At 49.0% G+C, this 71,147-nt stretch overlaps 1 protein-coding gene across 2 annotated transcripts; it reads right to left on the bottom strand.

The window, feature by feature from the left end:
- Positions 1 to 11,052: 11,052 nt before the first annotated feature.
- On the bottom strand, positions 11,053 to 57,207 carry GALNT15 (polypeptide N-acetylgalactosaminyltransferase 15). 2 transcript variants are annotated; one of them, XM_043474786.1, is made up of 10 exons: positions 55,921 to 57,189; positions 34,255 to 34,424; positions 32,268 to 32,472; positions 28,064 to 28,231; positions 22,800 to 22,917; positions 20,471 to 20,665; positions 19,635 to 19,766; positions 19,163 to 19,267; positions 15,211 to 15,354; positions 11,053 to 13,261 (listed from the first exon to the last, which is right to left on the bottom strand). In XM_043474786.1, exons 1-10 carry the CDS (start codon positions 56,445 to 56,447, stop codon positions 13,115 to 13,117), a joined length of 1,911 nt encoding a protein of 636 aa, XP_043330721.1. In that variant the 5' UTR covers positions 56,448 to 57,189; the 3' UTR covers positions 11,053 to 13,114. The 2 variants fall into 2 exon arrangements, with proteins under 2 accessions (XP_043330721.1, XP_043330722.1); XM_043474787.1 differs by lacking the exon at positions 15,211 to 15,354 and having other exon boundaries at positions 55,921 to 57,207.
- Between the last annotated feature and the right edge of the window lie 13,940 nt (positions 57,208 to 71,147).

The raw sequence follows: 71,147 nt of genomic DNA, 5'->3' as shown, positions 1-71,147 counted from the left end.
AACACTGGGCGCACGTGTCCTTCAGATCATGTTTTTCTCTGGGTGTATATCCAGGAGCAGGACTGCAGTATCATATGGCAGCTCTACGTTTAGTTTTTTAAGGGACTTCCATACGGTTCTCCACAGTGGCCACACCAATTTGTATTCCCACCAACAGTGTAGGAGGGTTCCCTTCTCTCTACACCCTCTCCAGCATTTATTGTTTATAAATTTTTTGATGATGACCATTCTGACTGGTGTGAGGTGATATCCCAATATAGTTTTGATTCGCATTTCTCTTATAATTAATGAACTTCCCTGGTGGTTCAGACGGTAAAGCATCTGCCTGCAATGCGGGAGACCTGGGTTTGATCCCTGGGTTGGGAAGATCCCTGGGAGAAGGCAATGGCCACCCACTCCAGTACTCTTGCCTGGAAAATCCCATGGACAGAGGAGCCTGGTAGGCTACAGTCTATGGGGTTGCAAACAGTTGGACATGACTGAGTGACTTCACTTTTTTTACTTTCTATAATTAATGCTGTTGAACATCTTTTCATATGCCTATTAGCCATCTGCATGTCTTATTTGAAGAAATGTCTATTTAGGTCTTCTGCCTATTTTTTGAGTGGGTTGTTTATTTTTATATTACACTGCATGAACTGTTTGTAAATTTTGGAAACACCCCTTGTCGGTTACATCATTTGCAAATATTTTCTCCCAATCTGTGGGTTGTCTTTTGGTGTTGTTTATAGTTTCCTTTGCTGCGTAAAAACTTTTGAGCTTAATTAGGTCTCATTTGTTAATCTTTGTTTTGATTTCCATTACTCTGGGGGGTGGAATGAAGATACTGCTGCAATTTATGTCAGAGAGTGTTCTGCCTATGTTTTCCTCTAACGTTTTACAGTGTCCAGTCTTACATTTAGGGCTCTAATGCATTTTAAGTTCATTTTTTGTGTATGGTGTTGAAGAGAGTTTTAATTTCTGTTTTTTACATGTGGCTGTCCAGTTTTCCCAGCACCATTTATTGAAGACTGTCTTTCCTCCATTGTATAGTCTTATCTCCTTTGTTGTAAATCAATTGACCATAGGTGTGTGGATTTATCTCTGGGCTTTCTGTCCTATTCCATTGATCTATATGTCTGCTTTTGTGCCGGTGCCACACTCTTTTGATGACTGTAGCTTTGTAGGATAGTCTGCAGTCAGGGCATCTTATTCTTCCAGCTCCGCTTTTCTTTCTCAAAATTGCTTTCTCTATTTGGGATCTTCTGTGTCTTCATACAAATTTTAAGATTTTTTTGTTCTAGTCCTGTGAAAAATGCTGTTGGTAATTTGGTTGCATTGAATCTGTAGATTGCTTTGGGTAGTGTAGTCATTTTTGACAACATTCATTCTTCCAATTCAAAACACGGTGTGTCTTTCCATCTGTTTGTGTCCTCTTCGATTGCTTTCATCAGCAACCTATAGTTTTTAGTTTTTTGAGGAAGGGGCTGCACCAACCTACATTCCTACTGACAGTTGTAGGAGGGTTCCCTAGAAAAGGGCAGTCTTGGTAAAGGGCACAGCGTAACAAAGGCAGGTAGAAAAGAAAGAGCATTGTATTAGGGACTATGTGTTGGAGACAGTGGGATGAGTGGCAGCCGGTGAGTCCAGAGGCTAAAGGCCAGGCTAGGATAGACATTGTAGGCATGCTATGTTGGGGACCAATGGCATTACTCTGAAAATAATGGGTGAGCCATAGAGGGGATTCCATCCAGGGAAGCATTTTATCGAGATCACTTGAACTGTAGGAAAGATTGAAGGTGCTTGAATGAATGAGTCCAAGGTTCAAGGGAGGAGTCGAGGCTGGAGAAACACCTGGGAATTATTTGAATATAGGTGAATTATTTCATCACACATAGGTATTTGAAGGGTCACCGGATGCTGGGCCTGTTGCTGTGGCATTTTTGGAAAAGATAATTATTTACAAATGTAAGTCTATTTTGTGTCCCACTTGGCAAGTGTACTTAAGAAGCCTGTTCATTTACTTTCCTGGAATTGTTTTTGAAATAGCTTTGCCTTCCCAGAAACCAGAGGGTACATATCCAACTCCATCTGAGTCTGCACTGATATAATAGGCAGTGAAGATGATGTTTTGCAATTTTCTGATTCATGGATGGCTCATCAAAGTCATCCAAGCTTAGCTTCCCCAAAACACATGGGACGAGGACTTAGCCGTGTCCTTGGTACATAATAGAGATTCAAGAAATACTTGGTTCTTTTTAATTTGGAAAGTGACCCGAAGTGTCTAGAATTCACTCTGGAAAGAGCAATGTAATCTGGGATGCGAACAGTAAATGTATCATTCAGAAGCTTAACTTTGAGCTCTGCATGCCTCCTAAAGCTCAGCCATTGAAACTCATCAGAGCACAAAAAGGTTCTCACTTTGCCAACTCAGTCCTTGTGGGTGTCAGCAGATGCCGCACCTTCTGGTTAATCACTGAGCAAAGAAGACAAGGATTAGGACCAAAGGGCTAGAGGATTTTGTCTTAAGCACTTGCCTTATGAGAAAGCCTTGAGGAAATCCAGAGGCCCCTTGACAACTGCCATGTAATGAGTTCTCCCACTCATGAGGAGCAGATGAGTCAGCAGGCTGAAACTGTTGTTTTAAATAAAATCCCCCAAACAAATTCCTGTATCATTCACAAGACAGGAGGAATGTCATTGTAAATCCCAAGGGGCACGACTTCCTCATGTTCAAAAGCTGTACGTACTTGCTGCTTATGTTTCGTTTAGAAAGCAAATGGAAACCTGCCTCTCAGAGACAGGAGTAAAGGAAAAGAATTTTACGGGCTGGTGCTCGGGGCCACAGTGTTTTCCAGAAGGTGTGTGAGAAAAGAGATCAAAACACCTCTGCGTCTCATCCTGTCTGAGCAGCCCCCGGGGGTGGAGGGTGGGATCTGCATGGCAGGCACCCAGTGAACCCCCCCACCCCCACACTGAGGTGGGGGCAGAAGCTGGTTGGACAACACCCAGGAGTTACAAGCCCAGGATTTTGTAGGTCTTGGACTCAGGGTCCGGTAATTTTCATTTCATAATGATAAGGAACAGGAGCAGAACCCTGAGAGAGGTGTTGTCTCAGCAGCAGACACCGGCCCTGCCCCAGTCAAGCTCCGGTCTTCCCGGCTGGCAGAGCCCCAGTGAGGTCTGGGAGGCAGGGTGCCCAGCCTCCTCTGTGTGAGGTACTTTCTGTGACCCTGTGACCCAGTTCCGGCCAATGAGGCAGAGGGACGTCTACTGATGGGGAGTCGGGGGCAGGTCAGGGGAAGATCTCTCTCAGCACAAAGATGCAGGAGGAGAGCATCCTTCTGCTACCTCCCTTCCTTCCTACCTGGGATGCTGGCCAAGGACGTCATGGTAGGTGTCAGGATGGACGTCCTGTAAGCATGATGGGGTGGATGCCAGAATCCAAAGCCAGCAGGGAGGGTAAGCGGAAGGCACCAAGAGCTTGCTGATGAATGAGGTCTCTGGGCTATTGCAGCCAATGGGGACCTACCTGCCTTTGAACAGGGCATCTGAAATGACTGAAGAGTGCCATTTCATCATCCCCTGGGAGCCAGTTATTTTTTTACTTGCACCTGAACTCATTAAACAGACTAAGTTTTGGTAGATCCTAAAACCGCATGAGAAGAGTTGACTCATTGGAAAAGACCCTGATGCTGGGAGGGATTGGGGGCAGGAGGAGAAGGGGACGAAAGAGGATGAGATGGCTGGATGTCATCACCGACTCAATGGACATGAGTTTGAGTAAACTCTGGGAGTTGGTGATGGACAGGGAGTCCTGGCTTGCTGCAATTCATGGGGTCGCAAAGAATCAGACACAATTGAGCGACAGAATTGAACTGAACTGAAAACAACTTGACCCTTATTTTAGCCCATTTCTGTGTAGGTCATTGTAACAAACACTGGGAGGCAATACTGAGAGAGATAATCCTTAGGTAGGTTAATAAGGAGTCCAGGGTCCGCAAGGAGGAGAAAGGGACAAACTTTTTTTTTTATACATTGATTTGTCTTAGTCACATAAGATGTTCTTTTCTTAAACTCTGAGTTGTTATGACAATAATGTTTAAGACTTTCTTTAAGCCCAGAGCTAATGATTACACAACAAAACAACTCATGTTCTCCCTTACGCTCTGTGAAAAGTGAAAGTGAAGTCACTCAGTCATGTCCGACTCTTTGTGACCCCATAGACTATAGCCTACCAGGCTCCTCTGTCCATGGGATTTTCCAGGCAAGAATACTGGAGTGGAGTGCCATTTCCTTCTCCAGGAGCTCTTCCCGACCCAGGGATTGAACCCGGATCTCCCGCATTGCAGGGAGACGCTTTACCATCTGAACCACACAGTTCAGTTCAGTCCCTCAGTCGTGTCCAACTCTTTGTGACCCCATGAACCGCAGCACGCCAGGCCTCCCTGTCCATCACCAACTCCTGGAGTTCACCCAAACCCATGTTCCTTGGGTTGGTGATGCCATCCAACCATCTCATCCTCTGTCATCCCCTTCTCCTCCTGCCCTCAATCTTTCCCAGCATCAGGGTCTTTTCTAATGAGTCAGCTCTTCACATCAGGTGGCCAAAGTATTGGAGTTTCAGCTTCAACATCAGTCCTTCCAATTAACACCCAGGACTGATCTCCTTTAGGCAGGACTGGTTGGATCTCCTTGCAGTTCAAGGGACTCTCAAGAGTCTTCTCCAACACCACAGTTCAAAAGCATGCTTCCCTTGTGGCTCAGCTGGTAAAGAATCTGCTTGCAATGTGGGAGACCTGGGTTCGATTCCTGGGTTGGGAAGATCCCCTGGAGAAGGGAAAGGCTACCCACTCCAGTATTCTGGCCTGGAGAATTCCATGGATTGTATAGTCCTTGGGGTTGCAAAGAGTCAGACACGGCTGAGCAACTTTCACTCACTTCACTGGCTTCCCTTGTGGCTCAGCTCAGCCACACAGCCTCCCCTCAAAATCAAAAGGTGAAGGGAAGGCGTCCCTCGGTGGACGTCCTCTGTACCAATGATTATATAACATCAATGTATCTTGCTCAAGGACATGTTTTTTTCCTAACAAGAAACTTCTGACGAAACTTATTATCTTAAGACTGTGTTGTGGGAGTGGGTCTGGTAAGACCTTTCTATTGTTAGTTCTAATCTTGTTAATTTAAGATGCATGTTGTGGGAGTGGGTCTGGTAAAAGTGTATAAGGCCTTGATAAGACTAGCGAGGGAGCTGCTCTCCTGATGTCCCCCTTCGGATGTCTCTGTCAGAAGCTTCCTCTGTCCCTTTTTACACTTTAGTAAAACTCTGTTACACAAATGCTCTTGAGTGATCAAGCCTGGTCCCTGGTCCCAAAGCTAAATCTTCTTTGGAGATCGTGAATCCAACATCGTTCACTGTAAACTATCAATACAATGTGGAGGTTGAAAATAAAGACCTTGGAACCAGGTGAACCTGGGTTTGTGATCTAACTGCATCCCTTTCTTAGTTTGTGGCCTTGGGAAGATTTCTTCATCCATGTAAGCCTTTCTTTCTTCAACTATAGAATGGGAAAAGGTAAAATGAGGATTATAATGGTACCTACTTTGTTGGCCTATTGTGAATATAACAAGAAATCACGTGAGTTAAGGGTTAGGCACAGATTTATCACCTGTGGCTGTCATTACTATTATTTCTGATGATGGGTACGTGTCTTTGTCACAGAGGTCTTATTGTCTCTTGCCTAGTTAGCGTAGAAAGCTTTTTCGACTTGATTTTTCTCCAATCTCTTGAAACATCGTTCATCTGTACTACACTTCCTGGTTTTCCCTCTGTGATAGAATCCATGGAGTTGAGCACCCAGCCCTTGTGTAAGTGCTAAGGGGGACAGGGGTTTCCCTGGTGGCTCAGATGGTAAAGAATCTGCCTGCCAATGCAGGAGACTTTGTTCGATCCCTGGGTCGGGAAGATCCACTAGAGAAGGAAATGGCAACCCACTCCGGTATTCTTGCCTGGAGAATCCCATGGACAGAGGAGTCTCTGGCTGGCTACAGTCCATGGGGTCACAAAGAGTCAGATACAACTGAGTGATTAACCGTTTCACTCACTTTTAAGGGGGAACGAGGAAGCGCAGACCATGGCTCTTTGCTGAAGAAAGCCTGCTGCTCAGCCTGGGACAGAGTTCCGCCGTGAGTCAGGCGGACTAGCAGTGCTGGACAAGGGCCGTCGTAAGGCAACTGGTACCACGTGTCCATCCGGGCCCCACCTGTTAGGCTCGAGCCAGCTGGGTAGGGAGGCGATGCAAGGTTTGAGAAGGGCGCCGGAGCCCTGAGCAGCTGGGGGGGCTTTGCTTAAACGGTCCATGTGGAGATGTCCCTGTCAAGGGCTGGAGCCTCGGGGAGACGGTAGCAGCTCCACCACCCAGCAAAGCAACCACCACTACAGCCATGGGCATGGGCCTCCGTGGAGAGAGGTTGAGGATACTCTTTTAAGAGCTGACTGGAGAAGAAAATAGCATTCCCAATAAAGAGTAGGAAGCGGGGCTCCTCATCCTCCCGTTCCATGAGGCATCTGACCAGCAGGGGCAAACAAAGCAAGCCCTGTCCTCGGCAGCTCAGCGTGCCCAGCCGTGCCTCTCTCTGGGCGGTCGGAGCGATGCGGATGCCTGTCCCTTGTGCGTGGTGACGGCTTACTGCACAGGCGGGGTCAGCGACGTGCAGAGCAGAGGTGGGGTTGGGCGCTTTGAGCTGTGTGTGTGGCGGGGAGGAGGCGTCCCCAGGCTGTTTATCCGGAGCCAGCCTTGGGCATGCGGGCGCCAGCTCTCAAAGGGCATGACGGGCTGGCAGCTTTGCATGTAGGTTGCACCAGGCAAGAGGTGCCCCTGGGTCTGGCCTTTCAACACACTCCGTGGGCCGTGTCGGCTCAGGAGCACAAGGAGCAAGGCTGGTTGGCCTCGTACAGCCTGGTACCGAGCCCTGCTATTGGGAGACCCTCTGCTTGGCTTGACTCCAGCTTGTGTGCTGAAGTCTGGCTGAATGGGCTGCCAAGGACCAGAGTTTATGTAAACACGCAGAGGCCATGGTTCTTTCTCCACACAGGAGCACATATCTGATGGTCCTCACATCCCAGTTGTAAGGGAAGCGTGTTGGGGGAAGGCGGGGAGGGTGTGCCTTGTCCTTTGTGAGTGTCTTCACCACCGTAACCTAGAAACACGTCAGATTTCATCTGTTCCTGCAGTTGAATCCCATTGGCTTGGCTGAGATGCTGAGGGGTACTCTGCTCCTTAGTACCCCTCCCTTCCTTGGTGATGCTGCCTGTGGTCTCATTTAGGAAGCTGGCCCTGCCCGACCTGTCAGGAGGGAAGGTGCGAGGCAGCTGTGCATCCAGGGAAAGGCAGCTGACAGCTACAGGGTCAGTGTTTGATATTTTGATTTAAAAAAAAATGAGTCATTTGTTTATTTCTATCTCTTTCTAAAAAGGATTGGAGTCTGTTTACAATTAGATCCTGTTTTTTCCCCTCTTGTGGTTTCTTTGCCTTTTGGTTATTTATAATGTAAAAACACCCTATTTTTAAACTTTCCACCTTTAGTCACAGTTTCTTTGGGAACAGTTTTCTGTTTTTAAAGGCTCTATCATTTGTCTCCTTCTGCAGCTCAAAGGAGATGGTAAACAAGGCCTGTGAGCCACATCAGCCCCACCACCTGTTTTTGTAAATAAAGTTTTATTAGAACACAGGCACGTGCATCTGTCTATTATTGACTCTGCCTGCTTTTGTGCTACTAGGGCAGAGCTGTAGAGTCAGGGCAGAGACCGTGCAGCTGCAAAGCCAAAAATATTTACTGTCTAGCCCTCTGTAGAAAAATAATAAATACTAAATATAATTTAAAACTTAAGTTATCATTTTAAAATGCTATCTGACCCAAGTGCATTTATCCAGATTGGCACTGTGTGGTGATGTGCGGCTAGAATTGGTGTCCATTCTTTTCTGTAACAGTGTCCCCCTGATTCCCGAGGCCCAGCCTTTCTGGATCTAAAACTTTATTTCTGACCTGCAAAGGCTGCTCTTTCTGGACTCAGTCCCAGACAGGGGCTCAGCCCAGTTCTGTGATTCCCATCCTCCAACACAGGACTTGGTCAGTGTGGAAGGCTTGGCTGAAAGTTCGGGGCAATGGAAATAAAGTTTTAGACTGAGGACTAGACACAATTCTGAAAATCCCTCTGGTAACCCTTTCTGCCCCCACTAGGAATATGTTTTTGACCATCTTGCTCTTTAGATGTCCATGATATTGTTTGACCCTTCTCTTCCACTTTCTTCTGGAGAGCTATCATGCTCTCTACTCCTAATTTAGAGTATACCTGATATCCTCTAATACTGGTATGTACCAGTAACTGAAAAATAACTGGAATATGAGAGGGAAATTTTCTGTGTTGCAGGGGAACTTTGCTTCCCTAGGCTTCAGTTTTCCACAAGGAGGGGCATCAATTAGTGGAACATGAGTGGCCTCTCTCTACTTCTCACTCACTGGTCCTCAAGGAGGAAGGACACCTTAAGTCCAAGCTGCAGGAGGATTCGCCCCGTCATCTTCATTTAGCGTTTGTCAAGGGTTCTGGAATATCACTTGACTGTGAGTTAGCTGTACGGTTCAGAAATTTTCAAACTCCTCTAAGGGCAGAAAGTGAAGAGGAACTTAAGAGCCTCTTGATGAGGGTGAAAGAGGGGAGTGAAAAAGCTGGCTTGAAACTCAACAATAAAAAAAAGCTAAGATCATGGCTTCCAGTCCCATCACTTTATGGCAAATGGAAGGGGAAAAAGTGGAAGCAGTGTCAGATTTTATTTTCTTGGGCTCCAAAATCACTGCGAATGGTAAGTGAAGCCATGAAATTAAAAGATGCTTGCTCCTTGGAAAAAGAACTATGACAAGCCTAGACAGCATATTAAGAAGCAGAGACATTACTTTCCCAACAAGATCTGTGTAGTCAAAGCTATGGTTTTCCTGGTAATCATGTACAGATATGAGGGATGGACCATAAAGAAGGCTGAGCACCAAAGAACTGATGCTTTTGAACTGTGGTGCTGGAGAAGATTCTTGAGAGTCCCTTGGACTGCAAAGAGATCCAACCAGTCCATCCTAAAGGAGAACAGTCCTGCATAGTCACTGGAAGGACTAATGCTAAAGGTGAAGCTCCAATACTTTGTCCACCTGATGTGAAGAGCTGACTCATTTGAAAAGACCCTGATGCTGGGAAAGATTGAGGGCAGGAGGAGAAGGGGACGACAGAGGATGAGATGGTTGGATGGCATCACCGACTCGATGGACATGAGTTTGAGCAAGCTCTGGAAGATAGTGGAGGACAGAGGGGCCTGGTGTGCTGCAGTCCATGGGGTTGCAAAGAGTTGGACATGATTTAGCAACTGAACAACAACAACAATTTTCAAACATGATGCTGATCTGTTTGGGCTGAGCTTGCAAACTATCACTGGAAGTGAAGTAACCACGCCGACTCTGTTCTTAACCCAAAAAGAGTCAGGTGACTTGCTTTGATCTCATGAGGGCATAGCATATTGGTATAATGTAGAGACTTTGGTGATTAAAAAATATCAACATCCCAGACCTGTGCAAAGAACAGCCACATCAGCAAAGATCCTCACAATATTAAAGCAATGCTAAGGACACACTTCCCTATTTAAAGAGCACATTTCACAGAAGAGGAGGTTGAAACTGCAGAAACATTGAAGTCAAGTGAAGTCTGTTGTGTCCAACTCTTTGCGACCCTATGGACTGCAGCCCTCCAGGCTCCTCCATCCATAGGATTTTCCAGGCAAGAGTACTGGAGTGGGTTGCCATTTCCTTCTCCAGGGGATCTTCCCGACCCAGGGATCGAACCCGGGTCTTCCGTGTTGTAGGCAGATGCTTTACCATCTGAGCCACCAGGAGATTGCAGAAACATTGGAGACTGGAATATAATTAACGCAGAAATAGCAGAGGATTCTAGAATCCTGGAAATATCACCTCCTTGGTTATTGTGCTCAACATAATTATTGAAAATATGCCCAAATCAAGGCATTTGAAGAGTCAGGGCAGGACTTGTAGGTGCTTTGGGCTTTGGCCAAACAAGCTGCATTTCTAACAGAGCCTTTACAGAACAAGCATAAACAGTGTCCACAATATGTAGAGCTGCCCATCAGGCAGCCCACGGCAGTGTCCAGATTTAGTGACTGGTCACAGGTCGTTTGGTGCCCAACTGGCTTTTTCATGGCCTCTCAGGGCAAAGCGGAAGGCTCCCCTTGAGGTGGGCATGATAACGTGACCTCCAATGATGTCAAATTCTGGCACAGTGACTGACACACCATCAGCTTGGACCGGGGGACTGTCTGATGTTCATGGGAGTTGAGATTCTAAGTTGGCCAGTGAGATTAATGCATTGAGACCAAAGAGGAAATAGATCAGGGCCCCTCTGGGGATGACATCTGCTTTTGTTATGAAATAACACAAAGAGTGTTGGACTCTTAACATTGTTGGCTGAAAACTCTCTGTCCCCACAGCAGGACAGCCTCAGGATATCAGGAGAATTTGTGTTGAATAGAAACAGGTCTGAAAGAAGAAGATGGTGGCTGAATCTCTTCTTTCCATGGGATGATGAATCTGTCTAGATCATTACTTACTAATGATGGTGAATTCAATCTTAAAACCCAAACAATAAAGTCTTATAAAATTCAGATGGACAAGTGAAACTCTTGGGAATCAAATCTTCTGATGGCCAGGTTTCTCCACTTTTAAACTGATCATTGTAGATAAAATCAGAACTGAGTCCATAGAGGAGAGGATTTGAATACTATTACTCTATGATGAGGAGAAGGTTGAATTTCTTTGAGAATTAAGTGGAGGCATCTGTTTTGTTTAAATTAAGGGTCTTTAAGTACCAGCCAGGGACTGAGTTGACAGCCATTTCTCTAACAAAGTAATAAATCATGGGGATGGTTAAGGAAGCAAGGAACACCACATTCTTGCTTTGTTCAACCAATTAAGCAATAAGCCATCTGGGTCCTTTTGCAAATTACTGTCAAGCACAACTTATACGATTCAATTCAGCCTTTCATTTAATTATATTAATTTATTCCAGCAACTTTAAATACCAAACAATGCCAATACCAATGTTCATTGGTAAAACAGAAGTCTAGTTTAGCTTTTATTTTTTTAACTATTAACAGTCTTCCCAAGGTTGTCATCTGAGAATTTTTAGCTCTGTCTCAGCCTCAGGATATTAGGAGAATTTGTGTTGAACATAAACAAGTCTGAAAGAAGAAGATGGTGGCTGAATCTCTTCTTTCCATGGGATGATGAATCTGTCTAGATCAGTGCTATCCAATAGGCCTGTTTTCATGATGGAAGGTGCTATTATCTATGCTGTCCAACACAGTGGCTCTTGAGTACTTGAAATGTGGCCAGTACCACTGAGAAACAGAGCCTAAATTTTCTTTAATTTTAATGAATTTATGTTTAGATAGCCACATGTGGCCAGTGGCTCTTTGCCCAGGTCTAGAGTGTATTCTGAGGAAGGAAAAATACAGTGTGCCGTTAAACTTCAACAGGTAGAGAAGAGATGCATAGTTATGAGGGATATTTTTTGGAAACCCTCAGTGTTTGTTATCTGAAACACACTGTATCCCGAGACAGCCCAGAGGAGATCAGCATCTTTGAGGGGAGATTTATAAGCTGACTGTGTGAAGACGGAACTCCATCTGGAAGAGAAATGGGCACCACCTCTTCTTAATCGCAGAACCAACCCCACTCAACAACCCTTAAGTCCCATCTAGATGGGCCAAGTCACAGCAACAGAGCCATCCGGCTTTCACCAGCATGGACTCTGCCCTGACGAAGATGTGTTCTTCCTGTGGCTGAATGTTCAGATGTGGGCCCCTTTGGGGATAACCAGACATTTCCTGGGGGCTCAGACCCAGCCCTTTCAACCTCATGGACATCAACACCCCACTCTAGTTCCTCTCAAAGGAATTTTGACTCAGATGCTGGCATTTCCCTCCCAGGGAGATTTGCCTCTTTGCAAAAGTTGCTTGTTCTGATCCCATCAACGCAAGCCTGGTAACAGGACATCAGGAGTTTCTCAATTGTACACACTTCCTTTTAGTGGGAGCATTCAGTTTAAGCTGACCCAACACCAATGACTATAGAGAAGCGTATTACATGAGAATCTGATTATGGTTAATCTAGCTAGAGAACAGTGAGGGCAAGGGTGAATGGAGGTAGAAAGTCCCAAGAAAATTCTCATGAACATGAAAACATCTTATTCCAGGTCTACTGACTCTTTGCAGTTGCTAGGCTGAGCTGAAAATTGGGCAAAAGTCTCTGTAATACTATTTTCTCTGAGTAGCTTACTTCCTTCATCTGAGCTATGGTTCAACCAGTGAACGTGAAATTTGTCTCATAAGCTTATTCTAAAGTTTTTGGATGTCAGAACTTTGCACCTTCTTCACACTTTAATTTTATGGTTGTCAACACAGACAGTCCAAGGAAAGGCAGTCTAGAATAAATTGATCAGTAGGAATTATGTATCCTGAAGATGTTGTCAGGCCTCCTTCCTTTGTTGGTGTTTAGTTGCTGAGTTGTGTCCAACTCTTTATAACCCCATGGACTACAGCCTGCCAGGCTCCCCTGTCCATGGAATTTTCCAGGCAAGAATACTGGAGTGGGTTGCTATTTCCTTCTCCAGGGGATCATCCCAACCCAGGGACAGAACCCACTTCTCCTGCATTGGCAGGTGGATCCTTTACTGCTGAGCCACCAGAGAAGACCCTTCTTTCCTTAATCAGAGATAAAAGAAATGGTATACTGCTCAGTAGGGGGAAAAAAAAACAAGAATCTTCTGTACCACGCTATGATCATCTACCAGTGATGAAGACAGTGAGACAATGGGTCCATATTTTTTGTCTAAAACAGACAGTGGGCTGTGAAATAAAGGGCAGGAAGAAAAGACGTTCCGTATCCATTCATGGAGCTTGCATCTCTGTTTTTGCCACTGCACACACGTAAAGGGCCTGCTTCATGAAAGGCACATGCTGCTGCAGTTCCCTGGGGTTGAACTGCGATGGCCACGCTTCTGTGTTCCTTCTGAGGGTGGCGTTCACCGTTCATCCACGGTGCTGACGTTGTCAAATCGCCACAGCTGGCTGGCTTTTCCATCACACTCACGCAAGTACAGATCTTTATTGTTTTCCTGCACCACAGCTTCCATGCATTTCCCAGAGAGAATGTGAACAATCATTCCATTCTGAAAGGAGAGAAGAAAAAGAAAAAAAAGAAAGAAAACCAGTTGGACCCTCACAATCAGTCAGCAAAGAAAGAAATATCTTCAATTTGTGCTAGTCATTAAGAGAATGATAAAAGTGTTGTCAACCGGCCTGATAGGGAATTGGAGTATTCTGGTTACTATATAATATAATATATGCAGCCCTAAGTTTCCCAGGTGGCTCAGAGGTAAAGAATCCACCTGCCAAGCAGCAGACACAGGTTGGATCCCTGGATCAGGAAGATCCCCTGGAGAAGGGAATGGCAACCCACTCCAGTATCCTTGCCTGGGAAATCCCATGGACAGAGGAGCCTGGTGGGCGATGGTCCATGGGGTTGCGAAAGAGTCAGACACAACTTCGCAACTAAACAACAGCAACAACGATATGTAACACAAAACGCCCCACCTTAACCATTTTTAAGTGTAAAATGTATTCGTGTTAAGTATATTCACATTGTGATGAAACAGATCTCCAGAACTTTCTCTTCTTTCAAAACGGAAACTCCATACTCGTTAAATGACAACTTCCCTTTCCCTCCTTCCTATTGTGCCAGGTAACTACCATTCTATCTTCTGTTTGTATGAATCTGACTTCTCTATACACCTCATATTAAGTGTAATCATATAGCATTTGTCTTTTTGTGACCGGCTTATTTCACTTAGAATAATGTCTTCAAGTTTCATCCATGTTGAAGCAAATGACAGGATTTCCTTCTTTCTTAAGATGGAATAATAGTCCACTGTATGTACATAGCATATTTGGTTTATTCATTTATCAATCACTGGATTCTTGGGTTGCTTCTGCCTCTTGACTATTGTGAATAGTGTTGCTATGAACAGTACCTCATTTCTTTTTATGGCTGAATAAGAATACTTTTTTAAAGCCTTACTTTTTAATGCCTGAAAGATGCTGGGTATATCTTAGTCACTAATCTTTTACACATTATGTTTAAATGCTGTTTCTAAATCTATCTTATCCAGAGGCCTTGCTTAGAACGATCCTTTGTGATCATTCATAAAGGGCCTTAATTTGGTTTCTAAGAATTCCTTGAGCACGTGTGGCCCCCTGAGCCCTGGGTTTACTTGTCACCAAAGCCCCAAGAGCTTTGTTCTCAACACTTATTGTGAGTTCAGTTTAAGTCTTACACTATATGATTTTCCTCTTTCACAGCCTGCTTTAAGAGCGCTGAGGCATGGAGTTCTGCTTAGTTATTTAACCTCCCTTATTTCCAAGCAAAAGGCGAAGATAAGACATTTTAAAAAGATGTGTGTATTAATTTTTTTTTTCATGTAGTTATACCCTAGCTCACGTCAGAAGGGATTTGAGGTGAAGGAAAAACAATGTACAGACAGTTGTTAATACTGTTTCCTTCCAATCCTTAAACTGCTAACTCTGTCTAAACACTTAGACTCCTCCTATTTCCTCTTTATGGATGCTAACCTCTGGAAAGGAGCTAGAGCCTCTCTCTGGGTAACGGGAATTAAATTCTTACGAAAATGATGAAATGCTCAGCATGGAATTAGCCAAGGAAGAAAGTATGATTGATGCCATCATCTATTTGATTGTGGAACAGGAAGCGGGCCTTTCCTCTGCTCCTAAAAGCACACCGCCAGTGGGGTTTGACAGCCTCTGTAACACGCCCCACAGTCCTACTCGAGGCCTAAAGCTGATAAACTTTACAGCCAGGGGGTCTCCTCTTTCCAGGGCATGAAGACCAGAGCGACACAGAGACTGATAAATTAGCACCTTTCCAGATGCTGGCGGATAACTGGGCTGCAAGGCTGGCTTCACCACCCACTGAGGCCTTAGTGCCAGGCCGCTAAGTTCAGCCACAGGGACACAGGCTTGTGTGGTAAGACACGACCTCTCGGAAGAGCCAGACAGGTGCCCGCCAGCGGCCTCGCGAGCTCCTCCTGGGCTGGTCACTCACCTCCTGATGGTCCCAGTGCTGCTGGTGAACGGCAGGGGCCCCCTCAGTGCAGTTCTGGAGAATCACCTGCTCTCCCCTGACGTCAAAGCACAGGTGCCGTGGGCCGCCGTAGCGGATGGCGTGCCGGCCCATGTGCTCCAGGCGCTGGGACAGAGGAACGGCCGTCAGCACAGCTAGAAGGAGACCCTGCCCAAAGCTGGACGAGGGGAGGACAGCTCACCGCAACAGGGCCGAGGTCTGGGGGCAAGCCTCAGATTCCGCAGGAGTCAGCAAGACCCCGTCTCATTGTCAGGTCCACAGATAGCATGCTGCACTAGCCCTGACCTCTGACACCGCCTCACTCCAGTTTCCGTGGCATTCATATTTATACATTCTGACAGTTTCCTCCTTTATTCTATTTATTGCAACATAGGCGAAGCCATCGGTCTTCCCTCATAGCTCAGTTGGTAAAAGAATCCGCCCACCATGCAGGAGACCCCGGTTCAATTCCCAGGTCAGGAAGATCCCCTGCAGAAGGGATCGGCTACCCACTCCAGTATTCCTGGGCTTCCCTGGTGGCTCAGCTGGTAAAGAATCTGCCTGCAAAGCGGGAGACCTGGGTTTGATCTCTGGGTTGGGAAGATCCCCTGGAGAAGGGAAAGGCAACCCACTCCAGTCTTCTGGCCTGGAGAATCCCATGGACAGTATAGTCCACAGGGTCGCAAAGCGTCACACACGACTGAGTGACTTTCGCTTTCCTTTCAGGTGAAGCAATGAAGGATGCCCTGTGTTTTGTGAGGGTCTCTGGAGATTTCTCTTTGCTATAAACTTAGTTCCTTAATAAAAGAGTGTGTTTCTTCTTATTCTTAGTATAGTAGATGGTGGTTTCAGCTTAGCTAGTTCACAATTTTTCTGGATACAGAAGCCATTGCTAATCCCCACCTCCCCACCAAGAATCTTGGTGGTGATTTAGTCGCTAAGTCGTGTCCGATTCTTGTGACCCCAGGGACTGGGAACCTACCAGGCTCCTCTGTCCATGGGATTCCCCAGGCAAGAATACTAGAGTGGGTTGCCATTTCCTTCTCCAGGGGATCTTCTGGACCCAGGAATTGAACCCAGGTCTCCTGCATTGCAGGCAGATTCTTTACCGACTGAACTACAAGGGAAGCCCAAGAATCTTAACTAACTCCAAAACTCCAAAACATTCCTCTTGCATGAGGGAGTCTATTATCCCTACTTGCAGGTGAGGAAACCAAGACTCTGAGAGGTTAAGAAGGCTGCCTGATGTCACACAGCCAGAAGGTGAGGTGCTTCCACCGTCATAAGGCCTCCTCACTTACCGCTTTCTTTCTGTCCTCTGGGCTGGGAGTGAGTGCCTATGGGTGTGTTCTAGAACACTGGTAAACAGTAAAACCGGAAGGGGACAAAAGGATCCTGATTCCCTGCTTCCTCCAGGCCCAGGGCCTTCCCCTGCGGTCCTAGAGCCTTGCTGGTCCTGCCTTCAGGGCTGGACCCTCCAAAGCATTTTCCTGGCTTTGGCCCCAGGCTCTCGGGGGCTTATCTGACTCGTTCCATCAGTATCTCCAGGAACTCACACTTTGTTGTTCGTTTTTAATAGAGGCCTTTGAGATAGAACAGCTTAATGCAACAGCCCCATCCCAGGCTGAAAGCAGAGAGGTTTGGGCTAGACTTTCTAGGTTATCATCCAAGCTGTGAAAAGAAGTGAATCCCCCCCAACCCTCAGCCATAGTCACAGGGGCATCCCATTACCTGGGCAGGAATTTGTGTGATGGGAATTTGAAGAGAATAAACGCCCTCACACAGAAGGAGCCCTTCCTTATAAGACAGGACCCCGCATGATGCTGGAAGCACCCTCTGCCTCTCGATCCTCCCCCTCACTCGGCACCGATCTCCTAGTCCATCCTGCTGGCCACATGTGCCCACGAGCAGGACCTCAGGGTCAAGGAGACCCTCCCCATGTGGGAGAACCTGCCAGTCATGCTCATCGTCTCCCTTAGGCTGCCCCTCGGGTCATAAGCTGGAGAAGGAAATGGCAACCCACTCCAATATTCTTGCCTAGAGAATCCCACGGACAGAGGAGCCTGGTGGGCTGCTGTCCATCGGGTCGCACAGAGTCGGACACGACTGAAGCAACTTAGCAGCAGCAGCAGCAGCGGGTCATAAGCTTCTGTTGTCACAGGGCAGCCCGCCCTTCCGGCTACCCCGGGCTCCAGCCTCGCTGCGGAGGGAGCCCCCGGGAATCTGAGGACGGTCTCCAGCATGCCCGCCCCAGAAGAGCTGTTCCCCTCCCTTCCCCAGGGGCGTTTCCACCCTCTGCCTCCCTTCTGACTGTGGAGTGCAAGCCCTTCTCCCCGAGGAAGGAGTTTCATAGACCACATGCTCGGTGCATGGGGAGTGAAGCCGCTGCTCTGAGACCTGCAGCCGATGACCCAGCTGGGTGACCCCTCCTCTGGCAAGTGGGGCGGGGGCCGCTGAGGCCATGAGGCTGTCTGCCCAAACCTAGCCCTCTCTCCCCATCTCACACACACACACACACACACACACACACACAAACACGGCTCTTGTGTTACCCTGAGAGACTCCTCTGGCCTGGAAGTCTTGGCCCCAGAGATCTGCATTAAATGCCTGAAAGACACAGCGTATCTACGCGGGCAAGACTCAGCGCCAGCAGCCTGGAGTCTCAGGAACACAGTCACGAGTCTCGGGTTTGTTGCACCGCTGTAAAGGGGGGACGTTTTCTGGGGTCTCCTCGCTTCCTTGGGGCTTCTGTGCCTATAGCGCCTGCTTGGTGACCGACTGTCCCTGTCTCTGGTTCTAATTGGCTAATGGTCTTGAACTGGTCTTGAACTGGTTTCAAAAAGGTGCCCTGGTGGGAATTTGCCTGCACATAAGTTTTCTTTGATCTCTGATTATAGATTTTTAATTTAAATGATGAACTTTTCCATTTTGTAAATAAGTTCATTTGCATCATCTTTTAGATTCCACACACAAGAGACATCTTATGATATTTGTCTTTCTCTGTCTGAGTTACTTCACTTAGTATGTTTACAAAACAGGAACAGACCCACATAGAGAGAAGATAAACTTACGGTTACCAAAGGGGAAAAAGGGTGGGGGGAACAGATAAATTAGGGGTTTGGGATTAGCAGACACAAACTACTACATACAAAATAGATAAACAGCAAGGCCCTACTGTATAGCACAGGGAGCTATATTCAATATCCTGTAATAAGCTACAACAGGAAAGAACCCGAAAAAGAACATAAATAGGTATATATGTAGAACTGAATCACTTTGTTATACACCAGAAGCTAACACAACATTGTAGATCAACTAACTACACTCCAATGAAAAGAAAAAGAGGAAATTCCCTAGCAGGGCAGAGGTTGGGATTCCACACTTCCCCTGTAGGGGGCATGGGTTTGATCCCTAGTTGGGGAAGATCCTGCATACTGTGAGGCTTGGCCAGTAAATAATTTTTCTTTTTTTTTTTTTAATGGGAGTCTTTTCCATGAATTCTGGATTTCCAGTGTCTTTTATGTTTTTGGATGATCTTGTAATACTGGATCCGCTTCCACACAAGACAAGAGACATGCATGCGGCAGGGGCAGGCGCACCTCTCCGCTCCCACTGCCCCTTACCCACCGGGATTCTGGAGACACCTGCTTTGGTCGCCCCGGGCTAGCCACCCTCCAGGCCCCCGTTTCCTTATCTGTCAGCTGAACGCACTGGCTAAACAGCCTGGCCCTTCCCCTGGAGCTCAGAGGCTCGCCTTCTCTGACGGCTCCACATCTAGGCTAGGAGCTGGGGACAGGTTGGGGGGGACGGGTCACAAGAGTGGGGGACCAGGCACAGTCACGGACGCGGGACCCGGGAAAGGAGAGGCCCCCAGAGGAAGAGAGGGGCATCCCGGCAAAGACCCCCCAGCGGTCTGGGAGCGCTGGCCACCCACCTGCTGCTGCTGGGCGTCGCTGCAAGGGGCCAGCACCACGGCGCAGCCCGGAGCGGCCCCTTCCGCCGCGCAGTCGGCGCAGAAGCCCAGTCCGGTGTTGTGGAGCTGCAAGCAGACACACGCAGGGGTGAATCCCGCCCTCCGCGCGAAGACGCCCTCTGTCGGCCGCGTTCCCCTCCTTCACTCTCTACGGTGGCGCTCAAGGCCCACGATCGGGCTGCAGAATCGAGGGAGGCCAAGCTCAAGCCAGCGATCCTGAGAGCCGGGCCTCCCGAAGGACGTGGAAGCACCCCAGGGCAAGGGGCCCCGCGGTGGGTTACGGCCCAGCCCAGCCATCCCCCGCAGGGAGGCCCCGCTGGGCTGGGCCTGGGTGCCCGGGGCGGTGGGAGAGCCTCTGAACCCAGGCCCTGGCTGCGGAAGCGACTCGGCCCCGTTTCCTCCTCCTCTGCCCTTTGTCTCTCTCATGCCTTGCCTTTCCGGAGAACCTGGGCCTGCGTTCCAGTGGGTACAGCTCGGGGTAGACGTTGGCCAGAAACCAGTGGAAGGTCCGGCAGCCCAGCCTCCTCTGCAGCTGCTGACGCTCCATGCAGTCCGGCTTCCCAGCCTGGGGAGGGGGAGACACAGGCGGCAGCCCGGAGAAAGCGGCTTTACATCACAGCTCACGCCGGGGAGGGACCGGGGGTCTGGGAGGAGGCTGAGGGATGTGGGACCGCACACGTCACTGTGAGCCGCGTCCCACGCCAAACAGTATTCACATGTCCTGCCATCAGAACAGTGCTGAGTGGTCATGGACCAGTTGAAAATGCCCTGTTTGTGGACATTTAATCAAGTGTTTGAAAGGTTTATTTTTCTGGGCCTTTGGCCGGAGGTCCTTTACATTTACTTTTATGCTTCTATTTGTTTAACGTCTTGGGGTAATTGCATAGCCTTGAACATTTTCCCTGGGATGAAAGGGCCCTCAGGGACCCATCTCAGCAATTACGCCCCACCCAGTCTCTCCTCTGGGCCCAGGGTGAAGGGTCGCAGCTTTAAATGTGATGACAGACCCTGCCCCACAGACATCCGGGGATTCGAGGCCAGGACCAGCTGTGACTGCCTCCCCCTCCAGCTCCCCCCGCCCCCCAGAGATGCTGGGAGAGACAGAGGACAACTCCACCGGGAGGGGGAGCCCCTTGAGAGGGCCCCCATGGAAGTACCCGCTGGAAGCTTCTGTCTGCCCTTCAAGGCGGAGGGGAGGTACTCCTGGCCCAGCCTCCAGCTGGGGGAGCCCTGGGTGGGCCCAGAAGCCTCTGCTGGGCTCCCCCTTACCTTGCTCAGGGACAAGGCCTCTGGACTGTGCCTGTAGAAGGTTTCTTTGAAGGAGCCCAGCCAGGTCTCAGCGATGCGGACCTTGTTCTGCAGGGTGGCCTCCCGCTCACGCTGGGAGTGGGCATCTTCATTTCGGTAGAGGTGCCCCACGCGGGAACAGGGCAGGATTTCCACGGAGCCCCCACAGAGCCAGGTCTGCCAGGAAAGGAGAAAACTCACACCTCTGTGCTCCTCTCCAGAGACATGGGACACGAGGGGCCCTGGGAGGGGATGGCAAAATGTCTGGGACGTACCGAGTGCAGAATGACGCTAGTTCTCAGGATGGAATAGAGTTTCCTGATCTGAGAGTTCTGGGCAGGGGGGTGAGGGGCAAGGTGGGGAGAACGAGGGTGGTGGTCCCCGGCCGGGACCTGTGGGTTGAGGGGTCACACCCCTGCAACAATGGGAAACAGTGGAAACTGTGGCAGACTTTATTTTCTTGGGCTCCAAAATCACTGCAAATGGTGATTGCAGCCATGAAATTAAAAGACGCTTACTCCTTGGAAGAAAAGTTATGACCAACCTAGACAGCATATTCAAAATGTCAACAAAGGTCTGTCTAGTCAAGGCTATGGTCTTTCCAGTGGTCATGTATGGATGTGAGAGTTGGACTATAAAGAAAGCTGAGCACTGAAGAATTGATGCTTTTGAACCGTGGTGTTGGAGAAGACTCTTGAGAGTCCCTTGGACTGCAAGGAGATCCAACCAGTCCATCCCAAAGGAACTCGGTCCTGGGTATTCATTGGAGGGAACGATGTTGAAGCTGAAACTCCAATACTTTGGCCACCTGATGTGAAGAACTGACTCATTAGAAAAGACCCTGATGCAGGGAAAGACTGAAGGCGGGAGGAGAAGGGGACGACAGAGGATGAGATAGTTAGATGGCACCACCGACTCGATAGACATGAGTTTGAGTAAGCTCTGGGAGTTGGTGATGGACAGGGAGGCCTGGCCTGCTGCAGTCCATGGGGTCGCAGAGTCGGACACAGCTGAGAGACTGAACTGAACCCCTGCAACTGCCTGAATGTCCCTGCCCCGCTCCTGAAACACATGCCCAGATTCAGCACTTAGAGGATGCATCTGTGCTGTTAACACCTGGACTCTCCCAAGGCTGCTTCCTGAGGGGAAAGGGAACCCCTAGTGGCCAGGGAATCTCTAAAAGCTTGTGAAGTCTGCTGCAAAGTTACCAGAAGCCATCTGGGTGGAGATCAAAGCAAGCTTTCCTCAGAGTCTTTCCTACTTTTAGGACTTTCTTTGCTCTCCACTCACTCCTACTCCCAAATGCCTAGAGTTCGTCTGACAAGAAGTGTCTTATTCCCTACTTGGGAACAAAGAGCAAAGCAAAAACCTGCCTCAGATAGGCAGAACATGAACCAAAAGACATCAAGAAGGCAAACCATGGTCTTTCCAAACTGGGTGCCAAGGCACCCCAGGGTGCCAGAGCAAACTCAGATGGCTGAGTGGGCTATATTCAACATTCAGGAGAAACAGAATGACACCTGTTGGAAGTTCTGCAAACTGATTTCAACCTCAGATTGCTGTACTTTCAATGCTGTTTGTCTTCTCTGGGTTGGGTTTTCAGGGGTTGCTGCAGTGAAAAAGCAAGCTAGAAATCAATGAGAAACAGGAAATGCGGGTGGAGGGTCCAATCTGATCCAAGGTTGAGAAATTGAGTGGTGCGCAGTGGGGCTACACTGTTTGGACAAATGCTCATTAAGTTGTTTGGTGGTGGTTTAGTTGCCAAGTCGTGTCCGACTCTTGTGACCCCATGGACAGAGGAGCCTGGCAGGCTATAGCCCATGGGATTCTCCAGGCAAGAATACTGGAGTGGGTGGCCATTTCCTTCTGCAGGGGATCTTTCCAACCCAGGAATTGAACCCAGGTCTCCTGCATTGTAGGCGGATTCTTTACCAACTGAGCTACAGGGGAAGCCCCATTAAGTTGTTTGGATCAAACGAAGCACACAGAACTGTGTGGTATTTGCTCCGGCCAGTGGGCACAGTGAAAACTCTCCAGGGGCTAAGTCTGCTGGCCTCGGAGGACGTCTAGGAAGCTCTGTGTCAGGCGGAGATGGCTGAAGACACGCCCTTTCCTACAAGCGGACTCAAGTGGGTTCAGGAGGGAGGCTGTGCTGAAGCCAAGAGAGAGGCCAGAGGGGCAGAAAGCAGGGTGGGACACCCCCTGGATGATGTCTCTGTGTTTGTCTGAAGCCTCATCCTTGACCTCCAAGCTGTGACCCCATCCATGGCTCCAGAGATACCTCCCAGGCCTCCTGCGGCCCAGGGCATACCTTGAGAGACAGCTCGAGGTTTTCGCCTCCCTGCAGTGACAGGAGAGGGTCGTACGCTCCGGTGTTTTGGAAGTAATGTCGGTCCATGGCCACCACCCCGCCAGGCACCACGGGGCTCCTGGGAAGAGAGGGAGGGAACAGACCGCAGTTCAGAACCCGGAGCGCCTGGGGGTGGGCATGGCAGGTGGGGGTGCTCCAGGAGCCCAGAGAGTGGACTCGGGGCTCAGTCAGACCTCAGGGCTTTTAATTGCAAGACTGGGGCCAAGCGAGCATGTCACAAGTTCTGGTGTTTCATGAAAAGAGAGTGCTGGCTGCCTGGACCTTTTATACCCCTTGGACTCTGCTCCTTCAGGGAGGGCCCCCTCTCTGGTGAGGTCTTTGGAAAGAAGACCTTGGTTAAAATAAGGTGCCCCGAGGCCAGCAGCCCCAGGCCTGGACCAGAGGGACCAGCAGGCCTCTTCCTGCCCTCACTCTTGACCTCACACTCTTATCTGCTTCACGAGCACGCACCCCCTAAGACGAATGCTGCAGGGACTCTGGAATAGGTAGGTCCCCAGATGCTCTGGGGGAAATACACGTGCTTTAAAAACACAGAAAGCTGGAATCCCTAAGTGAGGGAATTAAGATGACAGCAACATCCTTTAGAAGAGCTTACCTGAGAAGGACAGAGCCAGAGGCTTCAGAATCAAAATCTCTTCATTCAAAAGAGTACACATTTCAATATGGCCAAACTCTGGGTGTGCCTCAGGGGTGGATGACTCAGAGTTCAGATGTTTTAAATTACTAAGACAATAGTTTTACGTGAACAAAACTACTGACATTTGGGCTATTAAAAATATGAAGTTACACCACAATAAAAACCAGTAGTGTAATTCTTTCCAGTTTTACCACTTACAATTTGTAAGATCTTGGATGAGATAGATGACCACTCTGGGCTCAATTTCATCACCTCTAATTGGGGACAATAATGGAGTTTTGGGAAACTCAAAGAAATGTCACGTAAAGTACCTCTGCTTGCCAAAACCCAAAGATCTCTGAAAATCAAGTGCTTTTTCATGATGCCTTTGGCAGCAAGCCCTGCCCTGAACTGACACGGGTATCTGTATAGCCTTTATGTACCTGGCAATGACAGATTGTATTTCAAACTTGTCTTTAAAACACAGCAGGGCAGAGCTATGAAGAGCATTGTGGCAGGAGACTGGCCTCCAAGTTTAACCTTGGATCTACCACTTAACAACTTAATGCAATTGGGCAACCTCTGGAGAGTTCATTTCTAATTTAACCTCTGTGTACCTACATTTTCACATGTGTGAAATGGGACTAAGAGTAATTACTACCAGTAACTGCTTCACAGAATCATGTGTGTGCTAAGTCACTTCAGTCGTGTCAGACTCTGCGTGACCCTATGGACTGAAGCCCACCAGGCTCCTCTGTCCATGGGATTCTCCAGGCAAGAAAACGAGTGGTTGCCATACCCTCCTCCAGGGGATCTTCATGACCCAGGGATCCAACCTGTGTCTCTTATGTCTCCTGCATTGGAAGGCAGGTTCTTTACCACTGAGCCAGCTGATATGTATAATACGTTTATAGCATTAACTAAGCACATGTTCAATAAATATCGCTTAATACTGTCATTTGCAAATGTACAAATGGTGATATCCTTTCTGGAATTTTCTTGGCATCTGTATATAGTCAGTACCCAACCTCATCCTAATTCCACTTTCATGCTCTGATGAGAGAGGCCATGCAGTCAGAGTACCCAGGGTGGGGAAGACACAGTTAGAAATGTATGAACGAGTGTGAAAAGAGATGTGGGCCCTTCACAGGGAGCCTGAGGCCTCGACAGGGGCCGGGCAGCAGCTGGGTCTCAGGGAAGGAGCAGCCGCCCCGGGCGAAGGTGACTGGGCTCTCTCTGGCTGGAACTTTGGCCAATGGTAGGTCAAACTGGGTGGGTCAAGGTGACTGCAGTGACCTTGGGCATCAGAGAGACCCTGAGGCCTAAAAGAAGGTTCCAGAGAGGACTGGTGCCTGGAGTCAAGGAGCCTTTGCCTCAGGTTGGGCAGAGGTCCTCTGAGGAGTCTGTTCTCTTGAATGGAATCCCTTCGCTTTGGCTGGAGCAGAATACATTGCTCCCTCAGGCAGGCCCCTCTCTTAACTCTCTGGGGACGCACCTATCCAGCACTCCTCATAATGCTGAGATCTACCATCCTCCCGCATCATAACTCAGAGAGGTCCAGAAACTTCTCTTTTAATTCTTTGGGTTCACAGCCCTCAGTAGAGTGTCTGGCATGAAACAGGGGCTCAGGAGATGCTGACAGGCCAGTAATGAAGTTAGAATTAGCTTTCTGTGCTTCCAGGATGCACGCCTATGACGGAAGGAGGTAAAACATATCTGGTTCTGCACCCCACCCCTTACACCTGCATCTTAGTTCCATGACCCTTCCCCACTGGGAAAATGAGGCCTGAGGTTGGTATGGGCCTGTTCTAGACTGAATGTCTGTGTCCCTCCCAAATCCACATGTCAAAGCCCTAACCCGCAGTGTATTGGATTTGGAGATGGGGCCTCTGAAGAAGTAATTAAGGCTAAATGAGATCCTGCAACATAAGAAAATAAATCTCATGTTGATTAAGCCATCCAACCTGTGGTTTTTTGTTGTGACTGCTGAGCTGGCTACAACGTGGCCCCAAAGCCAAGAACATAGACAATAGACTCTGAGTTTTCAAGTCTAATGGCAAAGCTGCAGTCTAGGCCTAAGGTGAGGGCTCATCCTCGCAGAGCCAGGATTTTCTATGTCCAAACTAGATAAGATCCTCCAGCCTTCAGAGAGAAGAGACAGCCCATGGGGAGACCAAGACACAAAGATTCAGGTAGATCCCTGGGAAGGACCTGGTATCCACCTTGACACCTTCAGGGCAATTCCAGGAGGAGGGGGATCCCTTGCTTGTTGTTTGGGGACCAGAGAGCAGAGGGCGCATGGCCCACCTCCCAGCTGGCTGCCCTGGGAGTTCAGACCCCCCGGATGGCCCTTGGCCCCAGGAGATAGGGTCTAGGTGGTGCCCGGGCAGGCAGGTGGTAGGTGCAGCTCCTTAGAGGCTCCCGGAGCATCAGCACGCCAGGGTGGGCCGGAAGAAGATGTGGGACCTCGGCAGATGCCATGTGGAGGGTGCAGGCCAGCGGGACCCACGTGCCAGCCCCCATCTATGGCCACGGCTGGTGAAAGCACACACATCATGGTGAACCCAACACAAGACAGCCAGAGCCTGACGTGGAGCACGTCTTCCCCACCAGCATCCACCACGGAAGCCTGGAGCCCAGAGTCCACCCCAGAGGGACGGGAGGGTGGACACGCCTGGATGACAGATCTAATGACGAGGTGGCTAAGCTATCACTGAACCTGTCTAATTTGTCCCGAAGTTTTCTGCCGTTAGCAGACAGGGATCAAGAGAGAAATTACCTAAATTCAGTTAGTAGAAAATAAAAAGATACTTTTTACATTTCTAATCTTGGTGGCTTAGGTCAGCTGCTAGAGTCACACACCCTCGGGTAGACACTTGGAAGTCCTGTTTGTGACTAACGCCTCACTCTGTGTCCATAGCCTAGGCACACGGAAACAACTTGGGTGATTGCTTGGTGTTGGGCAGGTCAACGGTGGCAGAATCCTTGTTCCTTGGGCTCTGTCTACAATGTGACATTGACCCCACTGTGAGTTAGGGCCACGTCTCCCTCCTGGGAACCTAGGGGGCCTGCGGCTGTGGAAGAAGTGACCCGGGGTGACCTCTGAGACTTGCTTATTAAAGGGGGTACATACTCTGAAACATCACGATAAGTGGGAGAAGCCAGACACAAGAGGTCACTTATTGTGTGAGCCCCTTGGTGTAAAATATCCAGAACTGGTAAATCCATGGAGACAGACAGTGGATTGGGGATTGCTAGCAGCTGGAGAAAGGGGACAATGGGAGGCAACAAGGAAGGGATTTTCCTTTAGGAAAAGGGGAATGTTTGGGAGCTATAAAGAGGCAATGGTTGCTCAGCGTTGCGAATGTACTGAATTGTTCACTTAGAAATGGCTCATTTTATATTATATGAATTTCATCTCAATACGTTATTTTCTTAACTGGGTAGGAGATTACAGCTTGCTTTGCCTGAGTCTTCTGGGACCCTTGCTGTCTGAAACCAGTGCCAGGGTGTAGGAAGCCCCAGGGAACCCGCCTGCAGTGATCTCATGGAGAGAACAGGGAAGAAGCTCCCACTGGGTCCCAGTGATGGCCAGCATCAGACTCTGGGGAATCCTGCCCCGAGATGTTGAGTCATTTCCAGCCAGTCTAGTCTAGTCGAGGCTGGTCCTGCTGAGGCCCCAGACACCACGGAGCAAACAGCCAACATCACTACTCCTTTCAGAATTCACAACCCAGAGTCCAGGCTCTTAATAAAAGTTCCTCCACACCCTAAAGTTTGGATGGTTTGTTACACAGCAGAAGCTCTCTAGAACATTGACTAGGTTTTAAACATAACATATCCTATGTTAAACATAGGATATTTGCCTAAAAGTCAAACTCGTGAGAAGCGAACCATAAAGCTGGACATATATTGAGACTTCCGGTTTCTTAGCATTTACCTAGCTGAATTCTTCCCTTTTACCAAGAAAGCATCTGAGCCCTGGGAAACTCCAGAGTTTCCTGGTGAGACAGAGCTGGATTGAGACCCCAGATAAGATGCTTCCGCTTCCTACTTCCATGCTCTGGAAACTTCGCCGGACTCCACTCATATAACAATGTGAGGATAATAACACCCATCCCTGAGTGTTTGACAGTTTCTGCATGCTTCTCATATATTAGCTCACTGAAACCTCACAGCCTCCCTAGAAGGTAAGTACCATTGTGATCCCCAGCTTATTGATTAGGTAACTTGCTACAAGCTCCAATATTGACGCTCCAATACTTTGGCCACCTGATGGAAAGAGCTGGCTCACTGGAAAAGACCCTGATGCTGGGAAAGATTGAGGGCAGGAAGAGAAGGGGACGACAGAGGATGAGATGGTTGGATGGCATCACCGACTCGATGGGCATGAGTTTGAGTAAGCTCCGGGAGTTGGTGATGGACAGGGAGGCCTGCGTGCTGCAGTCCATGGGGTTGCAGAGAGTCAGACACGACTGAACGACTGAACTGAATTGCATTGAACTTGGTAGGAGAGGGGGAGAGCCCGGGTTGGCCCGAGCCCGCATGGGGGAGGCAGCGGCAAAGCCGGCCGGGGGAGGAGCCTCACCTGATGGGACTGACAGGAGAAGTGAGGGCCCTTCTCTCGCGCTCCGGCAAAGGCTCCCAGTGGAAATCCAGCTTCCAGTCCAACACTCCTCGCTGCTGGTCCTCGGAGGGGTAATACTGCAAAGTCTTCCAGTCAATCACATCCAGGACGGGAGACACCACCCTGCTCCTGGAAGGAACCGTGAGATCAGAGAAGCAAGACACACATTCCACTTGCTGGGGGCGCAGAAACATAATCTAGCCAGCAGCCTCCAAAGTGGCAACCACCACCCACGCGGCCACTGGGCACCTAAAACACCAGGTGTCTGAACCGAGATGCGATATGAGTGTGAGGCTCACACTGCGTTGAGAAGACTTAGTATGAAAAATGGTGTGCCCATCTCAGTAATTATCGTATGGATCGCATGTGGAAATGACAATATTTTGGACATACTGGGTTTCCTAAAACATTTTGTTGAAATTAATATCATCTGTCTCTTTATTTTGCAATGGGACTGCTAGAAATGTTTACGTTACACCTGTGGTTCCTGAACAGCGCTGTTCTAGAAAATACATTTTTCCACAGGGAGTTAGGGGCCCGTTTCATTAAAGACTATCCCTGCCCCTTTCTTTAAAAATCTCTCTGTTCAATAAAAAAAAAGTACAAATACACACACCACACACCACATACACACACACACACACACACACACACACACACACACCCTCTCTGGACAAAACTGAGAGACAGAAGAACAGTGACCTAGGCTCAGCTCTGCCACTAATGCGCGGTGTGATCTTGAGATAGCTGTTGTGCCTCTCTGGTTCTTAGCTTCCTCATTTGTCAGATGGGAGGTGGAACTACTTCCCAGAAAGCTCTTTCTTTCTCAGCTGTAATGCTCTAGGACTATGGCTCTTGACTTCTTTGGAGGTCTTTGATTCCTTTGAGAATCATGAGAAAATAATCGATCCCTCCTCAGAAAAATAATCGTATGCACATATACAAAATATTGTGTACAACTGCAGAGGGCTCACGGGTCCCTGCTCTAGGGTCTAGTTCTGGTTCCTACCTGGGTCATGAAACTTGGTTGTCTTGGGAAACCAGGATTGTCAAGCCCCATAAGTCTCCTTGATGTTAAAGCATGTGTGTGTGTGCGCACACGCGCACATGCATGCACGTGCACACGTGCGTGTATATGAGTTCATGGTGTCTCTCAGCAAAGTCCTGCAACTAGATTTACTTGTTCATTTACTGTAGCTGTTGGCACTGTATTTCATCCCAGTTTTTTTGCACAGACTGGGACTACATGATCTCAGAGAGAGCCCTATGGGAAATCAGTACAGATTTCAGTACAGGTTGGAAACCCTGCCTTTTGACGCATCACTCAGGTATACCAGCAGCTGCCCTCCACCTAGTCATATCTCAGTCACATTTTTTCCCTGGCCTCTCATGACAGTTTCTTCTAAAAACTGTACCTTGGAATGAGTTAGGCATGAACTAAGGGGTTACCCAGTTAGATTGGTAAGAAAAGTCTTAGACTGGCTGGCAGTTACCAGTCTAAGAAAAGGAATATTCCTGGGAAAGAGATGCCAGCCATGCTGTTTACACTCCCATCGGTTTCCATCCACCTCAGAGATGGCCAGGGCTGGCTCAGAGACGGCCGGGGCTGGCACGAGCCCAGCCCATGTGGAGAGGGCCAGGGTGGTCCTGGAATTCAAAGATCTGCTTTAATCTGTGGCCTCCAGTGACTGGCCTTGGCATGAAGCGTTATGGGGTTTATATTTACAGCAAGGATCTTGATACATTTTCCCCGCCTTCTGGAAGGTAATGGTAACTTAATACCTCTGGCCTCCACCACTTTGGAGCACGATGCATTGACCTAAGGAAACTGAGGAGTACGGGCAAGGATTTCAGGAGGACCCCTCCCAGGTTTGCTTACTGTTGAATGAGCTGTGCAGAGGGGATGGATTTGGCAACTGGCAGAGCATTTTGTAGAATTTCAGAATCAAGAGCCAGGGAAGCAGTGTGGCTGAATTCTGAAGAATCCCATCAAGTCTGTGCCATCTTAGTAATTGTAACAGGACAAGAAAGGAAACTGCATTCAAGTGTCTACACCATCAATTTGTCCCAGAGCTTTTAGCTGTGTCCTTCTTGATAAAAAGTTGTACATCCCTTTTCATCAGAGAATGATCACCCTAAAGTTTCTCTTTTTGCTCTGTCTCGCTGGAGGCTCAGGGTCATATGTAAATCTCGTTTCTATTAACTGTATTACCCCCAGTTTCCAACACCGTCTTTTACTTTCTGAAGTCTTCTTGAACTTCTATTTTAGCCAGTTACATAAGTGATTCATCATAAGCCTCTGAATACATTTTGGGTAAAGATGAAGATTAAAATGTCAATGAATGAAATGAGAGATGTTTCCTTATTTTGGTTTTTATTCCCATGGGCCAGAGCGGCTACTTGGTCAGGGCTGAATTAGGAAGACACTGGAGTGGGGGGACTTGAAAAGGAGTGATTAAAAAAAAAAGTCATACTTAGCTTTGTTTTTCAAATCTACAGATGTATCTGGAGTTCTTGGAATTCACTTAGGGCAAAATAGCAAAGCTTCCCTGTCTGACTTGGAAGGAGCGAGGAAAGGACTCTCTCCACCATCCTGTCACTTGTGAACTGAGTTTTAACTCACAGGCAGACTTGAGGTCAATCCTCTCCTAAGCCTTTCTAAACTCTAGCTAGTCAAGCATTTGGGTTTCAATGGAGCCGTCAACAAACACCAACTAACTGAAATACGTGAGGTCAACCAAGGCACCACTGTCCAGAGAGCCAAAAGCTGACTGCAGCTGCAAACTCATCCACCAAACTTTTACCACAAGGAGGAAGGACCCTAGTTTAGCTGACCACTCTTTGTTTTTCCCCTGGACCTGACTGTTCCTCTTGCTCTGTGATGTAGAAAGTCATTCTGGAAGCTCATGCAAATTCTCGGTGTTTGTGGGAAGTGTCTTATACTGAGAAGCAAGAAGCTCTAAGCCTCTCTTCCCAGAGCTTTGCTGCTCAGGTGCGACCCCAAGACTGACGATGGCCCTCCCAGGACCCTGTCTGCTGAGGCAGGCAGAGTAGGAGAGGGGCTGAGAGCTTCCCTGAGGCCACAGACTGGAGGAAGGCAGCTCACTCTGCAGGGCTGGAGGCATCTTAATCCCTTGCTGCTCCTCAACACACACACACACACACACATGCACACACATGGGATTCTTCAGACTGCCTTCCATCACTTAAGCCCTCCAATATGGAGTGGCCTAAACCTCAGCTGAGTACTAGGTGACCTTGAAAACTAGGTGACCTTGAGAACCAGATGACCCTGAGAACTAGATGACCTCAAGAACTAAGTGACCTTGGGATCTAGACAAACTTGAGAACTAGGTGACCTTGAGGACTAGGTGATCTTGAGAACTATATGGCCTTGAGAAGTAGGTGACCTTGAGAACTAGATGACCTTGAGGACTGGATGACCTTGAGAACTAGGCATCCCTTTTGGATGCTTTTGATTTGTTAATGTATGTTCATCAATTGTAACAATTTTATCACTCTGGTGGAAGATGTTGACAACAGGGAAGGCTATGCACGTGTGGAGGCAGAGGATATATGAGAAATCTCTGTAACTTCCTCTCAATTTTGGGCTTCCCTCGTAGCTTAGTTGGTAAAGACTCTGCCTGCAGTGCAGGAGACCCGGGTTTGATTCCTGAGTCGGGGAGATCCCCTAGAGCAGGAAAGGGCAATCCACTACAGCATCCTTGCCTCTCAATTTTGCTGTGTACCAAAATTTGTTCTAATAATAGAGTCTATTTAAAAAAAAATAGAATGAAGACATCCCAGACCCTGCCCTTTGACCAGTGATCCAGGAGCTCTTTTGAAACTATAAAGTGATTCACACATATTTTTAAAAAAGAACTACATGTCCCTAAGGCAGGAGCCTGGACCAGTCTTCAAGTGGGAAACAGCATGGTCAGGCTCCTGAGCCAGGAACACCCCTAAGAGGGGGGTTTGCCCCTTTGCCCTTGGAGATCTCCCTTTTCCTCTGCCCATGACCCTTCCTCCCCGGTCTGGGCACTGGAGCTGCAGTTGGCTCAGGCAGTGGTGGCAGGGGAGGGGGGTGTGTTCTGTGAGTGGCTGAGGCTGTAGACCATTTTTCCCTCTCCCGCCTCCTGCTCTACAGCCCCCGGTAGTGAGTTACCTGTCACCAGCTATTCTGGCCAGAAGGGGCTCCAGCCAGCCCGGCTGGCACTCGCAGTGGGTGTCCATGAAGACCAGCACGTCCCCGGTGGCCCTGGCAGCCCCCAGCATCCGGGCCCTGCTGGCACCCAGTCTCCTGTTGCTCCTGAGCAACTTCACCCCCTCCAACCGGGCCACGTGCTCGCTGAGAGCCATCTTGAGTTGTCCTGGAATCGACAGGGTGGTGGTCAGTGAGGTCATGGGATCCCACAGCCCCCGAGAGCGCGATGACCATCACTGGGATCATCGCCAACAGGCTGCTCTTGGGAGCGGTGGTGAGCGTCACCTACATTACCGGGTGGTTGTTGCTAAGATACGAGAGGCATTGTTCCTTTGGGTGGATCGGGGCTCTCTCTGGTAAAAACCAGGACAAATGGCATTGTGAAGCTAGAAGAGAAGAGAACGTGCTCACATTCTCCAAAGGCAGCAGCGAGGTTGCAGCAGACACTGCTGGTACCCCTCTCAGATGCCCTGGGACCCCTCTTTCTGGTTTGGTTTGCAGGTGCCCAGCTGCTGGGGGTTGGCTGCTAACTGAAGTCCCCATCCTTCCCTGGAGACATGCCCCAGGGGACGTCCTGTGAGCCTCTCCTGCAAGTAGCAGGGAGTTGGGCAGAATGCCACCCCTCACCCCAGGTGGGTGGTGGGTGGTTGGCAATGACCGACCGCTGCCTGAATACCAAACCCACTCTTTGCCTCAAGGCAAGACAGATGCTGAGGTGCATCTGGGGACGGGCTGTGGCTGAACTTCACCTGACACCGAATCTTAGCTCAACTCCTTCTGCCTCCTCCTGCTTTCCCTGCTCCCCTAGAGTGCTCCCCTGAGAGCACCGGCCCACCCCCCAATAAACATACACATGAGTCCCCATCTCAGGCTCTGCTTCTAGCATACCTGACCTAAGACACAGGGGTCAAGGAAGTCAAAGGCAGAAGGTCCGTTGTAGGCGGCCCCCAGGAAGGTGGCACTGGCCGGAGAGGTCTTAACTTTAGTGGTGGGGAGTGAGCAATGCCGCAGTGAAGAGAAAATGGGAGGCTAGAGACTGAGAGCAAAAGTCTACACGTTCTTTCAGGAATGACAATCCTATAGAGGATACAGGTCGAGAGAAGCTTTTTAGGCTTTGTATTCAAGATCAGGTTTGATTCCTGGGTCGGGAGGATCCTCTGGAGAAGGGATAGGCTACCCACTCCAGGATTCTTGGGCTTCCCTGGGGGCTCAGCTGATAAAGAATTTGCCTGCAACGTGGAAGACCTGGGTTGGGACGATCCCCTAGAGGAGGGCTTGGCAACCCACTCCAGTATTCTTGCCTGGAGAACCCCATGGACAGAGAAGCCTGGCGGGCTACAGTCCATGAGGTTGCAAAGAGTTGGACACAATTGAGCGACTAAGCATAGCACTGCACAGTCAAGATCAGAAAAACTGTGCCAATGGACAGGTGTGAGTGCGCCCAGGTGAGGAAACTAGCAGAGATGGGAAGACCACCGGACAGTCATCCTTCAGAGTCGGGGTGAGGGCGTTGGTTCCAGGAGTCCCCCCACCCACCACAGACATCAAAATCTGCAGGTGCTCTAGTGCTCAAGTCCCTTACATAAAAGGTCAGTACAAGGGACCTCCCTGCCAGTCCAGTGGTTAGGACTCCACACTTCCAATATAGTGGCGCAGGACTAAGATCCCACATGCCGTGCAGTGCGGTCAAAAAAACCAACAACGAGAGGGCAGCACAGTCACCCTCGAGCTGCTGGTTCCGCGCCTGCGGCCAGCATCACACCCTGTGGGTATCACAGTGGGGCGGAGCCTCTGGGGCTCTTCCCGGATAAGTCTCCTGCGCCTGAATCCCCGTCTGTGGGACCGCTTCCAGGAACCCCGTTTACACAAGCTCCAAACCCCAGTCTGTGCAGGGAGCCCCCCAGGGTCCAGGCCCTCCCGAAAGAGCCTGGAGGAAGCCCGCAGCCACCTTGCTGGCTGAGGTCGTCCACTAGGACGATCTCCTTCAGAAAGGCCCTGGGCGCCGTGTCCAGGATGCTGTGCACGGTCCTCAGGAGGGTGGACCAGGCCTCGTCGTGGAAGCAGAGGACGACGCTGGCGGTGGGCAGGCTGTCCGTGGGCGGCGGCTGCTGCAGGCACCTGCAGGGAGGAGAGGCAGGATGTGAGGGGAAGGGGAGCTTCAGCTGGGGCGGCGCCTGCCAGTGACTCTCCTCCCAACTTGATGGCTCTCTCCCTGGGTCTTCTCAGAATTTCCACCAAAGAGAACCCATTACACAGAAGTGCTGTCCAACTCAATGGCTCTCTCCCTGGGTCTTCTCAGAATTTCACTAAGGAGAACCCATTACACAGAAGTGCTGTCCAACTCAATGGCTCTCTCCCTGGGTTTTCTCAGAATTTCCACTAAAGAGAACCCATTATGCCCTCACAGATGTGCTGTCCACTGTCTCCCAGGCCTTGGATTCCAAGAACTGATTTACAGTGTTTATCCTTGCCTCTCCCCTAGCAGCTGAGCGGTATTACCACCATTTCTCAGCAGACGACTGTCCTAATCTGTAAAATGGAAATAAATGACAAGATCACCCACCTCTTAGAGATGGTGCGAGGCCCTAACAGGACAAGATACACAGTAAGTGTCCTGTCAACATGAAAGATCGTCTGTTTAAGAGCAAGGACGCTATTTTCTTTATTTTTGTATTCCTACAATCTAGCATAGCATCTGACACAATACATGTTAATTTTTATTTCACTCTATGTGTATCCTTTGCCCTAAAGTGGGTCTCTTGCAGGCAGCATTATTGTGGGTTCTTGTTTTTGTTTTTTTTCAACCCACTTTGCCATTCTATATCTTTTAGATGTGGCACATTTAGAGGCACATTTAGCCCACTGGCATTTAAGGCAATTATTGATAGACATGTATTTATTGTCATTTTAAACCTTGTTTTCCCATTGATTTCATATTTCTTCCTTGTCCTTTTCCATCTTGTGGTTGGATGATTTTCTTTTGTATTAAGCTTATATTCTTTGCTTCTTGGTTTTTGTGGACTTATTGTACATTTTAGATTTTTGGTCACTCTGTTTTTCAAGTACATTAATCCCTTCCTATATCTTCTTGTATTAGACTGGTAGTCATATAGGTTCAAACACATTCTAGAAAAAAGAACTAGAGTATTTTCTTAAATACTAGGAGTATTTTCTTACTCATCCCCCACATTTGATGATTTTGATGATTTTATGATTTTACATCTTCAGATTCATCCCTTTGCTGTTCATTGTGGTTGTCATCACTTTCAGAGAAAAAAATTGTCTTTTTTTTTTTTTAATCTGTGTACTGGTTTATTTACATGATTTACCTTCCAATTATAATTTTCTCCTTCCTATAGATTCTTACTTATTTTCTATTTAGAGAAGACCTTGCAATATTTCCTTTGGGATAGGTTTAGTATTGCTCTATTCTTTTCGTTTTTGCTTGTCTGAGACATCCTTTACTTGTCCCTCTATTCTAAATGATAGTCTTGCTGGGTAGAGTATCCTAGGTTGCAATTTTTTCCCTTTCAGGACTTTGTAAATGTCTTGCCTCTCCCCTGTGGCCTGCAACTTTTCTGTAGAGAAATCAGCTGATGGCCTTATAGGGGTTCCCTTGTCATCCTCTCTTTGACTTTTGCCATTTTAATTATCATCTGTCTTGGTGGGTGTAGACCTGTGTCTGTTCAGATGACTCACAGGTGCTGACTTTACAAAGCCAGGGGCAGGGGTGTAAATCCATGGTGCGCACAACTGAAGGGAGAGAAAATTCAGCCCTGCTTCCCAAGTAGCATGGCCCCTGGGGCTCAGCTGTGGTTTCATCTACCCTTCTGCACATGGGCAGCCTGTGGCATCTGCTGCCGAGCCCCTGAGCGGTGGCTGGGGTGCACTCTCTAGGAGCCCACGGAGGTAGGGTCAGTGTGTGGAGACAGCGGCTGCTATAGTGACCCTGCCCTTGGCACACTACTTAGCAATGGTGCGTTGCTACTGTGGAAGGCTGGGCTTCTTCCAAGAATACCCCTTGTTGAGCTGGGTCATGCTCCAGGCCCTTCAGGCTACCTCTGAGCAGCCAGCACCATTCCTCTCCCCAGGCCAGGCCTCTGAACTCCGAGTCTCAGCACCCAGCCCCGATCTGTAGCAGCAGACTTGTGTCTCAGACTGGGTGCCCAGGCTGGTGGCTGGACTGTCCGTGCAGGCCTCTCTGCTCTGTCTGCTGCAGACTGGTGGCTGGGCTCGCCTCTGAGCCTCTGAACCTCTGTTTCTGAGCTCCCCACTGGTGAAGGGGATTCCCAGAGTTCAGGAACATTTCCTCTTTTCAGCTCCCTCCCAGAGACCCAGGAGATGTCCCACTTACCCCCTTCCCCCCTTTCATCCTACCCAGTTGCATAGAAACCTTTCTTGTCCTTTCAGGAGTTTGAGATCTTCTGTTGGGTCCAGGAAAGAGGTGCTCTGTGAGAACTGCCCTGCCTGTAGATGTGTTTTTGATGTATTCGTAGAAGGAAGTGAGTTCCACGTTCTTCTACTCTGCCATCTTGATCAGAGCTCTCTACATGCTAATTATTATTATGATTAATATTATAATTATTATTGAAGAAGGGGCAAGGATCGAACCTTTGGGAGCAGTAACAACATGCCAGATGCTGTGTCAAGCCCTTTATGCACATTACTGCCTGTTGAGTCTGTGGGTTGGACCATCTCACCCCACTTTACAGATGAAGAAACTGAGGCCCAGAGGGAACAAGGATCATCAAAGCCACATGATCAGTGATTGGCAGAGCTGGATATTATACCTTCACAGCAGTCACGCCCTTTCCCCTTTGCTGGTTTGTGACTGGACCAATGGGTGTGTGTGTGGGTGTGTGGGTGTGTGATGGTGTGATCGCTGCTGGGAGATTCTTAGGTTCCCACTTTCCTCTCCAGGTGAAGAGAATGCTCTGCTCTATGTTTGCTGAGCATGGGGTCTGTGAGGACTCTAAGTGAATCCACAGTGGAAAGAATTCTAATAACACCCTGACCCATAAAGCAGCATGCAGTTCATACTTGTCCACAAAGGCACTTTCTTAAAATGCACTGCTAGAGCATGCCTTTCCAGATTGTAGCTGCTGAAACCACCAGTCTGTCCTCAGAGAGGCATTTGCATTTGAACTGAGGTTGTCTCAAGGACCTCAAACTTCTAACATCTAATGGCATCTGTGAAAATTACTAGAGCTAATCAATGAATATAGTAAAGTTGCAGGATATAAAATTAACACACAGAAATCCCTTGCATTCCTATATACTAACAATGAGAAAACAGAAAGAGAAATTAAGGAAACAATACCATTCACCATTGCAACAAAAAGAATAAAATACTTAGGAGTATATCTACTTAGGAGTAAAATACTTAGGAGTATATCTAAAGAAACAAAAGACCTATACATAGAAAACTATAAAACACTGATGAAAGAAATCAAAGAGGACACAAACAGATGGAGAAATATACCATGTTCATGGATTGGAAGAATCAATATTGTCAAAATGGCTATACTACCCAAAGCAATCTATAGATTCAATGCAATCCCTATCAAGCTACCAACGGTATTTTTCACAGAACTAGACCAAAGAATTTCACAATTTGTATGGAAATACAAAAAACCTCGAATAGCCAAAGTAATCTTGAGAAAGAAGAATGGAACTGGAGGAATCAACCTGCCTGACTTCAGACTCCACTACAAAGCCACAGTCATCAAGACAGTATGGTACTGGCACAAAGACAGAAATATAGATCAATGGAACAGAATAGAAAGCCCAGAGATAAATCCACGAACCTATGGACACCTTATCTTTGACAAAGGAGGCAAGGATATACAATGGAAAAAAGACAACCTCTTTAACAAGTGGTGCTGGGAAAACTGGTCAACCACTTGTAAAAGAATGAAACTAGAACACTTTCTAACACCATACACAAAAATAAACTCAAAATGGATTAAAGATCTAAATGTAAGACCAGAAACTATAAAACTCTTAGAGGAGAACATAGGCAAAACACTCTCCGACATAAATCACAGCAGGATCCTCTATGACCCACCTCCCAGAATATTGGAAATAAAAGCAAAAATAAACAAATGGGACCTAATGAAACTTAAAAGCTTTTGCACAACAAAGGAAACTATAAGCAAGGTGAAAAGACAGCCCTCAGATTGGGAGAAAATAATAGCAAACGAAGCAACAGACAAAGGATTAATCTCAAAAATATACAAGCAGCTCCTGCAGCTCAATTCCAGGAAAATAAATGACCCAATCAAAAAATGGGCCAAAGAACTAAACAGACATTTCTCCAAAGAAGACATACAGATGGCTAACACACACATGAAAAGATGCTCAACATCACTCATTATCAGAGAAATGCAAATCAAAACCACAATGAGGTACCATTACACACCAGTCAGGATGGCTACTATCCAAAAGTCTACAAGCAATAAATGCTGGAGAGGGTGTGGAGAAAAGGGAACCCTCTTACACTGTTGGTGGGAATGCAAACTCGTACAGCCGCTGTGGAGAACAGTGTGGAGATTCCTTAAAAAACTGGAATTAGAACTGCCATATGACCCAGCAATCCCACTTCTGGGCATACACACTGAGGAAACCAGATCTGAAAGAGACACGTGCACCCCAATGTTCATCGCAGCACTGTTTATAATAGCCAGGACATGGAAGCAACCTAGATGCCCATCAGCAGACGAATGGATAAGGAAGCTATGGTACACATACACCATGGAATATTACTCAGCCATTAAAAAGAATTCACTTGAATCAGTTCTAATGAGATGGATGAAACTGGAGCCCATTATACAGAGTGAAGTAAGCCAGAAAGATAAAGACCAATACAGTATACTAACACATATAAATGGAATTTAGAAAGATGGTAACGATAACCCTATATGCAAAACAGAAAAAGAGACACAGATGTACAGAACAGACTTTTGGACTCTGTGGGAGAAGGCGAGGGTGGGATGTTTCAAGAGAACAGCATCGAAACATGTATATTATCTAAGGTGAAACAGATCACCAGCCCAGGCTGGATGCATGAGACAAGTGCTCAGGCCTGGTGCACTGGGAAGACCCAGAGGAATCAGGTGGAGAGGGAGGTGGGAGGGGGCATCGGGATGGGGAATACATGTAAATCCATGGCTGATTCATGTCAGTGTATGACAAAAATCACTACAATATTGTAAAGTAATTAGCCTCCAACTAATAAAAATAAATGGAAAAAATAAATAAATAAAGGCATCTGTGCTGGCCTGGGGATCAGCCCTAGCTGCTCACCAGCTGGGCACCACTCTGCCGGATGTGTCCCAGCTGAAACTGGAGCTCTCAATGCACCAGAACCTTGCCTGTGACTCTCTGGGAAAAATGCTACCTGGTGAGGAATTGGTTCTAGGTGAGTGCTTTCAGATAACAGAAAAACAAAAATCTTAGATGGTGAAACAACAAAGCACATGAACGTCTCGTAAGCTAGCTGTGACAACTGTAATATTGTTTTTGTATTTATACACTGCTTCTTTTCATAAAGTATTCAAAGTCACTCCAAATTGGGAAGGGAATATGTCAAGGCTGTATATTGTCACCCTGTTTATTTAACTTATATGCAGAGCACATCATGGGAAATTCTGGTCTGGAGGAAGCACAAGCTGGAAGCAAGATTGCCAGGAGAAATATCAATAACCTCAGATATACAGATGACAGCACCCTTATGGCAGAAAGTGAAGAACTAAAGAGCCTCTTGATGAAAGTGAAAGAGGAGAGTGAAAATGTTGGTTTAAAACTCAACATTCAGGAAACCAAGATCATGGCATCTGGTCCTATCACTTCATGGAAAATAGATGGGGAAACAATGGAAACAGTGACAGACTTTACTGTGGGGGCTCCAAAATCACTGCAGATGGTGACTGCAGCCATGAAACTGAAAGACATTTGTTCCTTGGAAGAAAAGTTATGACCAACTTAGACAGCTTATTAAAAAGCAGAGACATTACTTTGCCAACAAAGGTCTGTCTAGTCAAAGCTATGGCTTTTCCAGTAGTCATGTATGGATGTGAGATTTGAACTATAAAGAAAGCTGAGTGCCAAAGAATTGATGCTTTTGAACTGTGGTGTTGGAGAAGACTCTTGAGGGTCCCTTGGACTGAAAGGAGATCCAACCAGTCCATCCTAAAGGAAATCAGTCCTGAATATTCATTGGAAGGACTGATGCTAAAGATGAAACTCCAATACTTTGGCCACCTGATGAGAAGAACTGACTCATTTGAAAAGACCCTGATGCTGGGAAAGATTGAAGGCGGGAGAAGAAGGGGATGACAGAGGATGAGATGGTTGGATGGCATCACCGACTCAATGGACTTGAGTTTGAGTAAATTCCAGGTGTTGGTGATGGACAGGGAGGCCTGGCATGGTTCAGCCCATGGGGTTGCAAAGAGTTGGAAATGACTGAGTGACTGAACTGAGCTGAACTGATTCAAAGTCACTCTGAAGAAGTATACACAATAAAATAATGATTTTTTAAAAAAGCCTAAACAGAATGCTGCCTGCCAGTCCTGTAAAAAAAGAATGTTTCGGCCAGCAGACAGTGCAGCTCCCTCCCTACCCCCACCTCAGTGCACCCCGAGGGGATTCAGGATAGAGGAAAACAGGATACTGAAGATGAGTATCTAAGAAATGATTTCAATGAGCCCAGATTCTTGCTTCTTCCCATACAGAGCAGCGCACTAAAATCACTAACTCGAGATGTCTGTTTCTGTGATTGGCAGTAATCTTTTGATGTTCGACTCTATTCGATGTTGACTCCATGGTTTATTTGCTTTTCTTTTTTCCAGCAAAAACTGCTACATATCTGGCTCCTCTCTTACTTCTGGGGAGCAGTTCCTCAGAACTGCCTGAGTTGTTGTCTCCCTGGTTACAGTCCTCAGTAAGGTTCCCAAATAAAACACAACTCTCAACTTTTAAGTTGTGCATTTTTCTTTAGTTGACAAGTGGAAAGTCAACATTTGGAGGAGGACATACATGTATAGGTCTAAAGAGCCTTGGTATTTCTAGAGAGAATTTGAAATTTGACTCTAAGCTTCCTGGAGCCCAAAGTAAAATGGGAGATTTACAGAATTGTTACTGTCAGAAAAGCTACGTACCAGGTAGACTTTTTTTTTAATACAATGGATAAATTTTTAATTTGAAATCATTTAAGACTCACAAGAAGCTGCAGAAGTAATACAAAGAATTCCCATGTTATCTTTACCCAGCTCCATCCAGGGAGAGTATTGTACACCACCACCCACAACTGTCAAAACCAGGAATTTTACATGGTTCAATACTATTAAGTCAAATACAGGCCTTATTTAGATTTCATCAGTTTTTACATCTAGTGCTGATTTCTAAAAGAAATCCCTATGGACTTTAGGGCTTCTCTGGTGGCTCAGTGGTAAAGAATCCACCTGTCAGTCTAGGAGACACAGGTTCAATTCCTGGTCCAGGAAGATCCCACATGCTGTAGAGCAACTAACTGGGGTCTCCTGCATTGCAGGCGGATTCTCTAACTGAGCCACAGGGGAAGCCCAACTAAGCCCAAGGGCCACAACTACTGAGCTGTGCTCTCAAGCCCGGGAACCGCAACAAGGGAAGCCTCCACAATGAGAAACCCACTCATGGCAACTAGAGAGAGACAAGCCTGCACTGCTGTGAAGACCCAGTGCAGCGATAAATAAATAAAGAAAATTTAAAAAGAGAAGTTCCTGTGGACTTTAGAAAGAAGGCCCTCTTAAAGAGATGACGTATTCTTAGAAGCACCCCCAAGATGAACAAAATAGTGACCTATACATGAACTTTTGCAGCTTGATTTCAGGGCCATTCAAATAACACACCAGAAGTGGAATAATACCAGGATTGGCAAACCCAAGGGTCCTAGACACAGGGGCCCCCAATGGCTACTGAAAAGAAATCTTGCCACAGTGAACCCAGTGGATACAGAAAAAAAACCCAAAACATTATTTGGGCAGTTGATTGCATGATGGCTGTTTTCCAGGTCAGATAGGAGAGGAGCTGGGGACAAAGAGGCCTGCATATGGGATTCTCACGGGTGTAGGTTCAGAGGGACTGAAGTCCATCACCTCAGAACACAGCTGCACCATCCCAAGGGAGTGACTCCTTGCTCTACCCCAATCCATAGAATATGAGGACAGGAAACAATACCTGTGTGTGTGTGTGTGTGTGTGTGTGTATGCGTGCGTGCGTGCACATGTGTCCTTGTAGTGAAAGTGAAAGGTGCTCAGTTCTGTCTGACTCTTTGCAAGCCTATGGACTGTACAGTCCCAATTGGGAAGATCTCCTGGAGAAGGGAAAGGCTACCCACTCCAGTATTCTGGCCTGGAGAATTCCATTGACTGTATAGTCCATGGGGTCGCAAGGAGTCGGACAGGACTGAGCGACTTTCACTCACTCACTCACTCACTCATAGCTGATTTACTTTGCTGTATAACAGAAACCAACACAACATTGTAAAGTAACTAGACTCCAATAATAATAATAAAAAGAATGGTGCTGGCCCTGAGTGAGCGCTCTGCATTCACTGCCTTCATCAGAAGATATATTACTACTGCAGGATGGATCCCAAAGGCTCTGGCAAGCCTTGAAATTCTGTGCTCCTGCCTCTTCAGAGAGCCCTTTGCATAGAACAGGGAGAAGGGATGAGGACAAATCAGGGGAGCAGGGTTTTCGAAGAGAATCTCATAGGACTGTCCTCTTCTCCCTCCACATCCTGTTCCAGAGTTTTCTAGGTTTTATGAGCAGAGAGAACTGTGTTCTGTCTTCCTGGTGAGAGAGAGGGGTGAAGAGATGACAGGGAAGGTGCATGGCTGGGGTGAACTCAACCGGCTTCGAGGACTTTGAAAAGCAAGCGAGCTTTGGAAAACTCTTCAAGGCTAAGGGTCGGACGGGGGGCTCCCTGAGCCGTGGAGGTGGGCATCTGGCAGCAGCTCAGAGAGGACCCTTCACGTGCTCCAGGGAAAGATGCTCACACGTCTTCAGGACATAAGCAGATGGCCCTGGAATACCTCTTCAGGCAACCACAGAGCTGCTGGGGCTGTGAGCTGAAAATAATCATGGTGGCAATGTGATGCTCCCAGGAGGACCGGCGTGGGCGGCTGGGGGCAGGCCAGCTCTCCCACCGAGGCTCTGAGAGCAGCACAGAATATCCGAGACAGAGCTTTGGTGAGGCCTGTGTCTCAGGGCCTGCGAGATGCTCTTCAGAGGAGCCAGGATTGATTCTTGTGTTTCTGGGGGGTGGAGTGAGCGAGAACAGGGGGCTAAGGGCCGAGCAGGCTGTGTAGACCCCTATGGAAGGAAGAGGCTCCGGATACATGCCTGGGCTTCTGGGGTCCAAGGTCATCACTCCAGGGATGGCCTCATCAGCCTCTGGGCAGCACCGAATCTCATGGGGTTGGCTATACGGGTCCACGTGGTAGCACAGGGGCAGAGGGGGTGTGGGAGGGGATTCCCTGAGAGCTCCAACACCCTGACAGTTGAGGGAATCTTAGGAAGTTCAGTTCAGTGCAGATGCTCAGTTGTGTCCAACTCTCTGCGACCCCATGGATTGCAGCACGCCAGGCTTCCCTGTCCATCACCAACTCCCAGAGCTTGCTCAAACTCATGTCCATCGAGTCAGTGATGCTTAGGAAGAGCGCATATCAAACTCTGACGCTGAGTTCAAATCCCAGAACTGTCCTTATGTGACTTGGACAAGAGACACAAGCTGGCTGATAGCCATCCTTCAACAGTTTCCAGATCCACAGGCCCAGTCACTTCTGTAGTTACCAGTGCTTATTTTTCAGAATCTTTTTGATTCCAGCAAGTCCTTTTCAAGCAGGCAGTTTACTCTTAATTTTTTAATCTGAAAAATGGGTTTGTTGCAAGGAGCAAATGAGTGAATTCATATAAAGTGCTTAGGCCAGTGCCCTACTCATAAGTAACCTTCCAATAGAGGCTGTTGATTATCGTTTCCTGCAAGCCTTCCAAGAGCCTGACTAGCTCTCTAGGCTTCAGCTTCTTCATCCATAAAATGCGGATAAGATGTACAGTGACTGTTAAGGACTATGGGAAGATTAAAAACCTGATGTAAATGGAATCATATAATCTGTCGCCTTTCGTGTCTGGCTTCCTTCACTTTGCAGTGTTTTCAAGGTTCGTTGTTTGAAGCACGTATCAGTACTTCACTCCTCTTTACTGACGAATATTGTTCCATTGTTTGAGTAGACCTCACTTTACCCATTCACCAGCTGATGGGCATTTGAGTATTTCCATTTTTGGTTATTATGAGTGGTGCTGCTATGAACATTCATGTGTAATTTTCATGTGAACATGTGTTTCGAATTCTCTTGGGTATACACCTAGAACTGGCGTTGTTGAGCTATGTGGTAAATGAATGCTGATATTTTGAGGAATTGCCAAACTGTATTCCAAAGCAACTGCACCATTTTATACTCCAGCAACTTCGTTACAGCCTTGTCAGCACTTGCTATCGTCTTTTTTTTTTTTTTTAATTTTAGTCATTTCAGTGGTGCTGAAATGGTGCCTCATTGTGGTTCTGATTTGCATTTCTCCACTGACTAATGATCTGAGCATCAGCTCGTGTACTTTTTGGTAATTTCCTCTGCATTATTTGGAGAAATGTCTATTCAAATCCTTTGCCTATTTTTAAGTAGGATATCTTTTTATTTTTATTATGAGGGCTATTGATATATTCTGATGCAAGTCCCTAATCAGATATATGATCTGCAAATACTTTCTACCATTTCTGGATTGTCTTTTCACTTTCTTGAAGCACATAATTTAAAATCTTTATGAAGCCCAATTTACTTATTTTTTAAGTCACTAAATGTTGAGGTTGTATGTATGTAGCACTAGATGAGGCATACATAGTCCATTCTAAAGATGAGAAAACTAGAACCCAAAGACTTCAGTGACCTGCTTAAAGTTGCACGGCAAACGGGGGCAAACAGGGGCAAACGGGGGCAAACAGGGCTTTGAGCTCGGTGGCTCAGTGGTAAAGAAGTTGCCTGCAATGCAGGAGCTGCAGGAGACTCTGGTTTGAACCCTAGGTCAAGAAGATCCCTTGGAGGAGGGCATGGCAACCCATTCCAGTATCCTTGCCTGGAGAATCCCAGGGACAGAGGAGCCCGGTGGGCCACAATCAATGGGATTGCAAAGAGTCAGGCATGACTAAAGTGCTTTAGCATGCCTGCATGCACAGCAAATAGCTGATGGTCAGTGTGACTCTAAATGTTGTGTTCTTGACCAGTGTACGTATATTAGCATCTTAGACTGAAGTGCTAACAGAATGTTGTGGATTCAGTCATAAAGCCTGTGTTCCAGTGACTGTGATGGGAGGGGATTATTTAAAGAACACATTTGTTTCATCAAATGCTCTGGGCTATCTACACTGATTTAGTAAAGTCCTCAGAAAGCAACTTCCTTTGATCCCACTGTCTTGGCTGCCTGAGAAACTTGCTTCTGTGGAGTCTTGCTTGGCACCATGCTCTCAGCTTTTCTCAGAGAACAGTGAAAGAAAGCCTTTCATGAGAACTGCTTTGTGTTACGGTCACTGTAACACCTGTGGAGGCAAGGTCTACTCCAGCACTTTCTATCCCCACACACAACTCTGGAGGGAAATTTTCTCAAGATAGAAGTCCCAGGAAAATCCTTTCCTCCTTTGAGGACCTGGTGTGTGTCCTCCTCCTGAGCAGCAAGGGTTTCGATATTTATGGTGTTTCCCTTTTCACTTTGGCCACCAGGAAGCCCAGAGTAAGAAAATGGTGACTCAGCTGGTTAAGAATCTGCCTGCAATGCGGGACACCTGGGTTCAATCTCTGGGTTGGGAAGATCCCCTGGGGAAGGGAAAGGCTACCCACTCCAGTATTCTGGCCTGAAGAATTCCACGGGACTGTATGGTCCCTGGAGTTGCAAAGAGTCGGACACGACTGAGCGACTTCCACTTCACCAGCCCTTGATTGCCTATTCTCATTCTAATTTTCTCTTTCATCTCAACTTTCCATTTCCTATCCAGTCATATAACAGTTATTGACTGACAACCTACTACTACTGGGAGGTGGATTAAATACAATAAGTCCCCTCCGTATGAATCTTCAAGTTGTAAACTTTCAAAGATGTGAATGTGCATCTGATTCCAACAAGGAAGCAGATCCTGTGCCGTTAGCGTCAGGGGTGAGCGACATTGCAGCTCGCCCTCCGTCTCCCAAGGCCGACGACCCTTCAGCTCTACCGTCGCCCGCCTCCCGTCTCCTCCAGTCAGCAACCCTTCTTGCCTGTCCACCAACACCAGCCCCTGTGTGACAGCTGTTGCACCCTTCTGTACCCTTCAAGGTACTGCCCCATAAGAGTAGGAACGTTTTCCTTACTTTTTGTGATTTTTTAATGTATTATTTGTGTGAACAGTATTATAAATCTGTTACAGTACAGTACTACTGAGTCAGTGATGCCATCCGACCATCTCATCCTCATTGGATGGCATCACTGACTCAATGGACATGAGTTTGAGTAAACTCCAGGAGTTGATGATGGACAGAGAGGCCTGGCATGCTGCAGTCCATGGGGTCACAAAGAGTCAGACACCACTGAGCGACTCAACTGAACTGAACAGTTCTATGTAGCCCATTGTGTTCATTGGGTACCTAGGCTAACTTTGTTGGACTTGCGAACAAATTGGACTTAGGAATGTGCTCTTGGAACGAAACTTGTTCATATGTAGGGAACTCGTGGTAGATAAAAGCCTTGAAGCAGAGTCGTGTGATGCTCCCGCCCGTATCCCCTGGGGGATATCCTAGAGTACCGCACAGCCCGAGTTTCAGTTGTCTGGCGGTTTTCTCTGACGGCCAGAGACGTTCTCCTTAAGCACCAGCTCCTGAAGAGCTACAGAGTAACCTCCTCCAACTCTGGGAGCTGCCCTCAGTCGGCGCCTAAAAGGAGTCAGTGTATTCATATCCAGCAAACCCAGACCCTAAGCCAGGGGCAGCAAGGTGGCATCACCAGGTGCCCCCGCGGGGCAGAGCCTCAGCTTCCCACAGAGGTAACCGCCTGCAAGCCTGCTGTTCGTCGGCTGCCTCCTATTCCCTGCCTCACCGTCCCAGCCCCCCAGCAGGGCTCCCTGGCACCAGGGACAAAACAAATCCTTGCCTTGGGGTCTGCCTTGGGGGGAACCCAAACTCAGAGAGTCTCTGATGTCGTGGACTTTATATCCCATTAAATAGAAAACCAAAGAATTATTCAACAGCTGAAGCCAGGACCTGAGGGTGGGCAGGACACAGTTTGAGAAGGTGCCTGGTGCGGAACGGTGCTCCTGGAGGATGTCACAGCCTCTGCTAAGGACTGGAGGTGGGCAGGGGCTTGGCGTGTACCAGGAATGGAAAGAAAGATTTTCCCAAGTACGTTTCCCTTTATCTTGACTAAACAGGATGTTAGGAGCAATTTGCTATTTCATGATGTATCTTCAAGTCCTTCAGGGGAATACAGTAGGTAGAAGGCAAAAAAGAGAGCAAAGGTAAGTGGTCCATGCAGGGGCCCTGGGCAAGTCCCTTCCCCTCCTGGGGTGACCGGCGTTTTTCTGTCAAGCGGGTTTTTTCCTGCTCAGTCAGAACCACGGCTTTGCCAGGGGGATGGGTGAGGCAGGGCAGAGAAACAGCTCTTGGACCCCGAGAAGCAATGCTCGAATGTGACCAGTTCCAATGAGGTGCTCCCACAAGAAACACTTGCTTTTATTATTAAGTGATGGCGCCGCTTTCTTTGTCCTTCAACCAAACACCTGGTGCATATTTTACTCTCTCAGTGTGTGGACATCACGCAAGTGTCCGAAAGCCCACCCGAGCTCACTTGTCCCCCTTCTGAGCAGCAGCAGGGAGGAAGGAAGGGCCCAGGGCTTTGGAACCAAATCAATGTGGCTCTGAATCTTGGCTCCACTATTATATCCCCTAATTAGCCAACATAGAGAGGCTGAGACTCCCCTCTAATCCAGGGATCATTATGGCTCAGGAGAGCTGCTCAATGTACACAAACTTCACACTCGGAGATCAGAAGAGCCTGGGTCTGTGTTGACACACAGATGCATGCCCCGGCTTCCTGCAGCTCCGGGGTTCCCCATGACCTCAGAACATACATTTGGAGGCTGATTCTGAAGAAAAGGAGTCACAGCCGTGCCCCAGATGGCCGGGCTATGACGCAAACCCTTGTCCGCCCTCCCCTTGCCTGGCCAAGTAGAAAGGTTTCTGCTGGATTTTCTGAAGCTGGTTTGGAGTTCCTGACTCCCATGCATGCTAAGTCCCTCCACAGCTCCTACCAAATCAGTTGAGGTCCCCCACTGACATGGGCTTCCCTGTCTTAGCCCTGACCCCACCTATGTCGCAGCTGGTTGCTTGCCTGCAGCCCTCAGGGTACCCCAAGCTCCTCAGGGGTGGGGCTGGGGCGTGCTCACCTTCCCACCTTCAACAGTTGCTAACCAAACACTCAGAGCTGGGCATGACGGAAGGGATTTCGAATGCATGCGGGCACAAAGAAATATTTATTCAGTGAATGAAGGAGGATGCTGTTCTTGCTCTCAAGAGGTGTACAGGCTGGCTGTCTATAGGTACAGGATAATGATACAAATTCCCTGCATTCTATGAGAACCCCTGGATTCAGCCCTTGGTGCCCCTAATTGGTGGAACTCATTGTGGAGACCCCAATTTCCAGGCACAGGGCTGCTGGGACATGGCCTGGGGGTGATGCTTTAGAGCAGTGGTCTCCAACTTTTTTGGCATCAGGGGCCGATTTCATGGAAGACTATTTTTCCATGGACTGGAGAGGGGGATGGTTTGGGGAAGACTCAACAACACTACATTTATTGTGCTTCTATGAGAATCTAGGGATTCTCTCATGCCTCAGTTGGTAAAGAATCTGCCTGCAATGCAGGAGACACTGGTTCGATTCCTGGGTTGGGAAGATCCCCTGGAGAAAGGATAGGCGATCCACTCCAGTATTCTTGGGCTTCCCTGCTGGCTCAGCTGATAAAGAATCTGCCTGCAGTGTGGGAGACCTGGGTTCGATCTCTGGGTTGGGACAATCCCCTGGAGAAGGGAAAGACTACCCATTCCAGTATTCTGGCCTGGAGAATTCCATGGACTGTATAGTCCACGGGATCACAAAGAGTCGGAGATGACTGAGTGACTTTCACTTTCACTTATGAGCATCTAGGGCTTCCCTGGTGGCTCAGATGGTAAAGAATCTGCCTGCAATGTGGGAGACTCAGATTCGATCCCTGGGTCGGGAAGATCCCCTGGAGAAGGGCATGGAAACCCACTCCAGTATTCTTGCTTGGAGAATCCCCATAGACAGAGGAGCCTGGTGGGCTACAGTCCATGGGGTCGCACAGAGTCGGACACGACTGAACGACTAACACTTTCACTACTTTCACTTTATGCAAATCTTATGTGGCCCCTGATCTAACAGGAGGCGAGGCTCAGGTGCTAATGCAAATGGCGGGAGGCCACTGTAAATACAAATGAAGCTTTGCTTGCCTGCCCACCACTCACCTCCTATTGTGCAGCCTGGTTTCCAACAGGGCATGGATCGGTGCCAGTCCGTGGCCTGGGGGTTGAGGACCCCGGCCTTAGAGGGACAGACAAAGCAGCCTACATATGAGGCTGCGGCTGCCAGCCTGTCATTGCCCATGGAGGGGACAAGTCACGCAAGGTGCACGCAATCCTCTTCTCTTTGTGGAAATCTCCCAGCCTCCTTCCGAGGGGCTCCAGGCATCTCTGGCTTTGCTCTGATCCTGGTTCCCTTGCCCTGGACTAATGATGGCTGTCAGACAGTGAGTCCCTGTGGGCTGTGTTCACTTGGTTAGTCTGGGGAGAGGAGCCTGGCCACAGTCATTCATAAAACCCTCCAGCTGATTCTCACACGCAGGCAGCGCTGTGAACTGTAACCTTCATCAGTGTTACTCAAGCTTTGACATGAACATAAATCACCTGGGAATCTTGTTAGAGACAGATTTTCCAGCAGTAGGGCTGAGAGGACCTGAGACTCTGCATTTCCAATTGTTGCAGGTCTGAAGCCCCACACTTTGAGTGGCTCTGGAGTAAATAATACCAGCTTTCCCCGGTGGCTCAGCTGGTAAAGCATCTGCCTGCACTGCAGGAGACCTGGGTTCAATCCCTGGGCTGGGAAGATCCCCTGGAGAAGGGAACAGCTACCCACTCCAGTATTCTGGCCTGGAGAATTCCATGGACTATATAGTCCATAGGGTCACAAAGAGTCAGACACAACTGAGTGACTTTCACTTTCACTGGTAATTAAAAAGGATAAGATGCAAGCTGACCACTTCTGATCAAACCCTCGAAGCACAAGGCAGGACCCCCCCACCCTGGGCACTGCGTGCTCCAACTCAGAGGATGGCACTCGGCACAGTCTACACCGCAGCCCCCTCGTGGGGGCTGGATCCAGACTGGAGATGCAGAGAGGTGCCCTCCATGGCCGTGGCTTTGCTGGACTCAGGGTGCTTGGTGATCATGGGGTACCTTTGTGAGCTGACCAGCCAGGCACCAACACACCCTGGCTTGTTTTCCCTCTCATTACAGGTGGGGGATTAGCTGGGCTTCAGCCTCTCATCTCTGCCCAGTTACTGACACCCGCCCCCCCCCAACTCCTACCAAATCAGCAGAGGTCCCCTCACTTGCCCTAGGGCCGGGCCCACCCGCTCAGATTTACTGATGCCCTGGCAGCTGCCCTCTTCTGCAGCCCAGGTGACAGAGCCATCCTGCGGTGTCTGGCTTCCTGGCAGGAATCGACCTGACCCTGTGAGGGCCACACCCCCTCCTCCTTGACAACACGTCACAACTCCAGGGGACACCCAGGCCTCAGCCCAGACTGACTATATAAGAATCCCTGCCAGCAGGACCCAGGCAGGAGTCCTTTTTAAGACTTTCCCGGCAATTCCGAGTGCTGCCAAGTTTGTGAGGATTCGGCAGCTGGAGGGGGCAGAAGATAATTCATGGGTCAGAGAAAGGACAGTGGTGTGCAGTCCTCGGGGGCGCTCTCCAAGCTTCTTTCCACCTCACTCCTCGGTCCTACCCTTGAGAATATGCCAAGGGTGTCTTCCATTTGGACTTGAGCACTAGGGGAAATCGCACACATCTCATCTCGTTTTCATCACAACCCTTCGCGAGGGTGTTACTGTCATCACCATTTTACAGTTGGAGAAACAGGCTCAGGGAGGCTGAGTGATCGCGCAAGGTCACACAGTAAGGGGTGATGTCCAGAATTCAACCCCAGGGCCACTGTTCCATGGGTGTATGGCTTAGTCATGTGTGGGTGTATAGCCAAGGAAACCCAGACCAAAGCATAAACACAAAGTTGGCGTAAGCAAGTAGCGCATAGCCGGCTACAGCTGAGCAGACATTTGTCTTCAAGTACAAACCCTGGACCGTGAAAGGGACTGCATTCCTTTCTGCCTCTCCTCTCTATTTTCCAATCCCAGTACTACCTCCTCTGTGGAAACATCCAGAACCCCACTGCCTCTCCACTTCACACCCAGCAGGGCTCTACGGGCCTCCTGGGGCAGGAAGACTTTCTGTCTCCCCCATTGATCTGATTACAGGAAGCAGCCTTCATTCAGCCTCCATGACCTTCCCTGAGTGCCAACAGGCGGATTCAAGCAATTGTTAATTAGGGGAGGAGGGAAGGACGTGAGAGCAGGGAGAAACAGTCGAGAGGAACAATCGTGGAGCCTTGGGCCAGGGTCCCGGGTCCCCATCAAGGGATGCACACAGTAATACCTTTGCGCTGTTCTGCAGTAACTGAAACCCCCTCCAGCTGGGAGAAGTTAACTGTACACTGCCCACAAGCATGTAGACCCCAGACCAGTTGGAACCAGAGGGTTAAAGATGCTGACTCCTACTTACCTAGTGAAAGGGAAAGTCACTCAGTCGTGTCTGACTCTTTGTGACCCCATGGACTATACAGTCCATGGAATTCTCCAGGCCAGAGTACTGGAGTGGGTAGCCATTCCCTTCTCCAGCAGACCTTCCCAACCCAGGGATTGAACCCAGGTCTCCCGCATTGCAGGCGGATTCTTTACCAACTGAGCCACCAGGGAAGCCCAACTAACAACCAATTAGAAGACTGTCCATGAGCTTCTCACGCCCTCTTTGAACCATTACTATAAACCTTCTCGCTGCCCCATCCAGGTTGGGGGACACACAGTTTTGAGGGCATTAGCCTGCTGGGGTCTCCTTTTCCTGGCAAAGCAATAAAGCTCTTCTTGTTTACTTGACCCCAAACTCTGTCTCCAATATTTAGCTCAGTGTCAGAATACAGAGGCAGATTCGGCTTCACACTCACCCGCAACTGTCTAGTACCAACTTGTCAAAATTCAGGTCGCTGGGCTGCAACTCAGAACCACTGATAGTTCCTAGCAACGGCGTCTGAAAAATCTGCTTTTTTTAAAACAAGCAATCTTCAGGAATCTGACATGCACATACATTTGGGAACCAGTGATAAAGCCCCTTGCTGCTCCAAAGTGTGGTCTATGGATCAGCAGTGCTGGGACCAACCCAGAGCCTGATAGAAATGTTGCACCTTGGGCAGCCCCCCTGGCCAAATATGTCATACTCCACACTTTCACAAGATGTGCAGGGGATCTGCATCAGTATTGGTCAGTTCAGTCGCTTCAGTCGTCTCAGACTCTTTGAGACCCCATGAACCGCAGCACGCCAGGCCTCCCTGTCCATCACCAGCTCCCGGAGTCCACTCAAACCCATGTCCATTGAGTCGGTGATGCCATCCAGCCATCTGCATACACGCTGGAATTTGAGAAGCGCTTTCTGTGCAACCTGGCGGACATAGAGTGTCCTCAGACACATAGGAGATGTGCTTCTGAGACGGCTGTTCTTTAAAGGACTGCGTTTGGGGCCGGTTTTAAAGTCCTGTCACCTTGGAGGGAGGTGGGGTTGGGGCCTTACTCTGCAGAGAACCCCTTGTCATCCGGGAGCCCCGCCAGGAGGGGGAGGCGCTAGCGCCCCGGGTGCCCCTGGGGGAGGGGAGCTGGGGACCCAGGGCCGGGCTCGCGGCTGCAGGGACAGACCGCAACCGGGAGAGGGCGCCGCACACCTCCGGAAAGAGCCAGCCGGGGGAGGGGAGACAGCCCGACAGCCGGGCGGGCCGGGACCACGGGGCTTCCGGGACAGGAACGTCCGGTAAACTCTGACAGCTGGTCACTCTGACTGGGAGTGGTGCACACACACCCGTGCACACATGCACGTATGCACATCACATGCATAACACAGGGGGTCCGCACACGCACAACACTCAGCCGTGCACTTAGGCCACAACACCAACGACACACCGGCAAAAGTACACACGCACCACTTGCACAACGCATTTATAATACACACTCGGCACACGCACACAATACACATGAGCAGCACACTCATAACAAATACACATGCTCACAGACCACACGGACACGCCAAACGAGCCGTCCATCGCAGCACACACGCGTGCACACCCGCAAAGCGCAGGCGCACTCCATGCCACAGGCACCGCACACATAATGCACACGTGTACCATACATGGTGGGCCACACCCATGCGCTTCACACCACTCACACGGCGCATCATACGGACCATACATGTGCAGCACAGTCACAGCACAATATGCGTGCACACGTACCGCAAAAACATGCCGCCTGAGCATCACATCACGACAGAGACACAAGGCCACGTGCACCACATGTGTGAGGTGTGCACACGGCATGCAATCATGACGTGTACACACATGAACACTGACACCCTGAAGACACGCACGCGTACGTGACAGCACATCACACCCCGCGCACCGCTAACACTGCACACGACACACTTGCACATAGTCCATTTACCACGCAACACAGTGCATTCACCTTGCACGAGGCAGACACCCAGTCTCACACACACACACACACACAGCCACAGACTTGATTGAGGCCGTGTGTCTGGTTGGAAAACCTTGCTCTAGGCCAGTGAAAAGATGCATCATGGAATTAGAAGACGATATACCGGCTCATTCAGCAATCGCTCCTTTGCTGTGTGCTGGGCCTCTAGGCCCACCGCACGGCAGGGGACGCAGGCACTGAATAAACCAATACATCGAGGACCATTTAGCCTCAGCTGCAGCGAGTGCTGTGAATTAAAGCGGCCGGCAGCACAAAACGGCAACAGGGCGGGCCTGGCGGGGTCTGGGAGTTTCCCGAAAGGAGCTGTTTCGGTTGAGACCTGGAGACGAGCCGCAGGGCGGGAGCTTGCGACCTGGACGAGGCGCTGAAGCCCAGAGTCTGCGCATCTGCCCTTTCCTGAAGGCAAGGAGCCGCGCCGCAGGAGCCGGGTCGGCTCCGAGGACGACGTGGCCCCGCCCCCTGCTGCCCCGCTCCGCCCCTCCCACCCAGAGGCGCGGAGGGTGGGTTTGCTTCCTGGGAGACTCTCCCGGCTCAGGGAAGAGCCGTGCCTACAGGGAAGGGACCCGATCACCGGCTACCCAGCTGCCCTGCCCCCGGATGCTGGGGATGGTGGGGAGCGCAGGGGTTCCAGGATGAGTCCACCGCCTCCCTGAGCACAGTTTGTGGGTCATCAGACCGCCCAGCTTGCCTCCTGGGCTGGTCCTGGAGGTGGTTGGAGCCACCCTGCCGGGCCAGACTGCATGAACGCAGTATTCTAGCTCCTGGGTCCTGCGCGGTCCACCTCGTCTAGTGGGCTAAGGGGGAAGGCATAGTGTAGGGAGGGGCTCGGGCTGGTTGGAGCAAATCCCTGCTTTGGCGCCTCCCAGCTGTGTGACTGTGGACGAGTCACTTGGCCTCTCTGTGCCTCATGAAAGTGAAAAAGTGAAGTCGCTCAGTCGTGTCTCACTCTTGGCGACCCCATGGACTGTAGCCCACCAGGCTCCTCCGTCCTCGGCATTTTCCAGACAAGAGTACTGGAGTGGGTTGCCATTTCCTCCTCCATGTTCATACCTATAAAATAGGCATGATAGCCGAGCTAGCACCCGTCTCGCTAAGTTGTAAGGCCTTTATCAGTCGATACATGAAAAGCTCTTTGATTAAAGCCAAGCAATGGCAAGATCCACATAAATGTTAACTGCAGTCGTTACTTTCATCCAAATGAAAAGCAAGCCCAACAATCACAATATCTAACTGTGCTGGAGTGACTTAGCCCTGGAAGCGTCTCGGCGAACATCGGCTCCCAGGCCCCTCGGGGTTAGAGATGCTGCTGACCGGCGATCCAGAGCCATCCAGAGCCGGAAGGACTGGAACCCGGGTCGGTGGGGAAGAGAAGGGACGGGGAAGAGTTCCTCCCTCTCCGTCTCTAGGACGGTGGGTCTCCCTTGGAGGGCTGGTTAAAGACAGACGGCCGGACCGCACCCGGGGTTTCTGCCTCTGCGGCTCTAAGAAGTCCCCAGGTGATGCCGCGGATCCGGGGACCACACCTGGAGAAGCGCCGCCTGCCACAGCGGGAGCGGCGGGCGGAGCGTCTGCGCCCCTCCAGGAACCGGGAAGGGGCGGCCGGGGTTTACTTACAGCGGATGCCGCGAGCCCCCCCTGTGCGCGGGGCTGCGGGCACTGGGCGCCTCCTCCCGGCTGAGCGCGGTCCGCTCCCCCTCTTCGGACGCCGCCTCGTCCTCCCCATCCTCCTCCTCGGCCGCCCAGTCCCTCTCCGGGGCCTCCGCGTCCTGCTGCTTGTGCGGCCGCTGGATGAGCCGGTAGCCGCCGCCTCGCCCGCCCCGGCTCCGGTTCCTTCCGGCCCTGAGCGAGGCCACGGCCACCAGGAGCTGGTCCTCCCGCAGGGAGACGAGGGGCGGCAGGGGGCCGTACTCCTGGTCCTCCTCCTCGGACTCCAGTAGCCACTCCTGGGGGTCCCCAAAGTCCAGGCGGTAGGCAGCCTGGGGGCTGCGCACGGCCGCCTGGGGCACTGGGGGCGCCCGGGGCAGGGCGTGCGGGGGCGGGTGCAGGGCCCCCAGCATCAGCAGCACGCACCCCAGCACCAGGAGGGCGAGCAGCGCCTGCCGCCGGCAGGGTCCGTGTCTGCGCCGCTTCCTTACGAGCATGCTGCGGGGAGCTGCCAAACGCAACAGGTCATGTTCCACTTCACCGTCTCCTCCCGCTCCGGGGTCCTCCACGCTGGCAGCACAACCTGGCTTCCTGGGTCCACTTGGAAGCGTTTTTTTTTTTTTCTTTTTCTATTTTTGCCAGCTCACTTAACCTGGTCCTTCCCCCCCCCCGCCCCCCTCCCCCCCCGCAGCTGACACTTGCCAGCAGAGTGTGTAAGACCGGCTGCCACTCAGAAAGCTACCGACCCAGGTCCCAGCCCAGGTCCTCTCTGAGCGGATGTCTTTAATTGCCTTCCGAAAGCCCATCCACGGGGGGCCGAGGCGGGGAGGGGAGGGTACTTCAGACTGAACCCTGGTGCCCTTTTCCTCTTTGGGAAAAAGAATAATTCCTTTCTGCTCAGGGGGCGAGTCCCACGTGTTTCGCTCCCAGCCCTCTCGCCGCTTGCATGAAGGGTCAGGTTGCTGTGGGGTGTCTGCGGGGAGCAGGGAGGTGTCGGTCCGGCAGAGCTGACCCCCGTCCTCCTTTGGACCCTTCAGGTCAGGTCGGATCCACAGATGTGAAGCCGGAGCAGCCTAATTTGCTTTCATACATCGCTCTGCGCTCGGCCAAGACGCTGCGGGCCCGGCGGGCGGGCGGGCGCCGGGCTCCTGGTCCTAAAGCCCTCACTGTTCCCGGGAACGCGACCCGGGTAAACAAACACTGGCGCTCCTGGGACCAATCCCAGCGGGAACACCCCGGGGAGGTCCGGTCTGCATCTGATCCCAGGAAGGCTTCTCTCCCCACCCAAACGGGCGGGAGAGAGGGTTCCCGCTTGATTTCCAGAGGGCTGTTCCTGGGACGGAAATGCAGGGAGCTGGCGGGCTCAGGTGATCCTGGAGAGCCAGGCTGGGCCCTCCCTCCCTTCCTGAGGACCCCGTCCGCCTCCTTCTGAAAAGGGGGCGAGCTGGTGGAGATGCTCCCATAACAAGCTTCCCCTGCCCACCCGAATCCCTGAATGCCTGCCTGGCCCTGGCCACTGAGCAGGTGGGGACAGGGAGGGGGATGCTGAAACAGGACGGGTACGCTCTCTCCGTTGTCCACTCCTTCATTCAAACCACACATAATGATGAGCCTCCACCTTCTGCCGAAACTATCCGCGGGGGCTGGGCGCAGAGATCGCAGCGAATAAAACAGCAAAATGTGTGCCTCATGGAACTTACAGCCTAGTGGGAGAGGCAAGCGTGATTAAGAAAGACCTACAGTGGGAGAGACAGAGGGAGGGGGCTGGAGAGCAGGGGCTGGGGGCAGGCAATCCACCGGGAGTGAGGAAGGGGTCCCAGAAGCTCTGCTGAAGGAGGAGGGCTGGGCGGCTCAGTGCAGGGGGAGGAATAGCAGGTGCAAAGGCAAGAGCGTGCCTGGCCTTTGGAGGACCTGCAGAGGGCCCATGAGGCCAGAGCAGGGTGGGCGAGTGGGGATGGGATGAGAGAGGTAAGGGGGGCATCTTTTAGGACCTTGGGGGACACTGCGAGCCCGTGGGCTTTTCCTCTAAGATGGGAGCCCTTGGAGGGCTGTAAGCAGGAGCCAGGCACCGTGGACTGGGATGCTAACTGGACGCTCTGGCTGCTGAAGTTAGACAGCGGGAGCGCAGGGCAGAAGCAGGGAGACCGACTGAGGCGTTGCTGCAGGGAGACACGAGGGCATCCCTGGAACCAGAGGTGAGTGCTCAGCTTGGGCAAGTATTTTAAGGAAGAGCCTGTAAGATTTGTCGGTGCATTTGTGGGTGAGAGACATGTGAGTCAAGGATGGTTACAAGCTTCGGGTCCAGGCGGCTGGAGGAATCAAGTTGCCCTCGAAGGAGACGGGAAGGCTGGGAGCAGGCGGAGGGCAGAGGGTCGGCAGTGGCTCAGGGGGTGGGGACACACATCATTGAAGACGGTGTTTCAACGGCCAAAGGGAGGGGAGGCGTGGGCAGCTAGACGTATGGATACATGGGGGTTTATAATAGCTGGAGGTCAGGGGACAGGTCTGGCTTGAAGATGTAAAATCAGACGCCAGCAGTATAGATATGGCTTTTGAAGATTTTGGGAGTGATGGAGACAAGAATATAATCAATCTGATTTCGGTATTGACCATCTGGTGATGTCCATGTGTAGAGTCATCTCTTGTGTTGTTGGACAAGGGTGTTTGCTGTGACCAGTGTATTCTCTTGGCAAACTCTGTTAGCCTTTGACCTGCTTCGCTTTGTACTCCAAAGCCAAACTTGCCTGTTACTCCAGGTATCTCTTGACTTCCTACTTTGGCATTTCAGTCCCCTATAATGAAAAAGACATCTTTTTTGGGTGTTACTTCTAGAAGTAGGTCTTCGTAGAACCGTTCAACTTGAGCTTCTTCAACATTACTGGTCAGGGCATAGACTTGGATTATTGTAATATTGAATGGTTTGCCTTGGAAACGAACACAGTCATTCTGTCATTTTTGAGACTGCATCCAAGTACTGCATTTCAGACTCTCTTGTTGACTATGATGGCTACTCCATTTCTTCTAAGGGATTCCTGCCCACAGTAGTAGATGTAATGGTCATCTGAGTTAAATTCACTCATTCCAGTCCATTTTAGTTCACTGGTTCCTAAAATGTTGACATTCACTCTTGCCATCTCCTGTTTGACCACTTCCAATTTAACTTGATTCATGGACCTACCATTCTGGGTTTCTATGCAATATTGCTCTTTATAGCATCGACTTTACTTCCATCACCAGTCACATCCACAACTGTGCATTATTTTCACTTTGGCTCTGTCCCTTCATTCCTTCTGGAGTTATTTCTCCACTGATCTCCAGTAACATACTGGGCACCTACCAACCTGGGGAGTTCATCTTTTAGTGTCCTATCGTTTTGCCTTTTCATACTGTTCATGGAGTTCTCAAGGCAAGAATACTGAAGTGGTTTGCCATTCCTTTCTCCAGTAGACCACATTTTGTCAGAACTCTTCACCATGACCTGTCCATCTTGGGTGGCCCCACACGACATGGATCATAGTTTCATTGAGTTAGACAAGGCTCAAAAAACTAAGATCATGGTATCCGGTCCCATCATTTCATGGCAAGTAGATGGGGAAACAATAGAAAAAGTGAGACTATTTTCTTGGGCTCCAAAATCACTGCAGATGGTGACTACAGTCATGAAATTAAAAGACATTAGCTGTTTGGAATAAAAGCTATAACAAACCTAGACAGCATATTAAAAAGCAGAGACATTACTTTGCCAACAAAGGTCCATCTAGTCAGAGCTATGGTTTTTCCAGTAGTCATGTATGGATGTGAGAGTTGGACTATAAAGAAATCTGAGTGCTGAAGAATTGATGCTTTTGAACTGTGGTGTTGGAGAAGACGCTTGAGAGTCCCTTGGACTGCAAGGAGATCCAACCAGTCCATCCTAAAGGAAATCAGTCCTGGATATTCATTGAAAGGACTGATGCTTAAGCTGAAACTGCAATACTTTGGCCACCTGATGCGAAGAGCTGGCTCTTTTGAAAAGACCCTGATGCTGGGAGGGATTGAGGGCGGGAGAAGGGGATGACAGAGGATGAGATGGCTGGATGGCATCACCGACTCAATGGACATGGGTTTGGGTAGACTCCGGGAGTTGGCGATGGACAGGGAGGCCTGGTGTGCTGCAGTCCACGGGGTCGCCAAGAGTCGGACACGACTGAGCAACTGAACTGAACTGATGGCGACAAGAGACCGCAGGGGCGTCGGCAGGCTCAGAGTCCTCGGGCATCTGGTGGACCGGATTGATGGAGGGTAGGTAACATCATCACGAGAAGCGACTCTTTTGATAACTGTAGGAGGAACCGGGGTGTGGGGGGCAGTTTCCTCAAATGGATTGCTCATTTTCTGATTTGATTTTGATCTTAGATTGTGAGCATAAAACATCTCATGGAAAAAAATGTTTTTCCTTTGGACTCAGTTGCTGTTTCCAGTGTGTGCGTGTGTGTATTTGTGCTCATATTTGGTTTCCCTGAAGCCACTCAGAGTCAGAGGTGAACGAGTGGGTCCTAAACAACTGTTCTCAACAGCCAAGCCCCCAGAAGGCAGCTCATTGGAATTGACAGATTAGACTGTATTTTTCAAATCCCACATCAGGATGTCCAGGAGGTAGGAGTTGCATGACTTCCAGGTTCAAGAGGCAGGCATTCTGGGAGATGTGGTTTATTTATTTATTTTTTTCAGATTTTTTTTTTTTTTATGTGGACCATTTTTAAAGTCTTTATTGAACTTGCTACAGTAGTGCTTCTGTTTTTCTGTTTTTTGGCCCCAAGGCACATGGGATCTGAGCTCTTCACCCAGGGATTGAACCGATACATACCCTCTGGAGTGGAAGGTGAAATCGTAACCACTGGGCCCCCCGGGAAGCCACTGGGAGGTGTGGTTTAGAATATAGGGACTCTGGGGGTTGAGGATGATGGGAGAGAGAGTTCCCTTTCCCGGGGGCTCTCAGAGACCTAAGGGTGTGGGGTCTCCACCATCGGGCAGAGCACCTCCTCCCCCCTCCAGTAACACCGACCTCAGGCTGGCCAGCCTCGTTCCACAGCAGGGCCTTTACCTGATCTCCCCTCCGCTTGAGGGCTCTTTTCGCAGAGGTCCAGCCATATGCCTCATTTTTCCACTTGGGTGTCAACCCCAGAGTCGCCTGTTCAGGGAGACCCATCCACGTGTGGCTTTGTCACCCCTGCTGTCTCCGTATCTTTGGGGGCACTTCTCAATATTCAATATTCTTGATCTGTTTCAATTCATTTTCCTCCTCCTCATGGGTCATGTTTTACTGACTCTTTGCATGCCTCATCATTTTTAATTTGATGCCAGATGCTGTGAATTTTATCTTGTTGGATATCGGATACTTTTGTATTTCTCTAAGTACTATTGAGCTCTCCCCAGAAGGTCTGGCCTTGGAGCCGTATGTAACTGAGGGTCAGCGTCTCCACTGCAGAGACAAGGCCTGAGTCCTCTCCTGGTTTCCCATGCATGTCGAGGATCTCCTCTGGGAGCGGGGCTGCTGCCCACCCTGTGTGAGCGCTGGGGATTCCTCCTTCAGCTCCTCCAGGCACTCCTTTCCCTGGCCTTGGCGAGCTTCGCCAAAGGCAGGTTCTGATCCTCGCTGGTCCCCAGAGCCCTCTGCGCACAGCTCTCTGCTCCCCAGGGCTCTGTTACAGGACTGTGACACCCCTGCCTCCGGGTCTCCCAGCTCCACCTCCCCAGATCACCGCCACTCCCAGTTCTACCCGGAGAAGCTCCACCCTCCGGCCTGGAAACTGTCTCCAGGCAACACACTGGGGACATCCCAGGGCTCACCTCCTTGGTTTCCCACCTCTCTCTCAGTCACCTCCCTGTTACCTGATGGCAAGTCCTGAAACTACTGTTTTGCGTTTCCTCCGGGGTTTTTAGCTGCCCCTGATTTACTTGAGGAGGAAAACACCTCTGAGATGTCTTCATTGGGGGTCCCCTAGAAGCGGGTGTGGGAGTGTCCTGATGGACTCTGTTTTTGTGGTTTCACCTACCTGCTACAGTTGATCTGTAACCTCAGAATCATTTGTGGACATGCGCAGAGTGGCACGAATGTTAACTTGCATGATGTGCCCCTTCCCAGCTGAGGTCACACAAGGTGACAGTCTGACCTTGTTCCAGCTCTCATGAAGTGTCTTTCTCACATTCTATTTAGCACTGTGTTTACACCTTTTTGTGTTTTGTGTTGGTGATTTTGCTGTTTAAAATGACCCCAAGCCTAGCGCAGAAGTGCTGGCTAGCGTCCTAAGCTCAGAAGGCTGCCATGAGCCTTATGGGGGAAATGCAAGAGTTAGGTGAGCTTCATTCCCACATAAGCTCCAGTGCTGTTGGCTGTGGGCTTAATGTTCATGAATCCACAATATATATTAAATAAGGTGTCTTTGAACATAATTATATTAAAGCAAGGTTATGTATTTATTGGTTGACCAGAAGGCCAGAGAGCAGTGAGCGGTTCTGTATTCTCTAAGCCAGTATTCACAGTGACTTGGTAGAACAACACTCATATGAGGTCTTGTTACTGCACACACACAAAAAAACTGAACAGATGGTTTATTCAGGGAGGGGAGAGGGGAAGAGAGGGAAGGTGGGCAGGCTTTGAAGGGCACGTAATCAGGGCAGTTACTACTGTGGGTACCTGGGGCATAACATCTTGGGGGATACTGGGGGTCAGAGGGCAGCCTGCCTCAGAGTGATGGCAGCCAAGGAAGGGGGAGTTGGGGTGTATATGCACCAACCCCATCAGCAGAGGACAGCTGCAGAGGGGCATTCACAGCCTGCTGGGGAGCAGACAGAGGCAGTGACCGCCAAAGACCGTCCTCAGGCAAAGAGGTGCGGACGCTGGCAACTGGGGTGCCCACTACAGTGGGGGCAGGTCTGAGCGCGTGTGAGCCACAGATGGAAGGGCGGGGGCCTGTGGACTCAGGAGCCCCCAAGAGCGGGCAGGTCACGTAAGCCAGGGCTGTAGGCTGAGAGAGGCCGCAGAAGCCAGGAGATTCTCTCCCTGTCTAACAAGAACAGCTGTTTCTCAGCTATAGCCAATTTTTGCCATGCTGGAAGATAGGAACTAGACTTGCCAAATCTCCTGATTTTTTTCAAGAAAAGTGGGAAATGCAGATTTTTTTAAAAATGTGAAATCCCAAATTTGTAAAAACTGGCAATGAATTAAAAAAAAATTCTAAATATACTGTTAAGGCTGAAGGAAACGTGGCAGCAGGCCAACGGCAGCCCCAAGGTCTGCAGCCTCTCTGATGGAAGGCGCCCGAGATCCCACCCGCTGGGTATGAGCCTGGAGAAAAGGTATCATCATCTTCTGCGCACGCCGAGCCTCCCAGGGTTCAGCGGGCCAGGTGTCTGTCCCAACACCCACGTGGTGAGTCACGCTTGTGTCTGTGCAGTGGGCTCACCTCACTCTCCTGCTTTGAGGCTTCTGAGAGACTTAAGGATCACCATTCCCTGTGGCTAGTGGAGTCTCCAGCCATTTCTTGTCACCATTTGGCATTTTTCCTCTTGTGAGAAATTAGCTGAGCCTTCTAGGCTCTTTGCCTGGGACCTGCTCATCTGCATAGACGGTCAGCCTCCTCCATCCCCGAGATCAGGGCTGCCCGCCCAGCCTCCCACCTGCACGCCGACCAGAGATCGTCAGAGGCGCTCGCAAGTCGAGTGGCCCTGTGTGTGGAAGCAGAGCCCAGGGAATTGGCCGCCACATGCACAGAGGGAGAGGGGAAGATGAGGACTGTGCTCCCAGGGAACGGCAGAGCATCCGTCAGCCAGTGGTCAGGAGTCAGCCAGAGAGGCAAATCCACCGAGAGACAAAAACGGGAGACGCAGGATTTGTCACAGAGATACGGCCTCACGGAGTTGTGGGAGCTGCATGTGGTCTCTGCAAGGCTGCTGTCTTCACATCTGATGCTGCAGCTTCAAGTCAGGACAGGCAGCTATGAAGGAAAGATAATACCAAGGCGGGAGAAATCAAGAACGAGCTGGAACCCATAAGCAGGAGCTGGAACCCCATACTGATGCCCTGCCGTCTTTGCTGTCTCTATGTGAGCAGTATGGGTATCCAGCAGAAGACGGGCCCTCTGCCGTGAATCTAAACGCTGACCCCTGGCCCAGAAATCAGAGCAGAGGTGTGAAGGAGGATTCAGGGAGAATTCTGCCACTTTGGGCAGATGAGGTGAGCTAGCAGATCAGTGACAACGCACATGTCCTACACGTCTGTTTCTTCCCTTCTGTCCAAGAATTTCCCCTGTGCCCCACCTGCGGAGAGATCGGAACAGCTCTGCCTTCACTTCTGGGGACATCTGAACGTCTGGGTTTTGACTTATGACCAAGATGAAGGCAATGAGGTGTGTGATGTCCTGTCTGAGGTCCGAAACTCTCCTGGCAAGCCTCAGGGATCTCTTCTTTGCTGGTGGATTGCAACGGCCTTGCCAGTTTTGAGAAGCCTGGCTGGATGACATAGCTCCCCTTTCAATGAGTTCTCCTGAAGCCAAGTTTCCTCACCCTGGTCTTGGCAGTCCAATCCAGAGATTCAGTGCGGTCCGTGTGGACAAAGGCTGTGCCCCGGTACACAGATCCTGTGTCTCAGAGCTACACTGCTGCCCTGCGTTCTCTTTCTTTCCTTGCAATGGATCTTCTGGCTTTAAATAAAAGTCTTAACATGAGGCAGGAGGAGAAGGGGACGACAGAGGATGAGATGGTCGGATGGCATCACCAACTCAATGGACATGAGTTTGAGTAAGCTCCGGAGGTTGGTGATGGACAGGGAGGCCTGGCGTGCTGCAGTCCATGGGGTCGCAGAGAGTTGGACACGACTGAGCAACTGAACTGAACTGAACTGAACATGAGTATATTCTGTGGAGTCTAGGGAATCCTTTCTGATATCTGAACTGGGGCAAACAGTGTAACCAACCTTGCTGAAAACATGCAAAAAAGTTCATTCTGGAAAATGTGGGTCAGCCTAATTGACACATGAGGAGGTCACCATAGCGTCCATGGGCCTCATTGCTCTGTGGCCGCCATCTTGGTATAGGAAGCTTGCTCTTGGCATTGGTAACAAGGATGGCAGACCTAGGTCTTTTTAAAGACATCATTCTACAGATGGCTGGGGAAACCAGAGCAAATGAATTCTTAGACGAAACAGACTTGTTGATTTCTTCAGACTCTCCCTTCCTGTGATTCTGTGGCTAAAAACCCTGTGGTTTCCTGCTAGCTTCCAACACTAACAGATAGAGAGTGCAGAAGGTCTGATTCCTTCTGGGAAGGACCCTCTAGAAAGAGCCAGGAAGACATAGATGAGAAAACTAGAACTGCCAAGAGGGAGTTACAACATGGCAGATTTTGGCTCCATCAATGGGAGGACTTTATAATATTGAGAGCAAATTGTCCAACAGCTGAAGGGGTTGACTTGTGAGAAAAGGAGTCCAACTTTTTGACTTGTTAGCTTTAGGCAGAGATTTAATAATATCCTTCCTTCCTCCTTCCTTCCCTCCTTTCCTTTCTCCCTTCCCTCCTTCCTCCCTTCTTTCATTCCTTCAGTGAGTCTGTACACTCAGTTATTTTCTATGAATGCAATCAGTCCATCAACAATTATTGAATACTTATGATATGCCAAGTTCTGTGCTGGGCTCTGGAACTACAGCCAAGCAGAGAAGGTAGTCAGGGGTCATTGACTGCTTGCTGTGTGCTGGACACTGCTTGAGTTGTTAGAGTTTAGACCCTAGGATAGAAGACAGTCCGGGACTGGTGTTGAGATTCTTCTATTCTAACCCATGATTCTTAAGGGAACCCCCGATTCATGAATCCCATCCTGCTTGGTTCTACCAGCCATGATCCCTTGACTCAAAGGACCCACACGGCTTCTGTTGCCACTAAGATTGCTTTTGTTTGGCTGGGTCCAGGAAGGCTGGGATGTTCTGGGCTGTGACCTCATTGTTTATCATCGTTTTTTAAAGCTTCTCTCTCCCTTCTGTAGGCTGGACCAGAGCCGGAGACAGCAAGGGCTATGTGAAATAAACCCCAGCCAGCATTACTGTCGTCTTGAACACCCAAACAATGGGTCACACGCCCACAGCTCGTGTCTTCTTGGCATCATGGCTGAGCCTCAGCTTTTCCATTTTTATCTGCCATTTGAGATAGGAAGGCATTGGAAACAGCTGATCTGTGAACATCTACAGTGTAAAATCCATGCAGAGAGAGAGGAGACAAATTTATGAGCAGTCCAATCTTAGCCCTCAGGAAAAGACTAGGAAATACATTTAGCCTGACATTTAAAAATCTGATATGATCCAGATGCCGTCAATTTAGCACCCAATTCTCCCCAAACACTATGCAGGACCTGGCAGGGGATGGCGGCCCACGATAGGACACGTGGGTGGAGGAAGACCATGAGGACAACCGTTCCTCAGATGGCAGCTGGATTTTACCCCTTGGATGTGCCTTGCACTGTGTCCCAATCTACAGGGGTGAGACTGTCTCTGAAGGAGGCTTTAGCAAATATGAGATGATCCTCGAGAGAGTGTGTGTGTATAAAGCTGGAGACAGCTTTTGACAGAAGTGTTTTGCTAATATGCAAGAATGGGGCAGGCAGAAATGTAGGTCTTGGCTGCCCGTAGAGAGAAGGCAGGGCTGGATTCCCAAACAGAGAATTCTCATTGCCTACAGGACTTTCCATTAGGACTTGTGTTCCTTTATGTGTTCAGAAGGCTGTTCATCCAGATGGTTTGGGGCATAGATGCTTCAGGCAACCCCTGCAATGCTTGGAGGGCGAACATCATTGTGAATGCATCTTGAATGAATGCGTTGAGTACGTTGGAAAGGGCTTGGAGGAAGTCTCTGAAAGTTTGTCTCAAGTTAGAACTAAATTTTTTAGGATTTTATTTTGTTTAACTTTAAATGAAGTATGATTGATTTAAAATGTTGCATTAGCTTCAGATGTACATCAAAGCTCTTCAATTATACATATATATAAATAGATATATTCCTTTTTTACATTCACTTCTATTATCAGTTCAGTTCTGATTCTGCGATTCTCAGTCGGTTCTGACTCTGCGACCCCATGAACCGCAGCACGCCAGGCCTCCCTGTCCATCACCAACTCCCGGAGTTTACTCAAACTCATGTCCATCGAGTTGGTGATGCCATCCAGCCATCTCATCCTCTGTCATCCCCTTCTCCTCCTGCCCCCAATCCCTCCCAGCATCAGGGTCTTTTCCAATGAGTCAACTCTTCGCATGAGGTGGCCAAAGTATTGGAGTTTCAGCTTCAGCATCAGTCCTTCCAATGAACACCCAGGACTGATCTCCTTTAGGATGGACTGGTTGGATCTCCTTGCTGTCCAAGGGGCTCTCAAGAGTCTTCTCCAACACCACAGTTCAAAAGCATCAATTCTTTGGTGTTCAGCTTTCTTCACAGTCCAGCTCTCACATCCATACATGACTACTGGAAAAACCATAGCCTTGACTAGATAGACCTTTGTTGGCAAAGTAATGTCTCTGCTTTTTAATATGCTATCTAGGTTGGTCATAACTTTCCTTCCAAGGAGTAAGCGTCTTTTAATTTCATGGCTGCAGTCACCATCTGCAGTGATTTTGGAGCCCCAAAAAATAAAGTCTGACACTGTTTCCACTGTTTCCCCATCTATTTGCCATGAAGTGATGGGACCAGATGCCATGATCTTAGTTTTCTGAATACTGAGCTTTAAACCAACTTTTTCACTGCCCTCTTTCACTTTCATCAAGAGGCTTTTTAGTTCCTCTTCACTTTCTGCCATAAGGGTGGTGTCATCGGCATATTTGAGGTTATTGATATTTCTCCCAGCAATCTTGATTCCAGCTTGTGCCTCATCCAGCCCAGCACTTCTCATAATATACTCTGCATATAAGTTAAATAAGCAGGGTGACAATATACAGCCTTGACGTACTCCTTTTCCTATTTGGAACCAGTCTGTTGTTCCATGTCCAGTTCTAACTGTTGCTTCCTGACCTGCATACAGGTTTCTCAAGATTCAGGTCAGGTGGTCTGGTATTCCCATCTCTTTCAGAGATATATTTTGATCCCAAATCCCTAATTTATCCCTCCCTTGCCCCTTAGAACTGAATTCAGTGCACCTGATTCTGGGTTGGCCACAGGTGTGATGGAGATTAAATTCTAATCCAAAATCTGCGACTTATTCTCTGTGTGAACCTGGACAAATTTCTATGTATGCATGGAAGGAAGGGCTGGATTAAACATTCCCCAGAGATTTTTCAGCACTAAGAGTCTATGATGGAAACTGGACAGGTGTTATAAAATGGAGATTGTGCCTGAGCCATTTACACAGAATCTCCCAATAGTCACACAGCTGGAAGAAAGTGAAGAAATCTTGGATATCCTACCCAGCCTCCCTGCTTTCTGAGCAAAAGCATTCCTGGAATAACCAAGTTTCTGGAATATACAAATATAACCCCACTGAGAACCAAGTCGTCAGCCACAAAGAGCTTAACTTCAGGTGTTTAAGACTTCCCTGCATTCCTGTTAAAAAGGCCGTGCTCTTGGCTCAGAATATTGCTGTAAGTTTTAAATGATATTTGCGTATTATTTTAAAAGGCCCCCTCAGTGACTAAGTAAATAAATTGATTAGAACAACTGACTCTGGTAGCACTCCAACCCAGCAATGACATCACCCCTATAGAGCACAGAGTTGAGCTTGTCAACCAATCAAGATAATTGTCCTCTTGATCGGGAAGGATAAATGTGCTGTTGAAGGCATTAGTCAGCTACTCAGCTTGGACTGTGTGGAGAGGCTAGGAGACAGTTTCATAGAGAAAGCTGAAGCGAGTTCCCTGGGTTGGGCATTTGGTCATTAATTTTTTATTTTGCATGAGATGGGGTGAGACAGAAGCATTCATCCAAAACTGGAAACCTTGCATCATGAGAGTCAGCAAGATCTGCTATGTAGAGTCTCCAGTATTTTTTTGGCTCTTCCCCTTCCTAAAAATCAGTCAGTTCAGTTGCTCAGTCGTGTCCGATTCTTTGTAAACCCATGGACTGCAGCACGCCAGGCTTCTCTATCCATCACTAACTCCCGGAGTTTACTCAAACTCATGTCCATCAAGTAGGTGCTGCCATCCAACCATCTCATCTCCTGTTGTTCCCTTTTCCTCCTGCCTTCAATCTTTCCCTGCATCAAGGTCTCTTCCAACGAGTCAGTTCTTCGCATCAGATGGCCACAGTATTAGAGCATCAGCTTCAGCATCGGTCCTTCCAATGAATATTCAGGACTGATTTCCTTTAGGATGGACTGAATGGATCTCCTTGCAGTCCAAGGGATTCTCAAGTGTCTTCTCCAACACCACAGTTCAAAAGCATCAATTCTTCGGTACTCAGCTTCCTTTATAGTCCAACTCTCACATCCATACATGACTACTGGAAAAACCATAGCTTTGACCAGACGGACCTTTGTTGGCAAAATAACATCTCTGCTTTTTAATATGCTGTCTAGGTTGGTCACAGCTTTTCTTCCAAGGAGCAAGTGTCTTTTAATTTCTTGGCTGCAGTCACCATCTGCAGTGATTTTGGAGCCTAAGAAAATAAAGTCTCTCACTGTTTCCCCATCTATTTGCCATGAAGTGATTGGACCAGATGCCATGATTTTAGTTGTTTGAAAGTTGAGTTTGAAGCCAACTTTTTCACTCTCCCTTTTCATTTTCATCAAGAAGGTCTTTAGTTCCTCTTCACTTTCTTCCATAAGAGTTGTGTCATCTGTGTATCTGAGGTTATAGATATTTCTCCTGGCAATCTTGATTCCAGCTTGTGATTCATCCAGCCCACCATTTTGCATGATGTACTCTGCATTTAAGTTAAATAAGCAGGGTGACAATATATAACCTTGACTTACTCCTTTCCCAATTTGAAACCAGTCTATTGTTTCATGTCCAGTTCTAACTGTTGCTTCGTGACCTGCATACAGATTTCTCAGCAGGCAGATCAGGTGGTCTGGTATTCCCATCTCTTTCAGAATTTTCCAGTTTGTTGTGATCCACATAGTCAAAGGCTTTGGAGTAATCAATAAAGCAGAAGTAGACATTTTCCTGGAATTCTCTTGCTTTTCCTATAATCCAACGGATGTTGGCAATTTGATTTCTGGGTCCTCTGCCTTTTCGAAATCCAGCTTGAACATCTGGAAGTTCATAGTTCATGTACTGTTGAAGCCTGGCTTGGAGAATTTTAAGCATTATTTTGCTAGCATGTGAGATGAGTGCAACTGTGCAATAGTTTGAACATTCTTTGGCATAGCCCTTCTTTGGAATTGGAATGAAAACTGACCTTTTCCAGTCCTGTGGCCACTGCTGAGTTTTCCAAATTTGCTGGCATGTTGAGTGCAACATTTTCACAGCATCATCTTTTAGGACTGGAAATAGCTCAACTGGAATTCCATCACTTTCATTAGCTTTATTTCTAGTGATGCTTCCTAAGGCCCACTTGACTTCACATTCTAGGATGTCTGGCTCTAGGTGAGTGATCATACTATCATGATTATCTGGGTCATGAAGATCTTTTTTGTATAGTTCTTCTGTGTATTCTTGCCAGCTCTTCTTAGTAGCTTCAGCTTCTGCTAGGTCCATACCATTTCTGTCCTTTATTGAGCCCATCTTTGCATGAAATGTTCCCTAGGTATCTCTAATTTTCTTAAAGAGATCTCTAGTCTTTCCCATTCTATTGTTTTTCTCTATTTCTTTGCATTGATCACTGAGGAAGGCTTTCTTATCTCTCCTTGCTATTCTTTGGAACTCTGCATTCAAATGGGTATATCATCTTTCCTTTTCTCTTTGCCTTTCACTTCTCTTCTTTTCTCAGCTATTTGTAAGACCTCCTCAGACAACCACTTTGCCTTCTTGCATTTCTTTTCCATTGGGATGGTCTTGATCACTGTCTCCTGTTAAATGTCACAAACCTCCGTCCATAGTTTTTCGGGCACTCTGTCTATCAGATCTATCCCTTAACTCTATTTCTCACTTCCACTGTATAATCATAAGGGATTTGATTTAGGTCATACCTGTATGGTCTAGTGGTTTTCCCTACTTTCTTCAATTTAAGTCTGAATTTGGCAATAAGGAGTTCATGATCTGAGCCACAGCCAGCTCCCAGTCTTGTTTTTACTGAATGTATAGAGCTTC

This window comes from Cervus canadensis, chromosome 7 (assembly GCF_019320065.1).
Source record: "Cervus canadensis isolate Bull #8, Minnesota chromosome 7, ASM1932006v1, whole genome shotgun sequence".
Lineage (NCBI taxonomy): Eukaryota > Metazoa > Chordata > Mammalia > Artiodactyla > Cervidae > Cervus > Cervus canadensis.
This window is presented reverse-complemented; position numbering and strand designations above follow the sequence as displayed.

What these genes read in the sequence shown, in the direction of transcription:
- GALNT15 (XM_043474786.1), bottom strand. Translation starts at nt 56,447, where the DNA reads ATGCTCGTAAGGAAGCGGCGCAGACACGGACCCTGCCGGCGGCAGGCG. An exon ending in GGACGACCTCAGCCAGCAAG is followed by an intron (nt 32,473 to 34,254) that starts GTGGCTGCGGGC and finishes TGTCGATTCCAG; the next exon opens with GACAACTCAAGATGGCTCTC. An exon ending in AGGCCTTGTCCCTGAGCAAG is followed by an intron (nt 19,767 to 20,470) that starts GTAAGGGGGAGC and finishes CCCCCTCCCCAG; the next exon opens with GCTGGGAAGCCGGACTGCAT.